The 72,089-nt window shown below is 45.6% G+C and overlaps 1 protein-coding gene across 1 annotated transcript; it reads left to right on the plus strand.

The window, feature by feature from the left end:
• The first annotated feature begins 9,737 nt into the window (after positions 1-9,737).
• Positions 9,738-24,737, plus strand: LOC141221648 (protein spinster homolog 1-like). The gene is made up of 15 exons (XM_073666543.1): positions 9,738-9,945; positions 10,118-10,183; positions 10,434-10,570; positions 10,919-11,070; positions 11,771-11,840; positions 12,456-12,595; positions 12,688-12,840; positions 13,014-13,203; positions 13,412-13,477; positions 14,155-14,253; positions 15,530-15,701; positions 18,099-18,115; positions 22,463-22,546; positions 22,615-22,811; positions 24,449-24,737. Exons 1-15 carry the CDS (start codon positions 9,738-9,740, stop codon positions 24,735-24,737), a joined length of 2,040 nt encoding a protein of 679 aa, XP_073522644.1.
• The last annotated feature ends 47,352 nt before the right edge of the window (positions 24,738-72,089 follow it).

Below are 72,089 nucleotides of genomic sequence, written 5' to 3' on the forward strand. Positions count from 1 at the left end.
GCTGTCAAAGGGCATGGATATTCACTCCCTCTCCACACCCATGGGAGTACACAGTCCCAGCGTGAGGAGCAGTGACTTCCGGCAGCTGATCTCTCCCTGTGAGCTGCGCATGGCAGTGACCCCATGCGCGGCTCACATGGCAAGATCAGTGCGGGCAGACAGAACACAGCGCTGGAGGAGAGAGAAGAAAGGTGAGTAGGAGTGTTTATTTTTTTATGTGCAGTGTGATGGGGATTAGGGGGACCATGAATACCAGGATAAGGATGAGGGGGGCATACATAAAGGGATAAGGATGAGGGGGACCATGCGTGCCAGGATAAGGATGAGGGGGCCATACATACCAGGGTAAGGGGGCTATACATAACAGGATAAGGATGAAGGGGCCATGCATACCATGATAAGGATGAAGGGGCAATACTTACCAGGTTACGGATGAGGGGGTCATACATACCAGGATACGGATCAGGGGGCCATACATACCAGGATAAGGATGAGGGGGCCATACATACCAGGATAAGGATGAGGGGGATCATACATACCAGTATATGGATGAGGGGAATCATGCATACCAGGATAAGGATGATGGGTGCCATGCATACCAGGATAAGGATGATGGGTGCCATGCATACCAGGATAAGGATGAGGGAAGTCATGCATACCAGGACAAGGATGAGGGATGTCATAAATACCAGGATAGGGATGAGGGATGCCATACATACCAGGATAGGGATTAGGGGTGCCATGCATACCAGGATAGGGATTAGGGTGCCATGCATACCAGGTTAGGGATTCGGGGTGCCATGCATACCAGGATAGGGATTAGGGGTGCCATACATACCAGGATAGGGATGAGGGGTGCCATGCATACCAGGATAAGGATGAGGGGTGCCATGCATAACAGGATAGGGATTAGGGGTGCCATGGATACCAGGATAGGGATTAGGGGTGCCATGCATACCAGGTTAGGGATTAGGGGTGCCATAATACCAGGATAGGGATGAGGGGTGCCATGCATACCAGGATAAGGATGAGGGGTGCCATGCATACCAGGATAGGGATTAGGGGTTCCATGCATACCAAGATAGGGATTAGGGGTGCCATACATACCAGGATTGGGGTATGAGGCGTGCCATGCATACCAGGATAAGGATGAGGGGTGCCATGCACACCAGATTGGAGGGGTGCCATACATATCAGGATGGAGGAGTGCCATGCATATCAGGATGGAGGGGTGCCATGTGAAGCATCGGCGTCTCTGCCTCCTGGCGGACAGAGACGCTGTTCCCCTCACCGCCGCAGTCCAGGTCCGGCGTCCTCCGGCTCCCCTGCTGCTGTGGCGTGCAGCCACCCGGGCACCGTGCTTAGGGCACGCGCGCGCTCCCTCCCTCTTAAATCTAGCCTACCTGGAGCACCAACCTCTTACCTGTCGTGCCCACCAGCTCGCCTACCCGGAGCAACAGTCTGGCTATCTGTCGAACCAGCCTGCTTATCTACCCGGACCACCCATCAGCCTTCCTGCTGTGCTCATCCGCTGTACCCATCTGACCCGTGGGAGTCACCTGCTCTCACACAAGGTCGGTCCTAGAGTGGCACCTGGTCCCCCTGCTCGGTCCCTCCCTGGTTCACGGAGTTGATTGAGCCGCCGTGCGACATTGGTCAGGCCGAGTAGGCACTTAGTCACGCCCCTCTGGTCCCTCCTTGCACCGAAGCACAGAGGTTCCACCTCCCGGACTCATAACACCATGCATATCAGGATGAAGGGGTGCCATGCATATCAGGATGGAGGGGTGCAGTGCATACCAGGATGGGGATGGGGACCAGGTATAATAGGAAGGGGGGGGGGGCATATATACCAGGATGGGGGATATTATCAGAATCGGGGGACATTACCCCTATAGCAGTGTCAGCAACAGACCCCCTCCCCCTTAACAGGGCATCGTGACCACATTTTTTGCTTTAATTTTTTTTCTATTTTCCTCCTCTAAAACCTAGGTGCGTCTTATGGTCCGAAAAATACGGTAAGTAATTAAACACAAAAGGTTATGTAAATCTTCATGTTTTACAATAACCCTCCATAAACAGAAGACTATTGGTGATAGATGCTTCAGACAATGAATAAGCAGGTCCTAACATAGTCTTGTGTCTAAACTTCAAGTAAATACAAAGTAAATGAAAACAGAATGAGCCTTATCTATCTGTCAGTATATAACCAAACCAGAGCACATGCTGGTTTGATTTGAACACATTCTTTATATTTCATATTGGACCCAGAGTTCCATACATGTGTTCCTGAAATACTCGGTTTCACCATATCGCCCCTTATATCTATATAGTGCTGTCACACGTGCCACTTCTGAAGCTGCCAAAGGACAATTATACAGAAGCCCAAAACGTGACTTGTCTGAAATAAAAAAAAATTCTGTATGGCTCTATATGGTTTATTATATAGTTTCTGTATGGCACTATTATGTAGGTACTCACTGTAAGGCAGTATAATGTTGGTACAGTATAGCACTATTATGTAAGTATTGTATATGTATTATATATGATCCATACCAGCGCTCGGCCATATGGACACTCGGCATGCAATGCAAGTTATATACCTTGAACTACTTGGTCTCATCACTCCATTCGAACCCAATATCTTATGTCGCTAAACCATATTCAGAGACACAAATCTTCTGAATTCTGGGGGTAGGCGATGACCTTTATTAACAAATGATATAAAGCTCACACAAAAATACAGGAGGATCTTGCATTTTAGAATGGATGATGAAGAAGTCACCAGCCATCGCCACTGCTCCTGCGGAGGGCAAGTCTGGATCTGCCTGTTTACCATGTCGCTGCCAAGTGTCTTCTCATCTTCTCAAGCAAGATTATCCATCCTCCAACTGTGACAATTATAAAGAAAGCAGAAGACATAATATCAATACATATTTTTTTATTTTACTCACTTATATAGCGCCATTAATTCCACAGCGCTTTACAGACATTATCATCACTGTCCCCATTGGGGCTCACAAGCTAGATTCATATAAAATGTAACAGTAATGTACATATGGTAACAACCCTAATAAGGATAAAAATAATAAATGTCATAATAATGTACTCAATAATGTGAGGGAGGGTGGGCCGTGACACTTGCAAAATCTTGATGGCTGAGAATACAGAAATAGCGTTTCAGGAGTATAAAGATCTCAATAAGAAATGTAAAAAAGTAATCAAACTAGTAAAGTTATCTACCAAAACACAAATCGCCAGTGACATTAAAATAAATTCCCCCAAATTTTTACAAATATATCAATGCCAAAAAGAAAAAAATGGATGGTATCGGCCCTTCAAAAGATCATAATAAAATAATTATAGAGGGCAAAGAAAAAGCTGAAATATTCAACAGGGATGCCCAAACTTTTACATGCCACTGTATATGTGTGTGTATGATTGTGTCCATGTGATTGCAACTGAAGTTTGTTTGTGAGACGCACAAGAGTTGTTTACATTAGAACAAGCTCACTGACAGATTCTCAGCTAACTCACTCTGCAGCCAGATGTGCAGGGTAATAAAGAGTCTGTAAAAGCCACACAGTGTAAAATTTGTAAGGAAATCCAATTTCAAGCAATATTTTTAGCTCTATTTACATGCATTAAAGAAGTTATCCACTACTTGGACAACTCCTGTTTATACCCCACGCTTGGCCCCCGTAAAATAATAAAACTTATACTCCCCTCCAGTGCTGGCGCCGTTTCCGTGGTGTCAGAATTCGCTGTCCCCGGGGCTCACATTGTCTTGTTGTTGTGACATGTGACACCGGTGACAATCAGCGCAGGCGTCAATGTCTCTGCGTTCAGACAAATGGGACATGAAAAGGAAGGCAGAGATGAGCCGCATTCAGGGTCTCCTCTTCATGTTCGATTTGTCCAAAGGCGGAGACAGTGACGCCAGCACTGATTGGTCACGAGTGTCACATGTCACAATAACTGCACGAGAACCCCGGGACCGCGAGTGTCGACAGCGTGGGAACGGCGCCAACAAGGGAGGTGATATAGTTTATTTTATTTTATCATGGGAGGTGAGTAAGGCTGTGTGCCCACAATGCGTTTTTTAAGCGTTTCCGCAGCAGCAAAAACAGTGCAGAAACGCATTAAAAACGCATGTTAGAAGGCCTGCCATGATCCCCAATGATAATCCGCGTGTGCTATGCACATGCTGCGGACATTTCTGCTGCGGATTATCATTGCGGAAAAAAACGCAGCACTATCAATTATTTTGCGGAAGCGCTGCATTTTCGCCGCCATTGACTTGCATTAGAATACGCCAATTCCGCAAGACTGCATCTGTACTTGCATAATTGGCGCGTTCTAATGTGCGGATGGTACCCGGGTGTAGAGGAGAAGAGAGTCTCATCCACACCCAGGTACCATTAAAAAAAAGCTGTAAAAAAAAGAATAAAATAAAAAATAAATATATACTTACCTTCCGGCGGCCCGCGCTGTGCTCCTCCTTACTTCCCGGCACTTCGCGATGGAATGAAGGACCTGCGCTGACGTCAGAGTCATGTGACAGGTCACGCGACGCTGACGCCGGCAGGTCCTTCAATCCACCGCTGCCGGCAGCCGGGACGGTGAAGCAAGACAGCGCGGGCCGTAAATATACGAGGGCGATCCAAAAGTAATGATAATCAATACTAAACACAATGAATATAGTCAAAAATTTTTTTTATTTTTCTACATAGTCTCCTAACAAGTCTATACATTTAGTCCATCTCTTTTCTCAACTTAGAATTCCCTTCGAAAAAAATTCTTGATCTTGACCCTCAAAAAAATCCCCAACAGCTGTTATCACGTCGCTATTGTCGTCAAATTTCTTGCCCCGGAGGTGTTCCTTGAGCCAAGGAAAGAGAAAGAAGTCACTGGGGGCTAGATCTGGCGAATAGGGGGGGGGGTTGTTCCACCAGTTCAAAGCCCGCTTCTTGTATGGTAGCCATGGCAACTGCAACTTTGTGAGCCGGCGCGTTATCTTGGTGAAACAGCACTCCAGCCTGCCGTTTGCCGCGCCTTTTCTCCTTGATAGCCTCCCGCAATCTTCTTATTTGTTCTGTGTAGTAGGAGCCCGTAATAGTGGCTCCCTTCTCCAAATAGTCCACCATAATAATTCCTTCAGCGTCCCAAAAAACGGACGCCATAACCTTCCCTGCTGAGCTTGACACTTTGAGTTTCTTCGGTGTCAGTTCGTTGGCTCGTTTCCATGTCATCGATTGTTGTTTCGTTTCGGGATCAAAGTGGTGGATCCAGGTCTTGTCCATGGTCAAAAAACGTGACAAAAAATTCTCCTTGTCTGCTTGGAACTTTTCGAGACGTGCTCTTGAAATGTTAACTTGTTTCTTCTTTTGCTCGTCGGTTAACATTTTTGGCACCCAACGCGCCGAGACCTTTCTCATATGCAATTCTTTTGCAAGGATTCTTTGAATACTGCCATATGAGATCCCTGTGACCTCCGCTACATGCCTGATAGTCACTCTTCGATCGGCCAATACAACTTCTTCAACTTTTTTCATGTTTTCTTCATTGAGGGACGTGGATGGGCGTCCTTCACGATGTTCATCTTCCGTCGATGTTCTTCCCAGCCTAAATTCCTTGGCCCAGCGTGCAACTGTGGAATATGGAAGAGAAAAGACCCCAACGTTTCCACCAAGTCGCTGTGTATGTCTTTGGTAGTAATTTTTTTCAAGCAGAGGTATTTGATGACAGCTCTGAGCTCGTTTTTTTCCATTTTGATGTTCACTCCTCGGCAGTTCCTACTCAAATGAATGTAGCTCCCGTGAATCGTGGCCTATTTAAGTGATTTTTTTTTCCTGGACTAGTGGGTACCTAAGAGAGAAGAAAACATTTTATTTTAATTTCTGTGTGCAATAGAAATAACCGATTATCATTACTTTTGGATCGCCCCTCGTATATTTATTTTTTTATTTTTTGACATTCTCTCGGTCACACTATATAAATTCATGCCGGTTGCATGGATTTATATAGTGTGACCAAGTTGTCAAGCATTTTCCAAGTGATGCTAAAATCACAACCCGCATGCGGAAATGCAAGTGAAGAACGCTTCACATCCGCATGTCCCTGGCAGGAAAAACGCATGTACAATCCGCATGTACAATCCGCATGTACAATCCGTATGCGTTTTTTTCTGCCAGGGAGATGCAGAAACGCTCAGGAAAAAATCCTGAGCATTTCTGCATCGTGGGCACATAGCCTATAGGTTGTTTTTTTTTTTATCTTATCAGGGTTCAACATTTTCAAATGAAAAGATTCATTAGGTGACTCTTTGTATCAAAGTACACTGAGTGTATATGCATGCACCGCACGATGACATCACAATGGCTTAGAACCTCCAGCGACCGGCTGATGATGTCACAATCGGCCCCTGCGTATAAGTATGGGCGCCGGCCGGATCCCAGTCACTCACTATTGTGTGTTGCAAAATTTGCTATAGAAAGTGATATTTATTTGTTATTATCAGCGCCCTCCGGTGGGAAGAGAGAAAGGTAAGTCTGAACTTCATCTAATGAGTAATGGGAGTCTGTCCCAGGGGGAGACACAACCTGTAGATGATTATAGGGGGGACATATATAGATTTCCCTATAAAATTATCCCCAATAACAGTATAGACACGGTTTTGTAAACTGTCATTAACCCTTTTAGAACATGGCCAATATTTCCTCCTCTTCTTATTCTTCATTTTTCCAATCACTTAGTCAGGTGAAAGCTTGTTTTTTTCTTTTTGTGAGACGAGTTGTTGCTGAAAAATGGGGAAACAATTACGAGTGCGGTGAAATGGTGAAAAGCAAAAGAAATTTTGCAACAGTTTTTTGTGCTTCCTTTTCACCGCATTCATTTTTTGGTAAGATTGATCTGGAAATATGATTCAGGGTCAGCGTGATTACAGCAATATCAAACATATTGCTTTTTTATTATCATTATTATCATTAGTATTATTATTACAGTGGTTGCAACAATTTCAGAACTTTGTAAAAAAAAAAGTTTTTTTCACCATTTTATGAGCCTCTGCTCTTGTTTTTTTTCCATGGCGAGTTGTCATTATTATTGACACCATTTTTGGGAACATACAAAGATTTGATGACATTTTATTGCATTTTTTGGGGGGAAGATGCTGCGATAGAAAAAAAAAGGCAATTCTGGCGTTTTGATGGTTTTTCTTACTTTTATGGATACATTGATGCACAATATGTATATTTTTATCTCTTTAGTTTTTAATTAGGAACAGGAGTTAATTGAACTTTTTATATTTTATATATATTTTTTTAAATTTTTGTTGATATTTATTTTTATTTTTTTACTCCCCCTGGTAGACTTGAACCTATGATTGTTTGATTGTTTATACTATATACAGCAATAGCACAGTATTGTGGTATATATTGAAATTTATGTTCTTATTGTGCTGTAGTACCACAATTCTCAGCATGCACTTCTAGAAAAGTATAGGACTACAGGTGTCAGCATGCCCTGTCATCAGAGTCCTTATCATTCTGTAGTACTACAACACCCAGTATATACATCTGGAAAAGTATAGAACTAGCAAGATCCATCCTCAAGTCTTTCATTGTGCTTTGGTCTATAATGAAATTGATGTTCCTCTTGATGGATGGATGGATGGATGGATTCAGTAGTACTACAAAACTCAGCATGTCCATCCATCCATCCAGAGGGACATGCATTTCAATATAGACCACAGCACAATGAAAAACGTGAGGGTGGAGCATGCTAGTTCTATACTTTTCCAGACGTACATACTGGGTGTTGTAGTACTACAGAATCCATGGATGGACGGATGATTAGATAGATCGATGACATCACAATGGCTTAGAACCCCCAGTGACCGGCTGATGATGTCACAATCGGCCCCTGTGTATAACTATGGGCGCCGGCCGGATCCCAGCCACTCACTATTGTGTGTTGTACTCACGATTTCTGTGTTGCAAAATTTGCTATAGAAAGTGATATTTATTTGTTATTATCAGCGCCCTCGGTGGAAAGAGAGAAAGGTAAGTCTGAACTTCATCTAATGAGTAATGGGAGCCTTTCCCAGGGGGAGACAACCTGTAGATGATTATAGGGGGACATATATAGATTTCCCTATAGAATTATCCCCAATAACAGTATAGACACGTTTTTTGTAAATTGTCATTAACCCTTTCAAAGCACGGCCAATATTTCCTCCACTTTTTTATTTTTCTGATCACATAGTCAGGTGAAAGCTTGTTTTTTTTTTTGTGAGACGAGTTGTTGCTTAGAAGAACAGCATTCATTTTACCTTATATTATACTGAAAAATGGGGAAAAAATAATAACTATGGTGAAATGGTGAAAAAAAAACAGAAAAACAAAACTGTTTTTTGTGCTTTTTACCACGTTCATTTTGTGGTACGATTGATCTGGAAAGATGATTCAGGGTTCATATTGTTTTATTATTATTATTATTGTTATTACTTACCGTAAGTGGTTACAACAATAGTTTTAGAATTTAAAAAAAAAATTGATTTGTTTCACCATTTTATGGCAAGTTGATGTTTTTATTGACACCATTTTGGGGAACATACACAGTTTGGGTGACTTTTTATTGCATTTTTCGGGGAAGGTGCCGTAATAAAAAAAAAAACAAGGGAAAAAAAGGCCATTCTGGCGTTTTGATTGTTTCTCTTACTTTTATGGATATATTGATGCCAGAGACTGTATTTTGCAGATTAGAAGATGCACCCCAAATTTTGGGGAGGAAAATGGGAAAAAAATGAAATTAATAAAATAGTGCGTCTTATAATCCCCTTTTACGATAGCTTACCCGGGGGTGGTCGAGGGGGCTGCGGTGAAGCGGGATCCCAGGAGGCAGGGTCGCTGCTGCAGAAAGCTTTCAACGGTGGCAGGAGTGGGGCGATGCTGCAGGGCCCGGGCTGGAAGGTTGGGGTGCTCAGCACAGTGCGAGACTGCTCCGGGCCACGGGCTTTCAGAAAATATCAAACAAGTCCCCACACTGCCCATCGTTTGCATCGTTTTCACTGCAGTGGACTTTGGGAAAATGGCGCATGTTTAGATTGAGATCTCCGCTCCCAAGATCGAGATCTCGGGAGCCGAGATCTACACATGCTCCGCTGGAGGCGTCCATTTTCCCGAAGTCCACCGCAGTGAAAACGATGGGCAGTGCGGGGGCTCCACTGACATTTTCTGGAAGCCTGGTGCCCGAAGCAGCCTCGCATCGCTGACCACCCCCACCTCCCAGTCTGGGGCCCACAGCATCGCCCCACCACCTTCAACTTCCTGCAGCAGTGACCCTGACTCCTGGGACCCTGCTCCACCGCAGATACCCCCCCAGCCCGGTAAGCTACAATTGGATTATAAATCGCACCCCCATTTTCCCCCCAAATTTGGGAGAACAAAAAGTGAGTCTTATAATCTGAAAAATACATATATATATATATATATATATATGCTTGTTTTTTTTCTCTTTATTTTTGAAATCTTTATATTTTATTATTTTTTTTATATTAAAGAAAAACTTTTTTTGCTGAATTTGACCTCATTTTTAGTCCCTCTAGGGGACTTAAACTTATTGTTGTTCGATTGCTTATTACACTATATACTGCACTACCACGGAATTGACTGAGACTAATGCAATATTTTTACCGTCTTGTGTTTTTCTCCAGTGTTTGCAGGGCTCTGTTGAACATGGCATCTCTCTTCAATTCCACCCCAAAAATGCCACTTCTATTAGAAGATGTGGAAAAAGGAAAAGACCAGCAAGATGAGGATGAAAACTGCGAAGAACAGGACCTGCACGCCCGGACTGGAGTCTCCATAGTCCGCTCTTTCATTATTGTAGGCGTTCTAACCTTCATCAATCTGGTCACCTTCATAGCTGCCTTCACTTTCGTAGGTAAGTAGGCGTAAACCGGCTTATGTCGGGGGCAAGGTGTATAAGGCCCAAAACTGCAAAAAAAGAAGAAAATCTTCATGGCCAACGAGAAGGCTCGTTAGCTGCTGTGATGTCTATTCCTGCACTTCTCTAATTACAATAATCATTCGTGTTCTTCTTTTTGTTCTGGCAGGAGCGATTTCTTACCTACAAAGCGCATTTAAAATGGACGACAGCAAATCCGGCCTTATAAGCTTAGGTAAACTTTTAACATAAAATCCTATTCTATAGGTCACTTGTGAGGACGGCTGGAATCTCGTGACATCATAAGGTTCCAATTTTGTAACGTTCACATGATGGCCGCCTTTATAGTTACCAAAAATGCAAACAGTGATGAGGACGGGAGAAGTGTTTTCAGTGCAACAGTTTAAATAATCCTCAAATATAAATAAATATATGTTAAAGAAATCATTTCTATTAACTGTGACCTCTTGTTTTTCCCCTTCTAGTATTCACGATCAGCAGTGTCCTGTTTGGTCAAATCTATGGATACCTGGGTGACCGCTGGAACAGAAAATACATCATGTGTGCAGGGATGTCCTTCTGGTCGGCCATCATTCTCTGCAAGTCCTACGTTCCCAATGAGGTAACTGATCTAATTGGTAGAAGCATAAAGACTTAAGGCTCATGCAGACGTCTGTGGATCTCGGTGCCATCATGGACAATAATGCACGGACTGGCCGCGGTTCTTCCGACCCGAGCATCGCTATCACGCTGTCAGAGATCGGACCGGGATCCACCGACGTCTGCATGAGCCCTAAAGCCTCTCACTTGTTTGTATGTAGATCAGTATTTTGCATTAGTATTTGCAAGACAAAAGTGAGAGCGGGTCCAAAATTAGGAAAAGTTTATAATTTTTCCATTACCGTATTTCTTTAGGTGTCTTAGAAAACTTTCATAAATGGTCACTGAATATTTTTTTGTGTTTTCACAGTATTTTACAGTTTTTCTCCTAATTAATGGACTGTCTGGAGCTGCAGAGGCAAGTTTTAAAATAACTGCCCCCTCCATCATTGCCGACGTCTTCGTGGGAGATCGGCGCAGCCGCGCGCTTAACTTGTATTACTTAGCAGCACCCTTTGGCTGGTGAGTGTACATCTATTTATTGTTTTAAGGAGGGAATCATAGCCAAACTGTCTAAGAGTAAGTCCGACAAGGCGGATTTGCTGTGGACTTTTTTCGGTACGGATTTTGCTCTACAGATGCATGTACAATACATATGGATGGCGTTTCAAAAACCCCTCCGCAAGTAATGATCATGGTGTCGCAACACGTAGGGGGAGGATCAGCAGTGAACCAGCAAACATTTCTGGAATTGCTGCAGATTTCTAGGAAATTGATTCAAGACTCTAAATGGAAATATTTTTTCAGCAATGTCAAGACTTTCCCTAACAGAAAACTGCACTGATTGCTATGGGCAAAAAAGTTTTCTGCTAGACAGTTTGACTTTTAGCACTTATGACAAGAGCTCCTCAAAGAATGTGAAGACTCAGAATGATCTTACACTTTTTATTGTTTTTTTATAAATCATTTAAATGGACATAGGAAATGTTGTAATATATCTTATCAGGAAATATACTTATTTCCCTTCATTAATTCACTGATAAAAATCCATCTTCAGTGACAAGACAGATTGTAGCTTTATGCGGCATGGGGTAACAGTTGCTGCTCATAGAAGTCTATGGAGGGGGTGGAGTAGGAAGGAGGAGCCGGAAAAAGGCACTCAAAAATGTATATGTTTATATGTGTGCAGAAATTATGACAACTTTGTTTTTGTTTTTTACAGTGGCCTTGGTTACATCATTGGGTCTAAAGTGACAAGTGCATTTGGTGGCGCCTGGCAATGGGCCTTCCGGGTAAGTAATAGGTCTGAGGGATCTTGTGGACAAACTGTGAATCTTAATTATAATTCCTGAATCGTATTAAAGGGAATCTGGCAGTATGTTTTTCCATTTGATCTGAGAGCAGGGGCCCTGTAGGGGCAGAGCACCTGATTCCAGCGATGTGTCACTTACTGCTCCTTGTAGATGCTTTAAAAAAAAAATCACTGTTTTATTAGCAGGAGATTATGACGAGGGGACTAGTTGTCTCGTGCCATGTAGTCCTCCTGTTCTGTGTAACCCCGACCCCACCACTGATTGGTGGCTTTCTGCCTATGTACAGTGTGCACAGAAAAATCTACCAATCAGTGGTGTAGGCAGGGTATACAGAGCTCAGCATTCAGAGTACTGCTAGATCTGCAGCGAGAAAACTGGGATTTTATCAATACTTCACCAAGCACACCAGCAAGTGACACATCGCTGGAATCGGGGTCTCTGTCCCTGCATTATGCTGCTCTCAGATGCGCAGCAAACACCTCGTCGCAGATCCCCTTTAATGGAACCAGTTCCACAACAGTCTGTGCTCATGTCCTTTTTGTGATGAAACCTCTGTATATGTGATATGTGATGTCTCCTTCTTCATCTACACAGATCATCTCTGCTCTGGGCCTGGTAGGAGTCCTGCTCATGGCTGCATTTGTAAAAGAACCGTCCAGAGGAGCTGCAGAGGAAAAGAACAAACCACTGAGCTTCAAAGGATGGCTTATGGATGCCAACCAACTGCGTAAAAAGTAGGTGTCTTCTGTGCATTGATTTATGTCACTGATCTCCCCCGTGACTTCTGCGTCATTTACAAGTTTTTTACCCTTTTCTCTCTCTGCAGCCGAAGTCTTCTGTTTTCTACTCTTGGGACTATTATGGTAAAATTTGTGGCAGCTGCATTCGGCTTCTGGGCTGTTACTTTCCTGAAGCGTGCCCGGGCTCTCATGCTACAGAAGGCGCCATATCAGACTCAACTATCCAACTATGATGACAGGTACAAGTTTAGCAAACTTTAATTTGACATTCACTGGTGGGAATTTAATTCCCCCTATGACCGTTTTCTCTCTAAAAAAATATATTTATATTTCAAATTATTATTATATCAAATTATTTATATTTCATTTCTTCAAGCTACTTTACTAATCTCTTTACCGCTTTTCTTTGCAGTCTGATTTTCGGAGGACTTACGGTCATCTCTGGCATCCTTGGAGTTGGAACAGGGGCGGAGATAGCCAAGAGATGCAGGAAGTACAACCCTCGTGCTGACCCTATAGTTTGTGCGGTTGGATTGCTGGGCTCCGCCATTTTCCTGCTGTTGGCTATTATTCTTGCAGACATCAGCCTTGTGGCCACTTATGTAAGTACCTGGAGTACAGATTGCTTTCATCCCCTTACTGGGTCTCGGCTATAGGACCGAGCAGTAGAAATCATAGACTATGGCGGGGGCTGTCTATGAATGTACGGAGACTGGGGTGGATGAATGGATTATAAAGACAAAACCTATGGGGGATAGGAAAGCGTGCAAGACACAAATGTTTATATGTATTGTTCTTTACTCTCTGCAGGTGTTTATATTCATCGGGACCATATTTCTGAGCCTGAACTTTTCAGTTTCAACTGATATCCGCCTGGTGAGTGGAGAAAAGCGCTAAACTTATCATAGCTATAATTATATGTATGTAGTCAGTCTCTATGTTCTGTTTTTACCCATCAAATGCCCCATAATCCTGGCTGTGCCCAAGCGTCTGTTGGGTAATTCCCAACTAAAAATAAACCTGGCGCAAGATGATTAAAAACTTCTTTAGTAAAATCTCAGTCCACAACATGTCTGGGCTTCTTATCTATCCTGGCTGATTGTGCATTTAAAGGGGTTGTCCACTACTTTCACATTGATGCCCTACCCGTAGGATATGGCATCAATGTAGGATGGCCGGGGTCCCGCACGCGGCACCCCCGGCGATCAGCAGTTATTGGTATCTGCAGCGGCTGCCACCGGCCGGAGGGGCTTACCTGCGGTGTTTGGCCGTCAAGTTATAGTGGTCACCGCGGTGTACTGCACATCCACCTCCTATTCAATTGACTTGAATAGGTAAGGACTTCCGGCTGGTGGCAGCCGCCGCCGGCACCGATAACTGCTGATCGGAAGGGATGCCGCATGCGGGACCCCGGCCGATCATACATTGATGCCCTATCCATAGTGGACAACTTCTTTAACTTAGGCTTCAAGTATGTTCACTTTGTCCATGTTCTCTTGTCTCGTTGGGTTCAGTGACTCCTTCTGCTCATTCAGAATATTCTCTTGTTTCAGTATGTGGTTTCTCCCACAAGGCGATCAACAGCACAGGCGTTATCGATGGCGGGGTCCCACCTGCTGGGGGAAGCTGGAAGCTCCTATTTCATCGGGCTAGTAAGTAGCTGTTACATATTCTCACATCACTTTAGGGCTACATTCACACATCTGTTTCCATTTGTACATTGTCGCAAAACAGACCATTTTTCTCTTGTGTCATCTGTTTTTTTAAAAAGTGAAGGTGGTAGACTGTCCAAACTTTATTTATCCATTGACTCTTAATAATGGATCAATGAAAAATGGATGAAACACAGATGGAAAACTGAAGTACAAAGTATATCATCCTTTCTCCATCCATTTTTAACAGATTCCTATAGACTAGAAATAGTAACCCCAGTTTTAATTTTTATTTCATAAATCAATAGTACAGTACACATGAAAATAAGAAACGTTGGAATATATCTTTTCAGAGAAATCTGCTTCTTTCTCCTCTCGAACTGATCGTTTATTCTCAAAGTTCTCACTGTATTCAGTGAAGCATTACTGGGATAGGAGATGACAGTTGGTGCTTATAACATTCTATTTAGAGGAAAGAGGGAGGAGCTAGAGGCAGGCTCCCCCCATGTACATAGAATCTGATCAACAGCAATTGTCATCTCCTATCTCAGTAATGTAAAAATCTGTCTTCACTGATTACAGATTTTATCTGTGAATTAAGAATGTTATAAATTAATGGAGGAAAAATAAGCAGATTTATCTGATAAGATCTACCACAAAGTTGCTTATTTTCACGTGTACTGTATTGATTTTATAACGACAGTTACTCTTTACTGGCCAAGTCTGATCCGCAGAACGGATGAGAATAGGACATGCTCTGTCACAGTGGAGTTTTTAAAACTCGCTGTAGCCTATTCATAACATACTTAAAAGGGTTCACCGGGACTATTTGATTTTTTTTACTATGGGCTAACAGGCAAGTCGTTGCTAAATACCTGCCTGTAGTGCCCGGGACCGATCTCTGCCAACACCCGCGATTCAGTGGCCTCCCCTGATATCACGTTGACAGAGCAGCATCTTCTCTTCCGCTCTGTTGACGGGGTGGCAGAACTCCAAAGACAAGATGTCCTGGAGTTACGTCACAGATTATCTGCTGAAGAAGGATGTCACAAGTGTCCTGTTCCCAGACAATGTGTAGTACTGGAGCTGCGGATACTGGAAGCATTGCTGTTCATAGTTTGGAGGAGCCGCTATCTGCAGTGAGGCACCTTCTCTTTCTATGATCACCAGATTTCATTGGTATCCATTGACTGCTGTCAGCATAAACGTGTCCAGTCAATTATGTTTTTTTACTTTCATTAACCATACATAATTATTTATCTCGTCTCATCTTCAGATATCCGACCGCATCAAAAGTTACAATCCAGACTCGGCTCTTTCGAACTTCCGCAGTCTGCAGTACGCCCTCATGGTTTGCCCCTTTGTGCTGGTTTTCGGAGGAGGATTCTTTTTCGCATGCGCCCTCTTTGTTGAAAATGATCGTAAGAAGGCAGAGACAGAGTCTGAAGGTACGTGCAGAAATAAGTTAATTATCCGATCATATCTCTTACAGAATTGGATTAGCATTAGCTCCATAATTAGTAAATGTAATACCCAGCATCTGTATAATACATCCATCCCCATAACAAAGCTCCATAACATAACATTAACAAAGCTGCATAACATAACATTAACAAAGCTGCAATTAACTTATTATTATGGCATAAATAGTTTTATCCTAAGGCTATGTGCCCACGATGCAGAAATGCTCAGGATTTTTCCTGAGCGTTTCTGCATCTCCCCTGGCAGAAAAAACGCATGCGGATTGTACATGCGGATTGTACATGCGGATTGTACATGCGTTTTTCTGCCAGGGACATGCGGATGTGAAGCGTTCTTCACATGCATTTCCGCATGCGGGTTGATAAGCGCTTTCCAAGCGATTTTAGCATCACTTGGAAAGTGCTTGACAACTTGGTCACACTATATAAATCCATGCAAACGGCATGGATTTATATAGTGTGACCCCAAAGAATGGTTAAAAATAAAAAAATAAATATATACTTACCTTCCGATGGCCCCGGCAGTCTTGCTTCACTCCGTCCTGGCTGCCGGCAGATCGCGGTACACTGAAGGACCTGCCAACGTCAGCATCGCGTGACCCGTCACATGGCTATGACGTCAGCGCAGGTCCTTCAGTCCACCGCGATCTGCCGGCATGGGAGGACGAGCGCACCGCGGCCCGCCGGAAGGTAAGTATAACATATATTTTTTATTTTATTCTTTTTTTTACAGGTACTATGGCACCTGGGTGTGGATGTCTCCTCTCCTCCACACCCGGGTACCATCCCCACAATGGAACGCATACATCTACATATACAGTGATGCGGAGTCCATGCGGTCTAATGCAAGTCAATGGCGGAGAAAACTCAGCGCTTCCGCAAAATAATTGGTAGTGCTGCTTTTTTTACGCAATGATAATCCGCAGCGGAAATTTCTGCAGCATGTGCACAGCACATATGGATTATCATTGGGGAACATGGCAGACCTTCTACCATGCGTTTTTTAAGCGTTTCTGCAGCGTTTTTGCCGCTGCGGAAACGCTTAAAAAACGCATCGTGGGCACACAGCCTAAGTGTGACCCTACCCTACTGATATGGGGCTGATTATATGACATAAATTGTATTTGAAAAAATCTGCTATGTCTTTTTGGTGGAATCTACTTTTAAGAGAACCTGTCACTCGCCATAAATATACATTTATTTTAACCCGGTATAAATGCTGCTATTCTCCTGAATACGGCATTGTTTGTCTCTTGTTCTCAAATCTCCTTGTTCCTGATAGGTCTCCCTGCTCCCTATACATTTATCCACTATTTTAGCCAACTGGCCGTTGTCATCAAGATGTTTCTCAAAAAGAGAAGTTTTTGAGGGTCACGCCCACTTGGCAAAAATAAATACAAATACTAGATTTACATAAAGGGAAAAGGGGGCAATTTCTCAGGAAATTAGAATCTTGAGGAACAAAGGATGAACAATGCCAGATTCAGGAGAACAACAGGATTTACAACGGGTAAAAAATGGTAAATGTCGGATCATCTCGTTCAATTGTTTTTACTTAACATTTACAAAAAAAATAACATTAAGAAGGAATATAAATTGGGGAGGGGAAAAAGGAGTAATGGGGTAACAATGGGAAGTTACAGGAGAGAAAGTAAAGGCAAGGCTAGTCATTATTATTAGTAATAAACAACTATTATAACTTTGACCATAATATGTGTAAACAATTAGTTTGGTATATATCCGGTATTGTTTGTTTATACAACTATTTTAGTTTTTAAGTTTTGGGTTTAGCCTGAGTAAAAAAAAACTCTTCCACTATGGCATTCATCTAACTAAATATCAGCTACAACATTTTTTCACTAATCGCAAAGTTGAACTTTAATATTGTGCGTTGATGCCTTTCCATTACTTCTAATATTGATGGAGGAATTATTTGCTTCCATTTTGTTGCGATTAAATGTTTAATCACCAAAAAGATATGACAAGAGATATGTTGAAATTTGGGTGGGATTTCTTCTAGACCTTGTGATAATAATATTAATTGTGGTGTAAGTGGAATATTGGGTTTAGAAATTCATAGGAGTAAGTTCAAAGTTTCTTTCCATAATTCCTTTATGGACAACTCCAAAATATGTGTAAAATGTCTCCCGGTTTAGCACAACCTCTCCAGCATAGAGGAGGTTGGGAAGGAAATGCTCTGCGGGGTCTCATTGGAGTAAAGGAGCACCGCAGCATAATGTTATAGTGCGTCTCTTGGAAACACGTAGTGGCACAATATGTCAGGTTTAATGCTTTACTGTACATGTAGATAATCCTTCTGTATCATTTTATATCAAATAATTTAATTTTATTTCATCTTTATAGACTTTGTCCTGAAGGAGGTAATATCTACAGCTCCATAAATTAGAACTTTTTAAAGCTGGACCTGAGGAAAAATGAAAGGTAAGATAAGATGGGAATAGTCAACTTTAACTTTTTTAATTTTTGGTAATGAGAATATATAATTTGAGAATATAATTTGAGTGGGTTTTCAGATCCTATTATTTCAGAGTTAGAATTTTTAGTTTCTTTCCAGGCCAGGTATCTCTTCTTAGAACTATTCAATCCTTTTACAAGAGGAGATAAAATATTAAGTACCAATTTTATTTTTTTAAGGGGATGAGTGATAATACCAGATGGGAAATATATTAGTTATACAACCATATAAATCATCGTATAAAACTGTACACTTGTTAAACTACGTTTTGCTTCTTTTGTTGGAGACAGTGGCTCCAGCTTTGCGGCACGAATCATCACGTTGTACATTCAATGTCCGTTCCGGCTATGACAACTTGCTGGAGGTCCTAGATTCATTGGGGATCTGCAGGGGTTTGTCTGACATCTTTAAGTTCCTGGATGTCTTTTAATGTTTTAGAAATACTTGATCTTTTACTAAAGCTAAAATAGTGGGGAGAAGATCCTTTACAGTAAAAATAGTTCTATTTAGATCTAGCTTTATTAACGCTACATAATCAATAATTTATTTTTTAATTTAAATTTATAGATTTAAAAAATTGCACTCATGTACTTCTTAGATATCCATGAAATGCTTAGTGCCGGCCAATATGAAACATTCTGGGTTTAGGAATCCAGTGGGTGGTCTCAGATCTCACATAGTGATTGTCAGCCCCCTCTATATGAATGGGGGGTACAGTCCTAAACTAAGAATAAGCCAATATCACTTATCTTAAATCTTTTCTCACAAGGCTAGAAATCAGTAACCAGGAGTACATTGCCTGCCGCTTATATATGATATCCAGTTGTTTCATCTTCAGTCATATTTATTATTTCTACAGATCACTATTCCGGAGAGAGGCCTGATTGTGATCCGTCAATGAACAAAGAATCCAGCCGGATGTGACGACTCTTCCACAAGGCGAAAACAAGTCAGAAAAAAGAGACAGATTCCGGGCTCGGTCTCTGTTCTCGCATACGACATTTACTGGACTTTCCGCAGTCAGATGAACTCACGGAATAAAGTGAGGTTCCTGCTGCATCAAGAGGCAGATTCCGGGCTCGGTCTCTGTTCTCACTTCTGGATACGACATTTACTGGACTTTCCGCAGTCAGATGAACTCACGGAATAAAGTGAGCTTCCTGCTGCATAAGGAGACAGATTCCGGGCTCGGTCTCTGTTCTCGTCCTATCATGATTAGTGCCACATTGAAGACTATTGGGCAACACGGTGGCTCAGTGGTTAGCACTGTTGCTTTGCAGCGTTCGGGTCCAAACCCAACCAAAGAGAACAACTGCATGGAGTTTGTATGCTCTCCCCGTGTTCGCGTGGGTTTCCTCCGGGTTCTCCGGTTTCCTCCCACACTCCAAAGACATACTGATAGGAAATTGATAAATAAATAATTAAATATTATTTCAACTATTATTGAAAATTCTTATATTTGACTCCTTGAATGAAGCTAATAGTCAGTGTATGATAACATATCTGAGCCACTGTATGGGTCTTCACAGTGCTTAATAGAGGCAACTGGGGGTCAACCCAACAAATCATAGGAGCCTCAGGTCTGGTCAATGATTCCTCCCCAGGTCCACACATTGCATTCCATGTCCTGAGCTCACGTATGTGATCAGTCCTCCATTATGGTAAATGGAAAATATAGAAACAACCAATCAAAAGTCTAACACCTTACTGCCCTATGACATACTATTACATCATGGGCACATGGGATTAAACATGAACTGTGCTATTTTCATGGTAGTCGTGCTGTGCAGGCTTAGCAGCTGAGCCCGCACTTCAAGGAGAGTTGGCTGCAACTGCCGACTTTGGTGTTAGCACTTATCCCGACAGTTTAACCCTTTAGATGATGCGGTCAATAGCGACCACCGCATCAATATGGTGGACAGAAGGAAGGGGCCCCCTCTGTACCTTCATTATTACCCCCATGTTACAATCACGGTGTATCGATGGTTATCATGGCAAGCTGAGACCTAACAACAGCCTCTGGGTCTATCAGCAATGGAAGCTTGTTGAAAAAAAGAAGGATCGCTTCACTGTACCAAACTTTTAGGGTGCTCTGAAGAAATAGGTAGTATAGATATCAAAAAAGAACTTCGGCACTCCAATATGGATGCAAAAAATTGGTTTTTATTAGCAGAATTCCCCTTAAATGAAAAGCAGGCCAACGTTTCGACCTAACATGGTCTTTCTCAGGGCCTATGCTAAACATCAAAAGAATATATCCCATCAACATTTGTATATAAACAGAAAATAAGGAAAAACAAAATATACACATACATCTACTTATAAATGATGTGGAATAACCCACAAAAGATTGTGAAATAAATTTGTAAGGTACAGTAGAATATGCAAATAGCGTGCGTTTTTTTAAAAAAATGTTTATATATGTATATAAATTCAAGAATAATGATATAGTAGGAGACCTCATGCTGCCACAAGAATATAAAGTATATATATATATATATATATATATATATATATACAGTACAGACCAAAAGTTTGGACACACCTTCTCATTTAAAGATTGTTCTGTATTTTCATGACTATGAAAATTGTACATTCACACTGAAGGCATCAAAACTATGAATTAACACATGTGGAATTATATACTTAACAAAAAAGTATGAAACAACTGAAAATATGTCTTATATTCTAGGTTCTTCAAAGTAGCCACCTTTTGCTTTGATGACTGCTTTGCACACTCTTGGCATTCTATTGATGAGCTTCAAGAGGTAGTCACCGGAAATGGTTTTCACTTCACAGGTGTGCCCTGTCAGGTTTAATAAGTGGGATTTCTTGCCTTATAAATGGGGTTGGGACCATCAGTTGTGTTGTGCAGAAGTCAGGTGGATACACAGCTCATAGTCCTACTGAATAGTCCTAAATAATCAGTAACATGAAATATATTCAATTATTATAAAATGACAAACAATCTAGTCACCCATACTGAAAGCCCAGTGAATGACCCACAACTTAAAACTTTAATCAGTAGCATAGAATTATCCGCTAAACCCTGGTTTATTATCCTATCCAATAGACACTGGACAGAGTGAGTTTTATGTAATATAGGTAGAGGGATTTTTGGGGGGGGATATAGGAATTTTTTATTCATATTGTGCTTCATACTCCCTATTAAGTCCTTTCGGAGTGAGGATCTGTAGCGTATGTATCCAGTATAGCTCACGTTTTTTGAGGTTTTGAATCCGGTTGCCCCCCCCCCGTCTATTTGGCGGAATGTGATCAATTACTTGATACCTTAGTTGTGAAATGTTGTGGGACATAGCTAGAAAATGTGCTGGTATAGGTAACATCATGCGTCCACAACGAATTGTTGATTTGTGTTGTGAAATGCGGTCTCGGATATGTTGGGTGGTCTCACCAACATACGCGAGACCGCATGGACACTTAATTAGATACACCACATACGTGGAATCACAAGAGAAATATTCTTTAATAGAATAACGTTTGCCAGAATGAGGATGTGTAAAAGTGTCATCCTTAGTAATATTTGAACACTGTAAACATCCTAGACACGGGAAAGTTCCCCTCCGGGGGGTGGCCAAGGTGCGTTGGATTGGTCCCTTATTTGTGGATCCCATGTCAGCTCTAACCAAATGGTCGCGAATGTTTCGGGATCTTTTATGACATAGTAGGGGGACATCAGTAAATTCCTCTATATCCGGATAAGATTGCTCTAACAGGGACCAATATTTTTTAATGCACTTGAATATCTGTCCCCCAAAGGGGTGATAGGTGTTCACGAAAGTCAGTTGTGAGTTATTATTCCGTCGTGAAGTAGGTTGGGTGACCTGGTTCAAGATATGTGATGGGTAAAGACCATGTTAGGTGGAAACGGACTGCTTTTCATTTATGGGGAATTCTGCTAATAAAAACCATTTTTTTGCATCCATATTGGAGTGCCGAAGTTCTTTTTTGATATCTATACTACCTATTTCTTCAGAGCACCCTAAAAGTTTGATACAGTGAAGCGATCCTTCTTTTTTTCAATTGACTGTTTCTTGGGATTACGCTCCTGTGGCTTCAATGTCGTTCACAACCTTTGCCTTTAATCAGGAAGAAGCAAGTGGAATACTTGCACATGTCACAACTCCCGTTACATTTCTCCACACCCCCACTGAGGAAGTACGCATAAGGGACCTAAAGAAGGAACAAAGGAGGTATACCGCTTTGGATCTACACTGCGTTACTCTCGCAGAATATCACAAAACACAACGAATTCCACGAGGATGAAGAGTCAACCTACGTCCTACTCTATTTATTGATAACTCTGATTATTGCAGTAAGTTCGAGGGGATCCTCAACAAATGCTCAATGGACATTATTGTGTTGACAATTGATTTTCTCCAGAAGGAAATAACCAATCTACATACTAGGATTGCCTCTACTGAGCAACAATTGAGTAATACGATTTCATCTGAAGAATTTACAACACTGAAAAACAAAGTGGACAAAACCATTTCTGATTCTGAATATCGCAACGAACTCCAGATCCAGAAAAAATCTAAATTTCTATGTGACGCTGAAAACTACCTCAATAATCAAGTGTATAGATGGCGCTCTTCAGATCAAGGCAGAAGCAGCAGATCATACAGGCGAGGATACAACTCTTCTCCAGGCCGACACTCCTCTACAGACAGCAAACGAGGTACCTATCAACCAAATTATTTTTTGGATCAACGCAGAAACCGTCCACCAAGAATAAGACGAGGCGGGGGAGGCGATCGACAGACAGACAACGCTCGGATGACAACTCGTTCTCGGGTAGGACTAACATCGTGTATAACATCTTCTCACAATCCTTAGCACCGGCCGAATTAGACCTATTGCAAAAAGGTCTTTCATTTAGCCCTACACCTGCCTTTGATACATTCCAACTGGAGCAAGAACTACAACGCTTTTATAGAACCTTAAGATTGAAAGTCCATTTTTCCTCTGGTAGGGGGCTTACTACTGATCCTCCAGGTGCCTCTCAGAGCAGCCAGAATGATGGAATGTTCTCTTTACATGGCTTGAAACTGCGTATTCCTAGCCATTTCCAACCGCCTTGTACATATTATCATGTAGAGACATATATTGACTTGGTCCAGAAAGACATTAATGAAGTCCTACAAGCCATAAAGAGAGGCGATCTGCATAACAAAAATAACCTCAACCCTGAGGAAAGTATGGCCCTCTCCTCATTGAAAAAAAGGAAAGAACTTATTGTAAAACCAGCTGATAAGGGGGGAGCAATTGTTATTATGGACCGGTCTTATTATATATCAGAGATATACACTCAATTGAATGATACTGAAACGTATCTACCTATAACACGTAACCCCACCACAGAGGTAGCTAATTTAATTAAAAATTTAGTCTCACATCATGCTCAGAGAGGCACAATCGATTCCAAACTGTCAGAATTTTTGGTCAATCCAAACCCAATAATGCCGGTATTTTATACCTTACCCAAAATACACAAGAATCTATGGGCACCACCCGGGAGACCTATTGTAGCCTCTACAGATTCTATTTTGTCACCCTTGGCTATTACATTAGAAAAAATTTTAACACCCCATATTCAGAAGATTACCTCATACCTTAAGGACACTACCCATTTTTTGACATGCATAAGAGAATTAGGACCAATCCCTACTAACAGCATCCTAACAACAATGGATGTCAACAGTCTCTATACTAGTATCAATCACCAGTAGGGCATTTGTGCCACAATAAAATTTGTAAGAGCCCATACTACATTCTCAGCCGATCAGATTGACTTTTGCAGTGATTTATTAACTTTGATCCTCACCAAAAATTTTTTCATGTTTGAAGATCGTTTTTTCTTTCAAAAGAGGGGTACGGCGATGGGCTCCAATGTGGCACCCCCCTATGCCAATATCTTCATGGGGAATTTTGAGATAGATCATGTATATACTCACCCTCTGTTTGAAAAGCATGTGCTATGCTGGAGACGTTTTATTGACGATATTTTCTTTATTTGGACTGGCACAAGACAAAACTTAAAAACTTTTTTTGATGACCTTAACAGCAAACTTACTAATCTGACATTTACCATACACCAAGACCCACATTCCATACGTTTTTTGGACACACGGATTACACTCGTTGACACAGGATATCTAGTCAGTGACTTATACACAAAACCAACAGATAAAAACAGTCTATTGTTGTATTCCAGTTCTCACCCGGGCCATATTAAAAGGTCATTACCAAAATCACAACATAATAGGGTGGATCGAATAGTGTCTACTGCAGATTCTAAAAAAATTAGACATGAGGAGATGAACGACAAATTTCGACAGAGGGGTTACCCATCACATATCTTGAACCAGGTCACCCAACCTACTTCACGACGGAATAATAACTCACGACTGACTTTCGTGAACACCTATCACCCCTTTGGGGGACAGATATTCAAGTGCATTAAAAATATTGGTCCCTGTTACGGCAATCTTATCCGGATATAGAGAAATTTACCGATGTCCCCCTACTATGTCATAAAAGATCCCGAAACATTCGCGACCATTTGGTTAGAGCCGACGTGGGATCTACAAATAAGGGACCAATCCAACGCACCTTGGCCACCCCCCGGAGGGGAACTTTCCCGTGTCTAGGATGTTTACAGTGTTCAAATATTACTAAGGGTGACACTGGAAGTGCATTCAGGTGAAGGGTGCATTGCTGGAAAAGGGAAAAAAAAAAAAACTCTTTAAATATCTTAGTTTGCGAGTGTGAACGAGCTGCGTGAGTCCGGAGCGTAAGTGCGAACGAAAGTAAGTGTGTGACTTGTTTTTCAGTGACTTTGTATTCAGGGAGTTTGGAAGGGAGGACTTTGGACTGAATTGCTGACTGTATTTCATTAATTCTTTACTTTACTTTTTACTTAACATTCTGTATATTGCAATCCCCATTAGGAAATGAGCTCCATTATTGACAATGCTATCCAGTGTACATCTTGCCACATGTATGTATTCCTTGAACAGCAGGTCGAGGTTGCTTACTGCTGCGCGAGATGTGTGCACGTTGTGCGTTTGGAAGCCCAGATACTGGATCTAAATGAGCAGCTGGCAACACTGAGATCCATTGACAACATGGAAAGGAGTCTGCTGCTCACTGAGCAGCAGCTTACTGGGGTAGATGTGGGGGAGGGTGGTAGTCGGGAGCTGCAGGACAGTGAGGTCGCTAGTTGGGTGACAGTTAGAAGGGGTGGTAGAGGGAAGAGTGCCAGGGAGGCTAGTCCTGATCTGGCACACCCCAATAAGTTTGCAAAGTTGGCAGATGAGGGGAGTGATGGTACAGGGGTAGCACTACTGCAGCAAGGCATCTCCGGCTTTCAGGGGACGAGTGTCAGCTCCAGTAAAGAGGGAAATAGGAGAGTAGGGCAGGCTAGGCAGGTGCTGGTAGTGGGGGACTCAATTATTAGAGGAAAAGATAGGGCAATCTGTCACAAAGACAGGGATCGTCGAACAGTGTGCTGCCTACCTGGCGCTCGAGTCCGGCACATCGCTGATCGGGTTGACAGATTACTGGGAGGGGCTGGTGAGGACCCAGCGGTCATGCTGCACATTGGCACAAATGACAAAGTTAGAGGTAGGTGGAAGGTCCTTAAAGATGATTTTAGGGAATTAGGCTGCAAGCTGAAAGCAAGGACCTCCAAGGTGGTATTCTCTGAAATACTACCGGTACCACGTGCCACGCCAGAGAGGCAACGGGAGATTTGGGAGATAAATAAGTGGCTCAAGAACTGGTGTAGGAAAGAGGGATTTGGGTTCCTGGAGAACTGGGCCGACTTCTCAGTTGGCTACAGACTCTACGCTAGGGACCGGCTGCACCTTAATGGGGAGGGTGCAGCTGTGCTGGGGGAGAAAATGGCTAGAAGGTTGGAGGAGTGTTTAAACTAGGGATTGGGGGGGAGGGTATTCATTTTATAGGTGGGGAAGATAGTGCAGATAGTGACCTGGGCACAAATAAAGAAATTGGGGGTGGGGTTAGAACAGTCAATAAAGTAAGATGGAATAGAGGTACAGAGAGATACATAAAATGCATGTACACTAATGCCAGAAGCCTCACCAACAAAATGGAGGAATTAGAATTAATTTTGTTGGAAAATAATTATGACATGGTAGGGATATCTGCGACATGGCTGGACGAGAGCCATGACTGGGCAGTTAATTTACAGGGCTATAGTCTGTTCAGAAATGACCGTACAAACAAGCGAGGGGGGGTGTGTGTTTATATGTAAAATCATCCTTAAAACCTGTCTTGCGGGAGGATATATGTGAATCTAATGAAAATGTAGAGTCCCTGTGGGTGGAGATAAGGGGAGGGGGAAAAAATAATAAATTACTGATAGGGGTTTGTTATAAGTCTCCAAAAATAATGGAAGTAGCGGAGAATATCCTCGTAAAGCAGATAGATGAAGCAGCGACCCAAGGAGAAGTCATTATTATGGGAGACTTCAACTACCCTGAAATACATTGGGGGACAGAAACATGTAGTTCAAGCAAAGGAAATAGGTTTTTGACTACTATGAGAGACAATTACCTTTCACAACTGGTTCAGGACCCAACAAGAAGGGGGGCACTGCTAGACCTAATATTAACCAATAGGCCAGACCGCATATCAAATATATTAGTTGGGGGTCACTTGGGTAATAGTGATCACAAAATAATACGTTTTCATGTAACCTTTAATAAGATGTGTAGTAGCGGGGTTACAAGGACACTAAACTTCAGGAAGGCAAATTTCCAACGGTTAAGAGATCATCTTAGTGCAATAAACTGGGACGATATCCTGAGACATAAAGCTACACAAAGCAAATGGGAGACATTTATTAACATCCTGAATAGGACCTGTGCACAATATATACCCCTTGGGAATAAACATGCTAGAAATAGGAGGAAACCACTATGGCTAAATAGAGCTGTAAGGGGCGCAATAAGTGACAAAAAGAAAGCATTTAGAGAACTAAAGCAAGTAGGTAGTGATGAGGCATTAAATAAATATAGAAAATTAAATAAATTATGTAAAAAACAAATCAAGGCAGCAAAGATTTAGGCAGAGAGAATTATTGCCAGAGAAAGTAAAAATAACCCCAAAATATTCTTTAACTATATAAATAGTAAAAAACTAAAAAATGATAGTGTTGGCCCCCTTAAAAATAGTCTGGGTGAAATGGTGGATGAGGATGAGGAAAAAGCCAATATGCTAAATGATTTTTTTTCAACCGTATTTACACAAGAAAATCGCATGACAGAAAACATGATTAGTGATAACAAAAATTCTCCAGTAAATGTCACTTGCTTAACCCAGCAGGAAGTATGGCGGCATCTAAAAATCACTAAAGTTGACAAATCACCGGGCCCGGATGGGATACACCCGCGAGTACTGCAGGAATTAAGTAACGTCATAGATAGACCATTATTTTTAATCTTTAAAGATTCCATAATAACAGGGTCTGTACCACAGGACTGGCGTATAGCAAATGTGGTGCCAATATTCAAAAAGGGGACAAAAACTGAACTTGGAAATTATAGGCCGGTAAGCTTAACCTCTACTGTGGGTAAAATCCTGGAGGGTTTCCTAAGAGATGCTATAATAGAGTATCTGAAGAAGAATAACCTCATGACCCAATATCAACATGGGTTTACGAGGGACCGTTCCTGTCAAACTAATCTGATCAGTTTTTATGAGGAGGCAAGTTCCGGACTGGACCAAGGAAATGCAGTGGATGTTGTGTATATGGACTTTTCAAAAGCTTTTGATACGGTTCCACACAAAAGGTTGATACACAAAATGAGAACAATGGGGATAGGGGAAAATATATGTATGTGGGTTAAGAATTGGCTCAGTGATAGGAAACAAAGGGTGGCTATTAATGGAAAACACTCAAACCGGGTCTCAGTTAACAGTGGGGTACCACAGGGGTCAGTATTGGGCCCACTTCTTTTTAACATATTTATTAATGACACTAAACTCTGCAGGGTAATCAATACAGAGGAGGACAATTTTATATTACAGGAGGATCTATGTAAACTAGAAGCTTGGGCTGATAAATGGCAAATGAGCTTTAATGGGGATAAATGTAAGGTAATGCACTTGGGCAGAGGAAATAAAATGTATAATTATAAGCTTAATTGTAAAACACATGGCAAAACTGTTACTGAAAAAGACCTGGGTGTATTGGTGGACGACAAGCTCAGTGTAGTGGCCAGTGTCAGGCTGCTTCTGCAAAGGCAAATAAAATAATGGGATGCATTAAAAGAGGCATAGATGCTCATGAGGAGAACATAATTTTACCTCTATACAAGTCATTAGTGCGACCACACTTAGAATACTGTGTACAGTTCTGGTCTCCGGTGTATAAGAAAGACATAGCTGAACTAGAGCGGGGGCAGAGAAGAGCGACCAAGGTTATTAGAGGACTGGGGGTCTGCAATACCAAGACAGGTTATTACACTTGGGGTTATTTACTGTGGAAAAAAGAAGGCTTAGGGGTGATCTTATTACTATGTACAAGTATATGAGGGGACAGTACAAAGAGCTTTCTACTGATCTTTTTACTCTGAGGCCTGAGACGGGGACAAGGGGGCATCTTCTACGTCTAGAGGAAAGAAGGTTTAATCATAATCACAGACGGGGATTCTTTACTGTAAGAGCAGTGAGACTATGGAACTCTCTGCCGCATGATGTTGTAATGAGTGATTCACTGTTAAAATTTAAGAAGGGCATGGATGCCTTTCTTGAAAAGTATAATATTACAGGTTATAAATACTAGATTCCTTGATAGGGCGTTGATCCAGGGAACTAGTCTGATTGTCGTATGGAGTCAGGAAGGATTTTTTTTCCCCAATGTGGAGCTTAGTGTTTACCACATGTTTTTTTTTTGCCTTCCTCTGGATCAACATGTTAGGCTATGGGTTGAACTAGATGGACTTAGTCTTCCTTCAACCTTAAAAACTATGTTACTTTTACACATCCTCATTTTGGCAAACGTTATTCTATTAAAGAATATTTCTCTTGTGATTCCACGTATGTGGTGTATCTAATTAAGTGTCCATGCGGTCTCGCATATGTTGGTGAGACCACCCAACATATCCGAGACCGTATTTCACAACACAAATCGACAATTCGTTGTGGACGCACGATGTTACCTATACCAGCACATTTTCTAGCTATGTCCCACAACATTTCACAACTAAGGTATCAAGTAATTGATCACATTCCGCCAAATAGACAGGGGAGCAACCGGATTCAAAACCTCAAAAAACGTGAGCTATACTGGATACATACGCTACAGATCCTCACTCCGAAAGGACTTAATAGGGAGAATGACGCACAAGATGAATAAAAAATTCCTATATCGCCCCCAAAAATCCCTCTACCTATATGACATAAAACTCACTCTGTCCAGTGTCTATTGGATAGGATAATAAACCAGGGTTTAGCGGATAATTCTATGCTACTGATTAAAGTTTTAAGTTGTGGGTCATTCACTGGGCTTTCAGTATGGATGACTAGATTGTTTGCCATTTTATAATAATTGAATATATTTCATGTTACTGATTATTTTTCTTTGTCTTGTAGGTTGCTAATTAAGGTTCCCAGGGACCTCCGTAACGAATCCCATGCATTTTTTTCTTTGACTCTTCAGGATCCCCCTCCTTATTTTGCAATTTAATATAATATAATCTGTTTTTCAAGTATTCATCTCCTATAGCTCCTCCTAAGGTTGGCTCACCCTGCGTTATTCTGCTCTTGATTGAGTATAACCTCTTTCCACTGATTTACACCTTAAGTAAAGTCTATCCACTTACTTCCAGTGTAGCGTATATACTGCGCATGTCCGGAAGTGACTTGCGTTCCACTGTCTCCCTTTGCGTTCCAGCACGCGCACCGGAAGTCAGTATGGCCATACTGCGCATGACCGGATATACACCGGCGTTCTTTCACCGCTTCCACCAACGCACTAGTCCTATATAATATATATATAGTCCTATATATATAGTCCTTTATATAGTCCTTCCTTCTTTCCACCACACGGCGCTTTTTCGCGGTTCCTAGTCCATGCACTATTCCCTTCACGCCAGGTATGTAATCCTTCAGTGTTCCCTACGCCATTTTTGCTATTTGAACCGTTTGTTCTGTGTCTAATTGTTCCTACTTACCTGTAATAGAGTTTCTTTGCTGCTACTCCTCTTGTAACTAACTCTATGACGGACCATGACACCATATGGGATCAGTGACTCCATGAGCTTACATTGATATTCCCATTAGAAGCCTTATGATGAATATATTGCATGTTACCTACACTCTTTAATATAAATTGTACCCTTTTTCCTCATTGTAAATCATCTGACAACGCTTGTCCTTCAAGCATATATGTGAATATACAGTACAGACCAAAAGTTTGGACACACCTTCTCATTTAAAGATTTTTCTGTATTTTCATGACTTTGAAAATTGTACATTCACACTGAAGGCATCAAAACTATGAATTAACACATGTGGAATTATATACTTAACAAAAAAGTGTAAAACAACTGAAAATATGTCTTATATTCTTGGTTCTTCAAAGTAGCCACCTTTTGCTTTGATGACTGCTTTGCACACTCTTGGCATTCTCTTGATGAGCTTCAAGAGGTAGTCACCGGAAATGGTCTTCCAACAATCTTGAAGGAGTTCCCAGAGATGCTTAGCACTTGTTGGCCCTTTTGCCTTCAATCTGCGGTCCAGCTCACCCCAAACCATCTCGATTGGGTTCAGGTCTTGTTACTGTGGAGGCCAGGTCATCTGGCGTAGCACCCCATCTCTCTCCTTATTGGTCAAAAAGCCCTCACAAAGCCTGGAGGTGTGTTTGGGGTCATTGTCCTGTTGAAAAATAAATGATGGTCCAACTAAACACAAACCGGATGGAATAGCATGGCGCTGCAAGATGCTGTGGTAGCCATGCTGGTTCAGTATGCCTTCAATTTTGAATAAATCCCCAACAGTGTCACCAGCAAAGCACCCCCACACCATCACACCTCCTCCTCCATGCTTCACGGTGGGAACCATGCATGCAGAGTCCATCCGTTCACCTCTTCTGCGTCGCACAAAGACGTGTGTTCTTTAGCCCATACAAGAGTCTTCTGCTTGTTGCCTGTCCTTAGCAGTGGTTTCCTAGCAGCTATTTTACCATGAAGGCCTGCTGCTCAAAGTCTCCTCTTAACAGTTGTTGAAGAGATGTGTCCGCTGCTAGAACTCTGTGTGGCAGTGGCCTGGTCTCTAATCTGAGCTGCTGTTAACCTGCGATTTCTGAGGCTGGTGACTCGGATAAGCTTATCCTCAGAAGCAGAGGTGACTCTTGGTCTTCCTTTCCTGGGGCAGTCCTCATGTGAGCCAGTTTCTTTGTAGCGCTTGATGGTTTTTGCAACTGCACTTGGGGACACTTTCAAAGTTTGCCCAATTTTTCGGACTGACTGACCTTCATTTCTTAAAGTAATGATGGCCACTCGTTTTTCTTTACTTAGCTGCTTTTTTCTTGCCATAATACAAATTCTAACAGTCTATTCAATAGGACTATCAGCTGTGTATCCACCTGACTTATGCACAACACAACTGATGGTCCCAACCCCATTTATAAGGCAAGAAATCCCATGTATTAAACCTGACAGGGCACACCTGTGAAGTGAAAACCATTTCCGGTGACTACCTCTTGAAGCTCATCAAGAGAATGCCAAGAGTGTGCAAAGCAGTCATCAAAGCAAAAGGTGGCTACTTTGAAGAACCTAGAATATAAGACATATTTTCAGTTGTTTCACACTTTTTTGTTAAGTATATAATTCCACATGTGTTAATTCATAGTTTTGATGCCTTCAGTGTGAATGTACAATTTTCATAGTCATGAAAATACAGAAAAATCTTTAAATGAGAAGGTGCACACTTAGCTCCAGTACCGGCTGTGTCTCTTGTCTGATTGTTTAGGGCGGCGGCGCGGCTACTGCCTGATTCTTATAGTTACTGTGTGCGCACTCCTAATGCCTCCCCAGCCTATTGCTGTGAGTCACTGGATACTTAAACCTCCTCCACCCAGTAGGGGGTGCCTGAGCAACACTTTGATTCAGTGTGTTCTGTGCAACTGAGTTGCCAGGTCCTGTCCTGTATCTTGTCTGTTTCCGCCCCTGGGGGCTGTATACCCAGGCCTGTTACCTGTATCTGTGACTTCTAGTCTGTCTCCGCCACCATGAGGGCTGAGTTCCCAGGCTCGTTATTGTATCTTATTACTGGTTCAGCTCCTGTCTGAACTGTGTCCTAGCCCGTTACCTGTTTCTCTCTATGTCCGAACCTTCCCTTTTCCTGCAGTGTCTGAACCTGCACCTAACTCCAACTTGTTGTCTCTGAACTTCTGTTTGTGAGTTTTGTGTACACTCGCTACTTCATTGTAAGTACCATGTGTGTATCTAGTTCTGCTTGTTCACCGCACCTGCGGTTTTGCTCTGCCCTGCTTGTTCACCGCACCTGCGGTTTCGCTCTGCTCTGCTTGTCCACCGCACCTGCGGTTTCGCTCTGCTCTGCTTGTTCACCGCACCTGCGGTTTTGCTCTGCTCTGCTTGTCCACCACACCTGCGGTTTCGCTCCGCTCTGCTTGTCCACTGCACCGGCGGTTTCGCTCTGCTCCGCCCTGCATGTTCACCGCACCGGCGGTTTCGCTCTGCTCAGCTTGTTCATCGCACCTGCGGTTTCGCTCTGCTCAGCTTGTTCACCGCACCTGCGGGTTTTGCTCTGCTCTGTTGGTTTACCGCACCTGCGGGTTTTGCTCTGCTCTGCTTCTCTACCACACCTGCGGGTTTTGCTCTACTCTGCTTGTTTACCACACCCGCAGGCTTTGCTCTGCTCTGCTTGTCTATCGCACGTGCGGGTTTTGCTCTGCTCTGCTTGTTTACCGCACCTGCGGGCTTTGCTCTGCTCTGCTTGTCTACCGCACCTGCGGGTTTTGCTCTGCTCTACTTGTCTACCGCATCTGCGGGTTTTGCTCTGCTCTACTTGTCTACCGCATCTGCGGGTTTTGCTCTGCCCTGCTTGTCTATCGCATCTGCGGGTTTTGCTCTGCTCTGCTTGTCTACCGCACCTGCGGGTTTTGCTCTGCTCCACTTGTCTACCGCACCTGTGGGTTTTACTCTGCTCTGCTTGTCTACCGCACCTGCGGGTTTTGCTCTGCTCTGCTTGTCTACCGCACCTGCGGGTTTTTCCCTGCTCTGCTTGTCTACCGCACCTGCGGGTTTTGCTCTGCCCTGCTTGTCAACCGCACCTGCGGGTTTTGCTCTGCTCTACTTGTCTACCGCATCTGCGGGTTTTGCTCTGCTCTGCTTGTCTACTGCATCTGCGGGTTTTGCTCTGCTCTGCTTGTCTACTGCACCTGGGGCTCCTTTCCTGTGTCCTAGTCTGTCATGGTCCCTATCCTGCCTGTGTTCTTACCTGCCAGTACCCGCCTGTCTGCATGCCAGCCGTGCCTGCCAGTGCCCACCTGTCTGCAGGCCAGCCGTGCCGACCAGTGCCCATCTGTCTGCATACCAGCCGTGCCTGCCAATACCCACCTATCTGCATACCAGCCGTGCCTGCCAGTACCTACCTGTCTGTATGCCAGCCTAACCTGTCTGTTCCTGCATTCCCCAGTGTGGGTCAACAGCTGTGACCGGGGTCTGACCTGGAGTAGCACCTGGTCCCTCTGCTCAGTTCCTCCCTGGTTCACGGAGTCGACTGAGCCGTCGTGTGACCTTGGTCGGACCGAGTTGATACTTAGTTACGCCCCTCCAGACACTCCTCAGTTCATGGTCCAGTGGGATCACTAATCATGCTCACGCCAGTCAGTCCGGGCGTGTGCGTAACAGTTTGCTCAGGCCATGGTCCCCGTTGAACCCCACGATCCTTCGCTCTCGGAGACATTTGAATTCTTGTCTGGCGAATACGTGCACCAAGGAAAAAATTTTTTCTCAAGCTGAGGTCCAGGCGATTTACGCACCAGCCCAAATGGAGCAATCAGCACTCGTTCCTGCGGATCCACCACGGTACTATGGGGATCCAAAACAAAGCCGTTCGTTTGTGGAGCAATGTATGCTGCATTTCAAATTCTATGCTCACTATTTTCCCACTGATCGGGTTAAAGTAGCATTCATGATGTCCTACTTAGCGGGTGATGCCTTGAAGTGGATCACCCCCCTCCTATGGGAAGCATGGGATCCTATTGCCTCCGACCTGCAGGCCTTCCTGGTGGCCTTTCTAATGCTCTTCGATGACCCTAACCCTGAAGATTCTGCTAAAGCTTCCCTTCCCAATATCCTGGAGCAGTCCCCATTGGTGATGCGTGTAGGTAGCCCACCAGTTTCCCAGCCAGAAGAGGCTTCTGCCCACACAGAATCCACACAGGATGACAATGCTCCATAGAATACATCTCTTCCCAACCTCAAGGGGGGGGTACTGTAACATCCCTGGCGGCATGCTGGCATGCCTTACCACATCTCACCTTGCAAGACCGCCATCTTACCTATCAATCCAGGCTGCCCACTTTGCTCCAGTACTGACTGTGTCTCTTGTCTGATTGCTTAGGGCGGCGGCCCGGCTACTGCCTGATTCTTATAGTTACTGTGTGCGCACTCCTAATGCCTCCCCAGCCTATTGCTGTGAGTCACTGGATACTTAAACCTCCTCCAGACAGTAGGGGGTGCCTGAGCAACACTTTGATTCAGTGTGTTCTGTGCAACTGAGTTGCCAGGTCCTGTCCTGTATCTTGTCTGTTTCCGCCCCTGGGGGCTGTATACCCAGGCCTGTTACCTGTATCTGTGACTTCTAGTCTGTCTCCGCCACCATGAGGGCTCAGTTCCCAGGCTCGTTAATATATCTTATTACTGGTTCAGCTCCTGTCTGAACTGTGTCATAGCCCGTTACCTGTTTCTCTCTATGTCCGAACCTTCCCTTTTCCTGCAGTGTCTGAACCTGCACCTAACTCCAACTCGTTGTCTCTGAACTTCTGTTTGTGAGTTTTGTGTACACTCGCTACTTCATTGTAAGTACCTTGTGTGTATCTAGTTCTGCTTGTTCACCGCACCTGCGGTTTTGCTCTGCCCTGCTTGTTCACCGCACCTGCAGTTTCGCTCTGATCTGCTTGTCCACCGCACCTGTGGTTTTGCTCTGCTCTGCTTGTCTACCGCATCTGCAGGTTTTGCTCTGCTTTGCTTGTCTACCGCATCTGCAGGTTTTGCTCTGCTCTGCTTGTCTACCGCACCTGTGGCTCCGTTCCTGTGTCCCAGTCTGTATTGGTCCCTATCCTGCCTGCGTTCCTACCTGCCAGTACCCGCCTGTCTGCATGCCAGCCGTGCCTGCCAGTGCCCACCTGTCTGCATGCCAGCCGTGCCTGCCAGTGCCCACCTGTCTGCATACCAGCCGTGCCTGCCAATACCCACCTGTCTGCATACCAGCCGTGCCTGCCAGTACCCACCTGTCTGTATGCCAGCCTAACCTGCCTGTTCCTGCATTCCCCGGTGTGGGTCAACAGCTGTGACCAGGGTCTGACCTGGAGTAGCACCTGGTCCCTCTGCTCGGTTCCTCCCTGGTTCACGGAGTCGACTGAGCCGCCATGTGACCTTGGTCGGTCCGAGTTGATACTTAGTTACACCCCTCCAGGCACTCCTCGTTTCATGGTCCAATGGGATCACTAATCATGCTCACGCCAGTCAGTCCGGGCGTGTGCATAACACAGCAAAGCACCCCCACACCATCACACCTCCTCCTCCATGCTTCACGGTGGGAACCAGGCATGTAGAGTCCATCCGTTCAACTTTTCTGCGTCGCACAAAGACACGGTGGTTGGAACCAAAGATCTCAAATTTGGACTCATCAGACCAAAGCACAGATTTCCACTGGTCTAATGTCCATTCCTTGTGTTCTTTAGCCCAAACAAGTCTCTTCTGCTTGTTGCCTGTCCTTAGCAGTGGTTTCCTAGCAGCTATTTTACCATGAAGGCCTGCTGCACAAAGTCTCCTCTTAACAGTTGTTGTAGAGATGTGTCTGCTGCTAGAACTCTGTGTGGCATTGACCTGGTCTCTAATCTGAGCTGCTGATAACCTGCGATTTCCGAGGCTGGTGACTCGGATAAACTTATCCTCAGAAGTGCAGTATCGGCGTCTATGCCCCCTGAGAGGCAGAGACGCCGTCCCTCTTACCGCCGCGCTCCCGGCCCGGCGTCTTCCGGCTCTCCTGCTGCTGCTGCCGGCGCGCTCAGCTTCACGGGCACTGTGCTTAGGCCGGGGACTCTTTAGGATGGCGCGCGCGGCCCCTTTAAGAGTGGGGGAGCGCGCGCGCGCCGTCCTAAGTAGTCCCCGGCCGATAGCCGGAGGACCTCTCATATAAATGGCACCTCCAAAATGGAGGTGCCCGTGCAAGGTTGTTGTTATGATCTGCAACAAGAACTAAGGAAAGATAGGGGAAAGCTGTCCCTACAGTAAGACTAAGCTGAATCCCTACGATGTAGCGGGCTGCCTGTTCCTAGTGAACAGACCCGCCTTCGTCCTCGGCTAGTCTGAACGAAGACCTATAGAATTAAGGGAGGGGTCCCTAAAAGAACTAAGGACTGGGACAAAAATGGGACACCCCCTAAACAGAAATTGTTGTAGAACACAAAAGACAAACTGACAAAAAGTATGAGAGGTCCAAGAGGACCAAGCAAACTGACAGAGATAGGCACCGAAGCACCAGGCTAGCAAAACAGTCAAACAACACTGAAGTCCAGCAAAGCCAGAAGGGTGGAGCTGGAATATATAGGCAGATGGTCACGTGACCGCAAAACACAAGATAGAAAAAACTAACAGGAGGGTTCTAACAGTACCCCCTCTTTTATGAGGATCCTCCGGATTCTCCAGGCCCAGGCCTATCCGGAAACCTACTGTGGAAAGCTTTAACAAGCCTAGGAGCAGAGACATCATGCGTTCTTACCCAGGAGTTGTCTTCGGGACCGAAACCCTTCCAGGAGACAAGATACTGTAATCTCCCTCTATGCCATCTAGAATTCAAGATACGAGAAATTTCATATTCGCCGTCTTCCACCACAGGAGGAACTGTGACAGTGACGACCATATCAGATACGTCAGCCTTTTTCAACAAGGAAACATGAAACACAGGATTAATCTTCCAGGAAGTAGGGACATCCAACCTAACAGCAGACTGGTTAACAACCTGAAGCACTTTAAATGGACCCACAAACTTAGGACCCAGTTTTTTAGAAGGAAACCTCAACCGCAGGTTCTTCGAGGACAACCGAACCATGTCACCCACAGTAAACAAAACCTCTTTACGTTTCCTGTCAAAATACTTCTTGGACTTTTTGTTAGCCTCTTGAAGGTTACAACGTACATTAGTCCAAACTTTCTCCAAATCACCGGAAAAATTCTCCTCCTCCTGCACCGCCGACCCCAATTTGGAGAACGAACCAAAAGATGGATGTCTCCCAGTACAGCAAAAAAAAGGAGAACACCCAGCAGAGGAGGATGTATAATAGTTAAGAGCAAATTCTGCGAGAGGCAGAAACTCCGACCACACCTCTTGATTGTCCGCCACAAAACAATGCAAAAACTGCTCAACATCCTGGTTCTTTCTTTCAGTCTGTCCATTAGACTCAGGATGATAACCAGACGAAAATGACAAATGGACTCCCAACCTGTCACAAAAAGCACGCCAAAAGCGAGCCACAAACTGAGGTCCTCTATCAGAAACAATATCCGTGGGAACGCCATGGAGCTTGACAATCTCCTTAACAAACGCCTTAGCGAGTGTCTTGGCGCAGGGCAACTTAATGAATGGAACCAAATGACACATCTTACTAAAACGGTCCACGACCACCCAGATGACAGTAAAACCCTCGGACACAGGAAGATCAGTAATAAAATCCATAGTGAGATGCGTCCAAGGCGCACTAGGAACCTCCAGAGGGCAAAGCAACCCCGCAGCAGGAGTATGTGAAGCCTTTGACCTAGCGCACAAAGTACACTGACACACCCACTTGATGACTTCCTTCTGCCACCAGGCCAGCAAAAACTGCGACTGATCAATCTCTTAGTCTTCGAAATTCCTGGATGGCCTGCCAACAGAGACTCATGACACTCCACAAACAAATCTCTCCTAAAGGCTCTAGGCACGAACAACCTCCCATGGGAAGTGTTAGATGGAGCATCATCTTGAGCTTTCAGAATCCCATTCTCCAAAACGGAGTCCAAAGCCGCCACCACAACTCCTTTCTGTAAAATGCTCTCCTCCTCCTCGGCACCGACCGTAGGAGAGAAGCTGCGAGATAAAGCATCGGCTTTAACATTCTTAGTACCAGGGATATAGGTAACAGAAAAATGAAACCGAGAAAAAAAAAGTGCCCACCTAGCTTGACGGGCATTCAAGCGCTTGGCAGCCTCCAGATAGATCAAATTCTTATGATCTGTGAAAACCTGAATAGGAAATCTAGCGCCTTCCAAAAAATGACGCCAATGTTCAAACGCGAGTTTAATAGCCAACAACTCCCGATTTCCAACATCATAATTCAGTTCGGTTTCCGAAATTTTTTTCGAAAAGAAGTCACAAGGATGTCTCTCCTGAGACAAAACTGCTCCGACCCCCACCGATGAAGCATCGACCTCGACCAAAAAAGGCTTGGTCTCATCAGGCTGCATAAGGGGCAGAACTGAACCTCTCTTTGAGATACTCAAACACTTCAATGACCTCAGTAGTCCACTGGGCCGTATTCGCACCTTTCCTGGTGAGATCGGTTAGAGGTTTAACAATTACAGAAAAATTCTTAATGAATTTCCTGTAATAATTGGCAAAACCCAAAAATCTCTGTATAGATTTCAAACCAATAGGCCTAGGCCATTCCTGCACAGCCTGAAACTTCACAGGGTCCATCTCAAAGCCCTCGCTGGAGACAATGTAGCCCAAAAAACTAATTTTCTGCACAGCGAACTCACATTTCTCCAGCTTAGCAAAGAGTGAATTATCACCCAATAACTGCAAAACTTCACGTACACTCTGCCAATGGGACTCCAGATCTGGTGAATAAATCAAAATGTCATCCAAATACATAACCACATTCTTACCAGTCAGAGGTCTCAGGATGTCATTAATAAGGTTCTGAAAAAATGCAGGTGCATTGGTAAGACCAAAAGGCATCACCAAATTCTCAAAATGACCTACCGGAGTGTTAAAAGCAGTTTTCCATTCATCACCCTCCTTCACATGTAACAAATTGTATGCCCCCCAGAGATCAATTTTGGAGAACCACTTGGCTCCCACTAACTGGTTAAACAAGTCAGGAATTAACGGTAACGGGTAGGAATTGCTTACGGTAATCTTATTAATTTCACGAAAATCCAGACATGGACGTAAACCGCCGTCCTTTTTTTTAACAAAGAAGAATCCAACTGCCACAGGTGACTTAGAAGGTCTAATGTGACCAGCAGCCAGGCTAGTCTGTATGTACTCCTCCAAGGCCTTTCTTTCAGGGATAGTCAGATTAAACAAGCGACTCTTGGGAAGAGTAGCTCCTGGAACAAACTCAATGGCGCAATCATAATCCCTATGAGGAGGTAAAACTTGTGACTCCTCCTCCAAAAAAACCCTCCAAAAATCTTGAATAGGTACAGGTAATTCCACTTTTTCCACAGCCGCAATGCGACTATTACAACATTTATCATAGCACTTCGGACTCCAAGACTTAATCACATTAGTAGACCAGTCCAATAAAGGATTGTGCAGTTTTAACCAAGGCAATCCTAGAACAACTGGAGAGGGTAAATTATCCAAAACAACCAAATCCAAAATTTCTTGGTGAACTCCATTGATAGTGAGAGGAAATGCAGCAGTCTTGTGAGTAATACATTTCAAAGGAGAGTTATCAATTGCAACCACAGAAATAGGTGATGACAAAGGTTTGGATTTCAATTTAATGTTTTCCAAAAACCCTTTATCAATCACATTAAGTGTTGAACCACAATCCACAAATACCTAAAATTCTATAAAATCTCCCTGCAGAGTAGTACTCCCAGAAAGAAATACTCCTGCAGAGCGTAAACAAGCTATACAGGCGTAACTGACCTTTTTTTTTCTTTACTTAAACTACGCTCACAATACTTAATCAAATGGTCACCTTTACCACAATAAAGACACAATCCCTCGGCGAATCTCCGGTCTTTTTCCTGAGAGCGGAGTGACATCGCCCCCACCTCCACTGGTTCTCCGCTGTCAGAGCAGATTTTCTGGGAACTAGGACCTGACGTTACAGGAGTTTTTACATCATTCACCCTAGACCTCAGTCTCCTGTCCACACGAACAGCTAACTGCATAGCTTCCTGCAGAGTCTCAGGTGCAGGGAATGCAATTAGCAAATCCTTAACCCTTTCACTCAGACCAGCAAGAAATAAACATCTCAGCGCAGAATCATTCCATTTAACTTCTGAGGCCCATCTCCTGAAGTGTGTGCAATAATTTTCAACATCATCTGACCCCTGATTCAAACGCCTAGGTTCTGATTCAGCAGATGAGATTCAATCAGGATCGTCATATAATAGCCCCATAGCAGAAAAAAATTCTTCAACAGAACTTAAATACGGATCATTAGGCTGGAGAGAAAAGACCCACCCCTGTGGTTCGTTGCGCAAAAGTGACATAATAAAACCAATGCGCTGTGATTCATTCCCAGAGGATCTTGGTCTCAAACAAAAATATAACAAACAAGCATTTTTAAAGAAAAAAAAATCTTGCTGTTTACCATAAAAAAACATCAGGCAGTCCTACCTTGGGTTCGACAAAATGCGCTCCAGGACAGCTACTCACATGTTGCTGAAGCTCAACCACCTCCAGAGACAATCCCTGCAGGCGTTGAGCCAAGTCCTGGATGGAAACCATACTGATCCCCGAATTTCTTTCCTTTTAGTCTTTTTTGGGCTGGACTTACTGTTATGATCTGCAACAAGAACTAAGGAAGGATAGGGGAAAGCTATCCCTACAGTAAGACTAAGCTGAATCCCTACGATGTAGCAGGCTGCCTGTTCCTAGTGAACAGACCCGCCTTCGTCCTCGGCTAGTCTGAACGAAGACCTATAGAATTAAGGGAGGGGTCCCTAAAAGAACTAAGGACTGGGACAAAAATGGGACACCTCCTAAAAAGAAATTGTTGTAGAACACAAAAGACAAACTGACAAAAAGTACTAGAGGTCCAAGAGGACCAAGCAAACTGACAGAGATAGGCACCAAAGCACCAGGCTAGAAAAACAGTCAAACAACACTGAAGTCCAGCAAAGCCAGAAGGGCGGAGCTGGAATATATAGGCAGATGGTCACGTGACCGCAAAACACAAGATAGAAAAAACTAACAGGAGTGTTCTAACAGTTGTAGCTTTGTGTCCTAAACTCTGCTTCAGCCCTCAGGTCCCTCTGCTAGTCTGACTACCAGTCCAGTCCGCCAGCCTGACTACCAGTCCAGTCCGCCAGCCTGACTACCAGTCCAGTCCGCCAGTCTGACTACCAGTCCTGTCCGCCAGCCTGACTACCAGTCCAGTCCGCGAGCCTGACTACCAGTCCTGTCTGCCAGCCTGACTACCTGTCTCCGCCAGCCAAGTGTACTCTCCAGCCCGACGGTCTGCCTACGATCCAAACCCGCCAGTCTGTCTATGGGCCTGGCTTGCCTGCCTACCCGGAGATCGTACCAGTTACCTGCCATGCCTATCAGCCAGCCTACCTGGAGGCTCCTACCAGTTACCTGCTGTGCCTATCAGTCAGCCTACCTTCTAGTTACCTGCCGTGCTTACCCGGAGGCTCCTGCCAGTTACCCTTAGGAGTCACCTGCTCTCATACAAGGACAGGCCCAGAGTAGCACCTGGTCCCTCTGCTCGGTCCTTCCCTGGTTCACGGAGTCGACTGAGCCGCCGTGTGACCTTGGTCAGTCCGAGTTGATACCTAGTTACCCCCCTCTGGTCCCACTTTGCTCCGCAGCACAGAGGTTCCACCACCCGGATCCGTAACAGTTTGCATGGGCCATGAAACCCGGTGGCCCCCAGGCTCCTTCGCTTGCTGACCTGTACCAGGAGGTTTCTCGTCAGAGATCCCAACAGGAAACCATCCTGACCTACCTGCGGTCTGTCAACTCTTGCCTGGACACGCTGTCTGTCCCACCTGTGCCCGCCTCGAGCCGAGCGACACCCGCTCCGGCGACGCCGCTGCCTACCAATACCACGGCATCCAGCCTAGGACCCCGGCTTTCTGCGCCTCCTCGTTTTGGGGGTGACCCCGTATTATGTCGGGGTTTTCTGCTAAGGAGACTACCCGGGAGAGAAGATTTCCTCATCTTGCTCCGGTTTTCCAGAAACCTGCTTCCCAACCAGCAACTCCCCGGGCACGCTCGCCCGAACCTATGCAGATTGACCAGACCAAGATGGTCAAGTCTCGACAAGAAACACGCCGACCCGAAGGGAGCTGTTTCTACTGTGGTAGTAAGGAGCACCTGATCCGTTCCTGTCCGGTGAAGCCGGGAAACTCCAGTGTCTAGGACCGCTCGGAGAGGTCGTCCTAGGCAAGAGTAAATCCTCTCGGTTCTTGACTTTAACCGTCTCTATTTCCTGTGGAGAGAACCGCTTCTTTGAAACCGCCCATCTGGATTCCAGAGCCGCTGGGAATCTCATTTCCCAGTCCCTTGTAGAGAAGTATCAGATTCCTACCAAACCTCTGGCTGAACTATTGGCAGTCGCTTCCGTGGATGGAAGACTCCTTCCGGTGACCATCTTGCTCGTCACTGAGCCCGTAACCCTTCAGGTGGGAATGCTGCACTCAGAGAGGATCTCCTTCCATGTGCTTTCCAGACTCTCTCACTCCCTTTTGCTAGGTCTACCCTGGCTACAGAGACATGAACCCGTTCTGAATTGACAATCCGGTGAGGTGCTCCGTTGGGGGCAGGATTGCCATGAGACCTGCCTGGTCCCGGTTCCCCCGGCTCGACCTCCGGCTACTCCGGCTAATTTACCTGGTCTACCGGCACCTTACTGGTCCTATGCAGATGTCTTCGACAAGAAGGAAGCAGAGACACTGCCACCTCATAGGCCATATGATTGCCCTATCGACCTGGCACCCGGTGCCACTCCACCCCGTGGGCGTATTTACCCGTTGTCGTTGGCCGAAACCCGGGCCTTTCGGAGTACATCGAAGAAAATCTGGCTAGGGGATTCATCCAGAAATCTACCTCCCCGGCTGGAGCCAGATTCTTCTTCGTAAAAAAGAAAGAAGGTTCACTATGCCCCTGTATCGATTATAGAGTGTAGCGTCGGCGTCCCTGCCTCCTGCTAGGCAGGGACGCCGTTCCCCTCACCTCTCCGCTCCGTGCCCGGCGGCTTCCTCCCGCTCTGCTGGCAGCGCGCGCTGCTTCCCGGCCTCTGTGCTTAGGGCGCGCGCGCGCGCGCTCCCCCTCTCTTAAAGGGGCCACGCGCGCCGTCCTAAGGAGTCCCCGGCCAATGGCCGGAGGACCTCACCATATATAAGGCACCTCCTCCAAAATGGAGGTGCCTGAGCAATGTTGTTGCAAAGCCTTTCAACTCTGCTTCAGCCCTCAGGTCCTGTTACCAGTTACCTGCCAGTTACCTGCCAGTCACCTGCCAGTCACCTGCCAGATTCCTGCCTGTTATTTATCTATCTGCGGTCCGACAGTCTGCCTACCAGCCCTGCCAGTCTGTCTATGGATCAGTCTGCCCGCTCACCTGGGAGCGCTCACCTGCTACCTGCCTGCTAGCCTACCTGGAGGCTCCGCCGTCACGTGCTGTGACCACCTGCCTGTCCAGAGACTCTTGCCCGCTCACCTGGGAGCGCTCACCTGCTACCTGTCTGTTAGCCTACCTGGAGGCTCCGCCGTCACGTGCTGTGACCACCTGCCTATCCAGAGACTCTTGCCCGCTCACCTGGGAGCGCTCACCTGCTACCTGCCTGCTAGCCTACCTGGAGGCTCTGCCGTCACGTGTTGTGACCTCCTGCCTGTCCAGAGACTCTTGCCCGCTCACCTGGGAGCGCTTCTCTGCTACCTGCCTGCTAGCCTACCTGGAGCCGTCACTTGCTGTGACCACCGGCCAGTCCAGAGACTCTTGCCCGCTCACCTGGGAGCGTCCACCTGCTACCTGCCTGCTAGCCTACCTGGAGGCTCTGCCGTCACTTGCCGTGACCACCCGCCTGTCAAGAGACTGTCCCCGTCACTTGCCGTGACCTCCTGCCCTTCTACCCAGAGACTGTCCCCGTCACTTGCCGTGACCTCCTGCCCTTCAACCCAGAGACTGTCCCCGTCACCTGCCATGTCCTCCTGCCCTTCTACCCAGAGACTGTCCCCGTCACTAGCCGTGATTACCTGCCCGCCTTCCCTGGGAGCCACCCGCTTCCTTACAAGGACTGCCCCCTTGTATAGTTGTTCAGAGGTTCCACCTCCCAGACCCGTTACAGTTTGCTCGGGCCATGGAACCCGGTGGCACCCAAACTCCCTCGCTCTCGGACCTATGCCATGAACTGTCCCGTCAGAGGTCCCAACAGTAGTCCATCCTGAGCCACCTGCGGAATGTCAACTCTCGCCTGGACACTCTGACTGCTCCACCAGCAACCACCGCTAGTGTCATGACTCGCAACCCGGCAGCGCCGCTGCCCACCAATACCATGGCATCCTGCCCCGGTCCCCGGCTTTCTGCACCTCCTCGCTTCGGAGGCGACCCCGCTCAAGCTCGGGGCTTCATAAACCAGTGCACCCTGCACTTTGAACTCCTGGCCCACCAGTTTATCTCCGACCGAGCCAAAGTGGCATTCATCATGTCCCATCTCACTGGGGAGGCACTGGCATGGCTTAACCCTCTGTGGGAGAGAGGGGATCCCCTGGTGTCCGACCTGTCGTCTTTCCTCACTGCTTTCCGAAGGGTCTTCGATGAACCGGGACGAAAGACCTCATCTGCCTCCTCTTTGCTACGTCTCCACCAAGGGAGTCTCACCGTGGGCCAATATGCCATACGATTCCGCACCCTCGCTTCTGAGCTTGCCTGGGATAATGAGGCCCTGGTGTCCGTCTTCTGGGAGGGCCTTTCCGGTCGGATTAAAGATGAGCTCGCCGGTCGGGACATTCCTACCACCCTGGATGACCTGGTGTCTCTGGCTACCCGGATTGACATCCGGTTTCAAGAACGTACCAAAGAGACCACCCGTGAGAGAAGGTTTCCCCGCCTAGCTCCTACTTTCCAGAAACCTGTCTCCTCTTCTGTCACTCCCCGGGCGCACTCACCCGAGTCCATGCAGATCGACCAGACCAAGTTGGTCAAATCTCGCCAAGAGTCACGCCGAGCCGAGGGCATTTGCTTCTATTGTGGCAGTAAGGAGCACCTGATTCGTTCCTGCCCGGAGAGGCCGGGAAACTCCAGTGTCTAGGACCGCTCGGAGAGGTCGCCCTAGACAAAAATAAGTCCTCTCCAACCCTGACTTTGTCTGTATCTATCTCCTGGGGAGAGAACCGTCACTTTGAACTCGCCCACCTGGACTCTGGATCCGCTGGAAACCTCATCTCTCAGTCCCTGGTTGAGAAATACCATATTCCCACCAAGTCTCTGGCTGAACCTTTGTCAGTCGCCTCCGTGGATGGAAGACTCCTTCCGGTGACCATCCTGCTCGTCACGGAACCCATAACCCTGCAGGTGGGAATGCTGCACTCTGAGGTAATCTCCTTCCATGTGTTGTCCGGACTCTCCCACTCCCTATTGCTAGGTCTACCTTGGCTCCAGACACATGAACCCGTGTTGAACTGGCATTCCGGTGAAGTACTCCGGTGGGGGCCGGCCTGCCATAAGACCTGCCTGGTTCCGGTTCGTCCGGTTCGTCCTCCACCTATCCCAGCTAATTTACCCGGTCTTCCGGCTCCTTACTGGCCCTATGCTGACGTCTTCGGTAAGAAGGAAGCAGAGACATTGCCACCTCATAGGCCATATGATTGCCCGATCGACCTGGTACCCGGCGCCACTCCACCCCGTGGGCGTATTTATCCGTTGTCTGCGGCAGAAACCCGGGCCATGTCTGAGTACATAGAGGAGAATCTGGCCAGGGGATTTATCCGGAAGTCTACTTCCCCGGCTGGTGCCGGATTCTTCGTTGTCAAAAAAAAAGATGGCTCGCTTCGCCCCTGTATTGACTATAGAGGACTCAATCAGATCACGGTTAAAAATAAATACCCCCTTCCGCTCATCTCTGAGTTATTTGATTGCCTTAAAGGCGCCAGGATCTTTTCCAAGCTGGATCTACGTGGAGCATATAACCTGGTCCGTATCCGTCAGGGAGACGAGTGGAAAACAGCATTTAATACCCGGGACGGACACTATGAGTACCGTGTGATGCCCTTCGGTCTCTGCAATGCTCCCGCCGTCTTCCAAGAACTGGTCAACGACATCTTCCGTGACCTTCTTTACTCCTGCGTGGTGGTATACCTGGACGACATCTTGGTCTTCTCTCCGGATCTTCCCACACACCGGAGGGATGTTCGTCAGGTCCTGCTTAGGCTCAGGCAGAACCACCTCTATGCTAAATACGAGAAGTGCCTTTTTGAGCAGACCTCTCTTCCTTTCCTGGGCTATGTTATCTCCCGGACAGGCTTGCGAATGGATCCCGAGAAGCTCTCTGCTGTCCTAAAGTGGCCCCGTCCGGAGGGCTTGAAGGCGATACAGCGATTCCTGGGCTTCGCTAATTACTATCGTCTCTTCATTCCTCACTTCTCGTCACGGACTGCGCCCATATCTGCGCTCACCCGTAAGGGAGCAAATCCCAAGGTATGGTCATCCGAAGCTGAGGAGGCCTACCTTTCCCTGAAACAAGCCTTCTCCTCTGCCCCTGTGCTGCACCGTCCGGACTGCAACAAACAGTTCTACCTGGAGGTTGATGCCTCCTCCTCTGGAGCCGGAGAAGTGCTCACCCAAAAGTCTTCCTCCGGGAGAATGGTAACCTGCGGCCTTTTCTCTAAAATCTTCTCCTCCTCTGAGCGCAATTACTCCATAGGAGACCGAGAACTGCTAGCCGTTAAATTGGCGCTGGAGGAGTGGCGCTACCTGCTTGAAGGTGCTCTATACCCGGTGATCATCTACACGGATCACAAGAACCTGGCATATCTCCAAAATGCTCAGAGACTTAATCCACGTCAGGCCCGGTGGTCTTTGTTTTTTGCCCGCTTCGATTTCATCCTTCATTTCCGCCCGGCGGACAAAAATGTCAAAGCTGATGCCTTGTTCCGATCTTTCCTGTCCTCCGACCAAGAGGAGGAACCTATGCACATTATCGACCCCTCCAAGGTGATGAATGTGGCCCCCTTGGATTTGACTCGTCTTCCACCCGGCAAGACGTTCGTGGCGCCTCCAGACCGTGAGAGGGTTCTTCGCTGGGGTCATTCTTCTAAACTAGCTGGTCATGCTGGCCAAAAAAAGACCTTCCTACTCATTTCCCGGCATTACTGGTGGTCTACCCTGCGTAAGGATGTGGTAGACTTCGTCTCTGCCTGTTCATCTTGTGGCTGCAACAAAGTTCCCAGACACTTACCAGCTGGTCATCTCCTGCCGCTTCCCATACCTGTTGCCCCGTGGCAACACATCGCTATGGACTTCATTACGATCTTCCTGTCTCTGCCGGGTGTACTGTCATTTGGGTGGTCGCGGACCGCTTCTCTAAAATGGCCCACTTCATTCCCCTGCCTGGTCTTCCGTCTGCACCTGAGCTGGCTAAGGACTTTATCTGCCATATCTTCCGTCTCCATGGCCTACCCCTCCACATCGTGTCGGATCGAGGGGGTTCAGTTTACCTCACGCTTCTGGAGAGCCACATGTAAACTGCTGGACGTCACCCTGGACTTCTCCTCCGCTTACCACCCTCAGTGCAATGGTCAAGTGGAGCGGATCAATCAGATCCTTACCAGCTATCTCCGGCACTTTGTTAATGCCCACCATTCTGATTGGGTGGACCTCCTTCCTTGGGCCGAGTTCTCTTATAATAACCACGAGAGCGAATCCTCTTCCAAGTCCCCGTTCTTTATTGTCTATGGCCAGCACCCCCGGATTCCGTTTCCCGTCTCCGCCTCTGTGGACAACCCTGCCGCGCAGTCTCTTGTCAGAGAGTTTTCTACCATTTGGGAGAGTACTAGGTCTGCACTTCTTCAGTCCTCCGAGCGGATGAAGCGATATGCTGATAAGAGACGTCTGGATCCGCCTCAATTCCGTCCGGGAGACAAGGTTTGGCTCTCTTCCAAACATGTACGGCTCAAGATACCCTCCTACAAGTTAGGTCCTCGCTTCATCGGTCCTTTCGAAATCCTCAGGCAAATTAATCCAGTGGCCTACAAATTAAAACTCCCGGCCACCTTATGGATTCCCAACTCCTTCCACGTATCTCTCCTCAAACCCGTTGTCTTTAACTCTTTTTCCAACAATCCAGGTACTCCTCCTGCTCCGGTTTCCGCTGAAGACGTCTTTGAGGTAGAGAGTATTCTGGCCACTAAGAGGGTAAGAGGAAAGACCTTTTTTTGGTAGATTGGAAGGGGTTTGGTCCTGAGGAGAGAACATGGGAGCCCTGGGAGAACATCCATGCCCCTCTCATCCTTGCTAAATTTCTCTCTGGACAAAAAAAGGGGGGGCCTAAAGGGGGGGGTACTGTAGCGTCGGCGTCCCTGCCTCCTGCTAGGCAGGGACGCCGTTCCCCTCACCTCTCCGCTCCGTGCCCGGCGGCTTCCTCCCGCTCTGCTGGCAGCGCACGCTGCTTCCCGGCCTCTGTGCTTAGGGCGCGCGCGCGCTCCCCCTCTCTTAAAGGGGCCGCGCGCGCCGTCCTAAGGAGTCCCCAGCCAATGGCCGGAGGACCTCACCATATATAAGGCACCTCCTCCAAAATGGAGGTGCCCGAGCAATGTTGTTGCAAAGCCTTTCAACTCTGCTTCAGCCCTCAGGTCCCGTTACCAGTTACCTGCCAGTCACCTGCCAGATTCCTGCCTGTTACTTATCTATCTGCGGTCCGACAGTCTGCCTACCAGCCCTGCCAGTCTGTCTATGGATCAGTCTGCCCGCTCACCTGGGAGCGCTCACCTGCTACCTGCCTGCTAGCCTACCTGGAGGCTCCGCCGTCACGTGCTGGGACCACCTGCCTGTCCAGAGACTCTTGCCCGCTCACCTGGGAGCGCTCACCTGCTACCTGCCTGTTAGCCTACCTGGAGGCTCCGCCGTCACGTGCTGTGACCACCTGCCTGTCCAGAGACTCTTGCCCGCTCACCTGGGAGCGCTCACCTGCTACCTGCCTGCTAGCCTACCTGGAGGCTCTGCTGCCATGTGCCGTGACCTCCCGCCTGTCCAGACACTCTTGCCCGCTCACCTGGGAGCGCTTCTCTGCTACCTGCCTGCTAGCCTACCTGGAGCCGTCACTTGCTGTGACCACCGGCCAGTCCAGAGACTCTTGCCCGCTCACCTGGGAGCGTCCACCTGCTACCTGCCTGCTAGCCTACCTGGAGGCTCTGCCGTCACTTGCCGTGACCACCCGCCTGTCAAGAGACTGTCTCCGTCACTTGCCGTGACCTCCTGCCCTTCTACCCAGAGACTGTCCCCGTCACTTGCCGTGACCTCCTGCCCTTCAACCCAGAGACTGTCCCCGTCACCTGCCATGTCCTCCTGCCCTTCTACCCAGAGACTGTCCCCGTCACTAGCCGTGATTACCTGCCCGCCTTCCCTGGGAGCCACCCGCTTCCTTACAAAGACTACCCCCTTGTATAGTTGCTCAGAGGTTCCACCTCCCTGACCCGTTACATAGAGGACTCAACCAGATTACTATCATAAACAAATATCCCCTGCCACTCATCTCTGAGCTGTTCAACCGCCTTAAAGGTGCGAAGATCTTTACCAAGCTCGATCTTCGTGGGGCATATAACTTGGTCCAGATCCGCCAAGAAGACGAGTGGAAGACGGCATTCAATACCCGGGACGGCCACTATGAATACCGTGTGATGCCCTTCGGCCTCTGTAATGCTCCTGCCGTCTTCCAAGAATTAGTTAATGACATCTTCCGTGATCTCTTATATTTTTGCGTGGTGGTGTACCTGGACGACATCTTGGTCTTCTCTCCGGATCTTCCCACACACCGGAGGAATGTTCGTCAGGTCCTGCTTAGGCTCAGGCAGAATCACCTATACGCAAAATTTGAAAAATGCCTCTTCGAGCAGACCTCTCTTCCGTTCCTGGGCTATATTATCTCTAAGACAGGTCTACGGATGGACCCCGAGAAGGTTTCTGCCTTCTTAAAGTGGCCCCGTCCGGAGGGGCTGAAGGCGATTCAGTGATTCCTGGGCTTCGCGAATTATTACCGTCTCTTCATCCCACATTTCTCTTCCCGGACTGCTCCCATCTCTGCGCTCACCCGTAAGGGAGCAAATCCTAAGGAATGGCCGTCCGAAGCAGAGGAGGCCTTCCTCTCCTTAAAACTAGCCTTTTCTTCTGCCCCAGTGCTGCACCGTCCGGATTGCAACAAATTTTCTGGAGGTTGATGCTTCCTCTTCCAGAGCGGTGCTCACCCAGAAATCTCCGTCCGGGAGAATGGTAACCTGCGGCTTCTTCTCCAAGCTCTTCTCATCCGAGCGCAACTACTCCATAGGAGACCGAGAACTGCTAGCCATCAAATTGGCGCTGGAGGAGTGACGTTACCTGCTTGAGGGGGTTCTGCACCCGGTGGTCATCTACACTGACCTCAAAAACCTGGCATATCTACAGAATGCCCAAAGACTCAATCCACGTCAGGCCCGGTGGCCTTTGTTCTTCGCCCGCTTCAACTTTACCCTACATTACCGCCCTGCGGACAAGAACGTTAAAGCCAACGCCTTGTACCGATCCTTCCTGTCTTCCGATCAAGAGGAGGAGCCTATGCATATCATCGATCCCTCCAAAGTGATGAATGTGGCCCCCTTGGACCTGTCTCGTCTCCCACCCAGTAAGACATTTGTAGCGGTTCCAGATCGTAAGAAGGTTCTTCACTGGGGTCATTCATCTAAACTAGCCAGCCATGCTGGCCAGAAGAAGACCTTCTTGCTCATTACCCGGCATTACTGGTGGCCTACCCTGCGCAAGGATGTAGTAGACTTCGTGACGGCCTGTTCGTCCTGTGCCCGCAACAAGGTTCCCAGACATCTTCCAGCCGGCCGTCTCCTGCCTCTTCCCGTACCTGCTGCCCCATGGCAACACATTGCTATGGACTTTATTACCGATCTCCCTGTTTCTGCCGGTTGTACTGTCATTTGGGTGGTCGCTGACCGCTTTTCTAAAATGGCCCACTTCATCCCTCTGCCTGGTCTCCCGTCTGCATCTGTGCTGGCTAAGGACTTCATCCATCACATTTTCGTCTCCATGGCCCACCCCTCCACGTTGTGTCTGATCGCGGGGTCCAGTTTACTTTGCGTTTCTGGAGAGCTACGTGTAAGCTGCTGGATGTCACCCTGGATTTTTCCTCTGCTTACCATCCGCAGTCAAATGGCCAAGTGGAACGTATCAACCAGACCCTTACCAGCTTCCTCCGGCACTTCGTCAACGCTCACCATACCGATTGGGTAGAGCTCCTACCATGGGCCGAATTCTCCTATAACAACCATGAGAGCGAATCTTCTTCCAAGTCCCCGTTCTTTGTAGTCTACGGTCAACATCCCCGGATTCCGTTTCCCGTCTCCGCTTCAGTGGACAACCCTGCCCCGGAGTCTCTGGTCAGCGAATTTTCCACCATTTGGGAGGACACTAGGTCCGCACTTCTTTATTCCTCCGAGCGGATGAAGAAACATGCTGATAAGAGACGCCAGGACCCACCTCAATTCCATCTGGGAGACAAGGTTTGGCTCTCCTCCAAACATGTTCGTCTCAAAATACCCTCCTATAAGTTGGGTCCACGGTTCATCGGTCCTTTTGATGTCCTCAAGCAAATCAACCCAGTAGCCTACAAGTTAAAACTCCGGGCCACCTTACGGATTCCCAACTCCTTCCACGTATCTCTCCTCAAACCAGTTGTGCTTAATTCTTTTTCTGACAATCCAGGTACCCCCCCAGCTCCGGTCTCCGCTGAGGACGTCTATGAGGTAGAGAACATTCTGGCCACCAAGAGGGTAAGAGGAAAAACCTTTTTTCTGGTGGATTGGAAGGGGTTTGGCCCAGAGGAGAGAACTTGGGAACCCAGGGAGAACATCCACGCCTTTCTTCTCCTTAAAAAATTTCTTTCTGGCCTAAAAAAGAGGGGGCGTAAAGGGGGGGTACTGTAGTATCGGCGTCTCTGCTCCCTGACAGGCAGAGACGCCGTCCCTCTTACCGCCACGCTCCCGGCCCGGCGTCTTCCGGCTTTCCTGCTGCTGCTGCCGGCGCGCGCAGCTTCCCGGGCACTGTGCTTAGGGCGCGCTCTCCCCCCCTCTTAAAGGGGCCGCGCGCGCCGTCCTAAGGAGTCCTCAGCCAATGGCCGGAGAACCTCTCATATAGAAGGCACCCCCTCCAAAATGGAGGTGCCCGTGCAAGGTTGTAGCTTTGTGTCCTAAACTCTGCTTCAGCCCTCAGGTCCCGCTGCTAGTCTGACTACCAGTCCAGTCCGCCAGCCTGACTACCAGTCCAGTCCGCCAGCCTGACTACCAGCTCAGTCTGCCAGCCTGACTACCAGTCCAGTCCGCCAGTCTAACTACCAGCCCTGTCCGCCAGTCCTGTCCGCCAGCCTGACTACCAGCCCAGTCCGTCAGCCTGACTACCAGTCCTGTCCGCCAGCCTGACTACCTGTCTCCGCCAGCCCGACGGTCTGCCTACGATCCAAACCCGCCAGTGTGTCTATGGGCCTGGCTTGCCTGCCTACCCGGAGAACGTACCAGTTACCTGCCGTGCCTATCAGTCAGCCTACCTGGAGGCTCTTATCAGTTACCTGCCGTGCCTACCCGGAGGCTCCTGCCAGTTACCCGTGGGAGTCCCCTGCTCTCATACAAGGACAGGCCCAGAGTAGCACCTGGTCCTTCTGCTCGGTCCTTCCCTGGTTCACGGAGTCGATTGAGCCGCCGTGCTACCCTGGTCAGTCCGAGTTGATACCTAGTTACGCCCCTCTGGTCCCTCCTTGCTCCGCAGCACAGAGGTTCCACCACCCGGATCCGTAACAAGAAGCAGAGGTGACTCTTGGTCTTCCTTTCCTGGGGCGGTCCTCATGTGAGCCAGTTTCTTTGTAGCGCTTGATGGTTTTTGCAACTGCACTTGGGAACACTTTCAAAGTTTGCCCAATTTTTCGCACTGACTGACCTTCATTTCTTAAAGTAATGATGGCCACTCGTTTTTCTTTACTTAGCTGCTTTTTTCTTGCCATAATACAAATTCTAACAGTCTATTCAGTAGGACTATCAGCTGTGTATCCACCTGACTTCTGCACAACACAACTGATGGTCCCAACCCCATTTATAAGGCAAGAAATCCCACTTATTAAACCTGACAGGGCACACCTGTGAAGTGAAAACCATTTCCGGTGACTACCTCTTGAAGCTCATCAAGAGAATGCCAAGAGTGTGCAAAGCAGTCATCAAAGCAAAAGGTGGCTACTTTGAAGAACCTAGAATATAAGACATATTTTCAGTTGTTTCACACTTTTTTGTTAAGTATATAATTCCACATGTGTTAATTCATAGTTTTGATGCCTTCAGTGTGAATGTACAATTTTCATAGTTATGAAAATACAGAAAAATCTTTAAATAAGAAGGTGTGTCCAAACTTTTGGTCTGTACTGTATATATATGTGGAATGTTTGAGCTGAACGAATCTGTAACAGAGTGAAATTTGCTGAATATATGTGCAGCTGCTAAGTGAGATTTGTGTGACAGAGGCCTCATGTATGTTTGTTTCTTTATGTGAAGGTACAAAATTACATTTAAGTCTGAGAAAATGATGATACATAATTAAGTATTATCTATATAATATATATATTTCTATATTTCTTTAGTAATTATTACTTCTTGATTTAGCTAATAGTGGATAAGGGTAACCACACATTAAAATGGTTTATAAAGCAAATTTACATTTAGAATAATTTTTCACAATGATAATTTTATAGTATTCAAGGATATTATTATTTTTAATGGTTACATAAATAGGTACACACCTCTTCAGACAAATATATGCTATGACATTTATGCAAAATATTTATAGAAGAATAATTATTTTTAATTTGGTTCTGATATATAAATTATTTTCTAAAATAATATTTTTTGCCATTAAGGGGGAAAATGTGCTTTTGATCCTGATTACATAATCACTTTTGATCAATACTTATTTTTCACACATTTTAATGAAGAAGAAATATTAATAAGCTACAATGGTATGATTAAGAAGGGTATTACATGCAAAGTTACATAATTTAATCATTTTTGGTAATACAAGGTTATGACAAATATGAAATCATCCAGATAATGGAAATATAAGGGTATTTTTATGGAGAATACAATTACTCTGCATTTGTCATTAACATATAAAGGCCTTATTTTTATTATTATTATTATTATTATTATTATTTTTAGTCTTAATTTAATTTTTCTTTTTTCAATTTTATTCTTACTTTCTTCTTATTTTTTCATTTTTCATTTTTAATTCTAATTTTTTTATTTTATTATTTCAGTTCAATATCTCAATTGAGAAAACACATTCATATTTAATAAAGTAATGTCTAGTACAAGAATATTGCTTCATTAAATATAATGATATGGTTCCAATATAAGAAAAAAAATATTTCAATTTTTTGAGTAAACACAAGTCATTCTTGCATTCATTCATTCATATATTTATTCATTTTGGTTCATGAGTATACTTTCTTTGGTATTATTGGTAAACACTAGTGATTAGCGAGCTTGCTCGCCACTGCTCGGTACTCACCCGAGCATCTGAGTACTCGAGATGCTCGGAGCTCGCCGAGTACTTTCGAGATGCTCGAGCGGGAGCTCGGGTCCCCGTCCTGCATGTTTGGCGCTATTTAGAGCACCAATCATGCAGGGATTGTCTGCCACTCACTGTAATGCCACAGCCATGGTGGTTGTGGCATTACAGTGATTGCCCAAATCGATGGGAACAGTGCTCACAGAGAAACATGAAAAGCCGGCAATTCAGCAGCGGCATACACCGGTACCGACAATTTAGAACAGAAAGAATAGAGCATCACACATAGATTAGATAGATAGAAACATGTCAGTCACATATATAATAAGTACAGTGACACTGTTGGTTACTGTACTTGTTATTTAGTGTTAAAATAAAGGATTTATTAAAAAAAAAAATAATAGTGTTTTCATGCACCCGTCTCTTTAAAAAAGCCGGCCGGCAATTCTTCAGCGGCATACATCGGTACCCGACAATTTAGAACAGAAATAGAGCATCACACATAGATTAGATAGATAGAAACATGTCAGTCACATATATAATAAGTACAGTGACAGTGTTGGTTACTGTACTTGTCATTTAGTGTTAAAATAAAGGATTTATTAAAAAAAAAATTGGCATAGGGTTCCCTGTAATTTTAGTCTCTAGCGGAGGTTAAGCAGACGGCTGGGGCAGATGTCTGAAACCTGGGAAGGGGGTAATACCCACGGAGCTTCCCAGGCCACTAATATCAGCCCCCAGCTGAATACCTAGCCTTTACCAGCTATTAAAATGGGGGACCCCCCCAAAAAAGTGACGAGGGGTCCCCCCTATTTTAATAGCTAGCAAAGGCTAGGCAGACAGCTGGGGGCTGATATTAATAGCCCAGGAAGGGTGGCATGAATATTGGCCCCCTCCCAGGCTAGAAACACCAGCCGTCAGCCGCCCTATTGATGCGCCAATTCTGGCACTTATCCTCGCTCTTCCCACTGCCCTGTAGCGGTGGCAGTGGGGTAATAGGGCGGGCGTTGATGTCAGCTTATAATGCCAGCTGAGATCAAGCCCAGGTTAGTAATGGAGAGGCGTCTATAAGACACCCCCATTACTAACCCCATAGTCAAAGTTAAAAAAAAACACAAACACCCAGAATAAAGTCCTTTAATTGAAATAAACGCACAATTCTTTAATGTTCTAAATTAAACCATACTTACCATCACGCCCATTCCAGCTGAAGCCAATGTCTTCTGCAATAAAAGTAAAATAATAAACCAACCTCATCCTTACATTTCCATGGTTCCCAGGACGGCTCCAGCTCTGCTACATTCACATGACAGGCTGGATCGCAGCCGAAAGCTGAATTTCATGAAATAATAAAAAAAAAATTGACGTGGGGCTTCGCCCTATTTTTGTGTCCAGCCAGGTACAGCAGGCAGGAGCGGGCTGCCCCCAACCACCAGCTGCCAATTTGTACCTGGCCGGACACAACAATATAGGGAAGCCCTTTTTTTTCTTTATTATTTCATGAATTTCATGAAATAATAAAAAAAAAAAATACATGGGGCTTCGCCCTATTTTTGTGTCCAGCCAGGTACAACTAGGCAGCTGGGGGCTGGAATCCGCAGCGCATGGAGGCCCAAGCTTTCTGCCCCCCCCCCCCCGCTGTAAATTGCAGTCCGCAGCCACCCCAGAAAATGGCGCGTTCATAGAAGCGCCATCTTCTGGTGCTGTACCCAACTCATCTAGGGCCCTGGTGCGGTGGCTCACTGGGTAATAAAGGGGTTAGGGTCAGCTTGGTATTATCAGCTGGCCCTAAGCCCGAAATTCATGGGGTCACGCCAATATTAGACATGACCGCCATGAATTTCTAGTAAAGTATTTAAAAAAAACACAACACCCAGAATAAAGTCCTTTAATTTAAATAAACGCACAATTCTTTAATGTTTTAAATTAAACCATACTTACCATCACGCCCATTCCAGCTGAAGCCTATGTCTTCTGCAATAAAAGTAAAATAATAAAGCAACCTCATCCTTGCCTTTCCATGGTTCCCAGGACGGCTTCAGCTCTGCTACATTCACATGACAGGCTGGATCGCTGCCGAAAGCTGCCATCCCGCTTGCCATGCCGCAGACTCTGAGAAGCGCAGGCATGCTTGCGCTCATCAGTGTATGGCTGTGACGGCATCCAGATGAGCTGAGTTCATGTCCAATGAACTCAGCTCACCTCATGCACGTCACTGACAGCGTGGGAAAATTCTCCTGCGCATGCGGTGAGCGTGAGAGAATTCTCCTGCGCTCAGCGCAAGCGCAGGAGAATTTTCCCACGCTTGCGGTGAGCGCAGGAGAATTCTCTCACGCTCACCGCATGCGCAGGAGAATTTTCCCACGCTGTCAGTGACGTGCATGAGGTGAGCTGAGTTCATTGGACATTAACTCGGCTCATCTGGATGCCGTCACAGCCAGACACTGAGGAGCGCAAGCATACCTGCGCTTCTCAGTGTCTGCGGCATGGCAAGCTGGATGGCAGCTTTCGGCTGCGATCCAGCCTGTCATGTGAATGTAGCAGAGCTGGAGCCGGCCTGGGAACCATGGAAAGGTAAGGATGAGGTTGGTTTACTATTTTATTTTTATTGCAGGAGATCGTTGGCTTTAGCTGGAATGGGCGTGAAGGTAAGTATGGTTTAATTTAGAACATTAAAGAATTGTGCGTTTATTTCAATTAAAGGACTCTATTCTGGGTGTTTGTGTTTTTTTTTAACTTTGACTATGGGGTTAGTAATGGGGGTGTCTTATAAACGCCTCTCCATTACTAACCTGGGCTTGATGTCAGCTGGCATTATAAGCTGACATCAACCCCAGCCCTATTACCCCACTGCCACCGCTACAGGGCAGTGGGAAGAGCGAGGCTAAGTGCCAGAATTGGCGCATCCTATGGGGTGGCTGACGGCTGGTGTTTCTAGCGTGGGAGGGGGCCAATATTCATGGCACCCTTCCTGGGCTTTTAATATCAGCCCCCAGCTGTCTGCCTAGCCTTTGCTAGCTATTAAAATAGGGGGGACCCCACGTCATTTTTTGGGGGGGTCCCCCATTTTAAGCCTTTACTAGCTAGGTATTCAGCCCCCAGCTGAATACCTAGCCTTTACTAGCTATTAAAATGGGGGACCCCCAAAAAAATGATGTGGGGTCCCCCATTTTAATAGCTAGCAAAGGCTAGGTATTCAGCTGGAGGCTGATATTAGTAGCCTGGGAAGCTCTGTGGGTATTACCCCCTTCCCAGGCTTCAAACATCTGCCCTAGCCGTCTGCTTAACCTCCGCTAGAGACTAAAATTACGGGGAACCCCACGCCAATTTTTTTAAATAAATCCTTTCTTTTAACACTAAATGACAAGTACAGTAATCAACACTATCACTGTACTTATTATATATGTGACTGACATGTTTCTATCTATCTAATCTATGTGTGATGCTCTATTCTTTCTGTTCTAAATTGTCTGGTACCGGTGTATGCTGCTGGTGATGAATTGCCGGCCGGCTTTTTTAAAGAGACAAAAACACTATTATTTTTTTTTAATAAATCCTTTATTTTAACACTAAATGACAAGTACAGTAACCAACACTATCACTGTACTTATTATATATGTGACTGTCATGTTTCTATCTATCTAATCTATGTGTGATGCTCTTTTCTTTCTGTTCTAAATTGTCAGGTACCGGTGTATGCCGCTGATGAATTGCCAGCCGGCTTTTTTAAAGAGACGGGTGCATGAAAATCGGAGGGCACTAGTGTGTTCCAATTGCCCTGCTATGTTTTTCACGCACCCTCCTATATACCTTGCCTGCCTGTCTGCCTATATATTCTGCCAGCCTGACGTTTAATTGAGCACTGTTCCCATCGATTTGGGCAATTTTTGACCTTCTGCAGACCGCCGGGGGGACCGCCAGAAAAATGCTCGAGTTTCCCATAGACTTACATTGGGCTCGTTGCTCGGGTCGAGCACCCGAGTATTCCAATTTGCTCAACCCGAGCTTCGAGCACCCGAGCCTTTTAGTGCTCGCTCATCACTAATAAACACTTGTTTCAAAACACACTGACACCTATGGGTTGGAAAAGGTAATTACACCTATGACATAAAAATGTTCTATCACATGAAGAACTTGATTAATAATGAATTACTATCTATTATTGTTTTATTATTCCAAACATAATTTATTTTAATATTTTGATAATAATTAGATGAACATTATTGATTGCTATGGTACCCTATGATATTATAGGTTAGGAAAGTTGCCAGATTTGGTATCAGATTAGCGAATGAAGACTTCAATCAAGACATTGCAATTATTAATTCTATCTTAATAAAGATTTTTCATATTTATAAATTAAAGAGATTCTCAAAAGTTACAAGAAGAAGCAACCGATATACGGAAATCTCAGAAGGTAAAGATGTTGTGAATGCTGAGTGATAATAGACTGTGTCAATTACAATACATTCACACCACTGATAACCACGACTGCAGAGGACGATGATCCTATATGAACTGGGTTGTGTTCAAGTTTCATCATGTTCCAGTGGTTTCCTATCACCTGAAAGCTGGTGAATAATAACGGAGTGTCAGGATTCTGCCAGCCTGATATATGTGTTCTGTACATTAAGGATTAAGTACTGGTTATGGTGCTATATAGAGCAGGGAAGTGTCAAGTTAACCCTTGCTTTTCTGACCAAAGACGTCACACCTGTTCCAAAAGTGACAGGAGACCAGTGCGGATGACACGGAGGATTCCAGAATTATCCAAAGACAATCCAACGTAAGTCCAGGTGACACTGCACAGATATTAAAGCTACATTTCATCCATGGACTTTGTTTTCTTATCAATTGACACACATGATCTTTCTAATAAAGAGTACAGTTTAAAGACTGAACAATAATGAACACAATTATGGACTGTACAATATCTACACGCTATAATTTATTTCAAAGGAATTTTCATCTAAAGACTGTGTTTTAAAAGAACCAAGAAGAAGACGAGACAAGAACCGATGACATCAGATGATGACGATTGGACCCGTGATTATTTCGATTTAGATTTAGGGAAGTATAATTATATATGTTAAATGAATAAACAGACTGCGACCCGCATAATAAATGACGTGGGTTAATGGTCCCCAGAAAAATTCCGACCCCGTCTCCACATAGCCCACTCAAGACTTATATAAAACTAGGAGAACAGCTGAGTGAAATCGCATGAAAAGACTTTATTGTAGACATAGTTCATTAAAAGACAATACATAGCATTAATAGTTATGACACAAAATTAAGACAAGCAGACAAATGGTCCCGCATATTTGTAAGTGGGTCTCTCCAGAGGTTCACCCCTAGAGTCAGAAGGGTGCATGCTTACACTAAAACAGGGAGAGGGACGCACAATCAGGGCAAGCAAAAAGGTCACTCCCATATGGACCATGCGGTCCAGAAAGACCCAAAGGTCATATTGTACCAAACTTACCCTAATGTAAGGGGCCCCAGACCTCTGGGAGACCACACAGGGACCAGATAGTGAATGAGAAAGGCCTCGACGCGCGTTTCGCCGGGTGTAGATCAGCTTTATCAAGAGGCGTGTGTGAGGGTGCTGCCAGGACCTTTAAATACGCCCAGAAGTGTCACATGATACATCATGTGGTCGTCCAAGATGGCCGCCAAGTACTGGATGATGGGCGGCGCATGCGCAACGGCCGTCACATATCCCGCGCACGCGCCCCAGCTGTCATGACGTCGGCGCGCGGACCGAAATGCAAATGAATGCTATTCCCGGCGGCGCGCCGAAGGCATAAAGACAGCCGAGCGCAGCACGGCACGGGACGGACCGGGCGCATGTGCACTACATCCATGTAGGAGGTGAGCTTGGGACTGAGTGCCAATAACAGAAATGAAACCACATAAAGGGAGCAACAATATCCCCACCAATCAAAACCCGGTAGCTATTCCAGCCAGCCAGCACAATACTAATGTTCTATAAAAGTTAATATCATGATACTAATAGTAGCAAATAATGCTGGTCATGGAAGTACAGCTCAATAGAAAGGTATGAAAGGAGGGGATGGTGCATTAGGTCAAAAAAAGAGGTACATATGTCTATACAATTAGCGTTATAACAGCATAAGTCCCCTTGCAAAAGGGGACATATAGTGCCAAAAAGTGCACAACTATAGATTTCTCAACATGGTTTCAATCAGTCACAAGTACCAGATATCAAACAGAATCCACAAGTAAAGTGTACATCCCGGTCAAGAATCAAGAGTGCAGTAGCAGTATCTGTATCAGAATCTCTTGTAGACATCAAAAGACGAAGGAGTTCAAAAGACAGATCGTCTGCCATAGATGTACATCAAAAAGAAGAGGTCCTGGGGCACAGTCACTGTCGGAGAAAATGTGAGTACAAAGAGAATAAAAGGGAAAATATAAAAATTAGAAAAGAATATAAAAACTAAAAACCTAAAGCCATGGTCCAGAAATAGACATATCATGGTCCACAGGGGAGCAGAAACACAGAACATATCATACAATCCGTCACTTCATTTCAGAGGAAGGACGAGAACCCCAAACTCTCATTGAGGCCCCGCGGAGCCATGGTGTCTAAAGTGACGATCCATCTGGCCTCCTTTTGGGCCAGAAGTTGCTTACCATTTCCACCCCGGGAGCCCAAATGTATGACATCAATGCCGCAAAACTTTAGTGTCCTCGGATCGCAATTGTGGACAGCCTTAAAGTGACGCGGCAATGTTTTGAGCTCCCTGGGGTCGGCCACCGTCCGAGCCGCGCCAATGTCCCGCACGTGTTCACAAACCCTGATCCTCAGCTCTCTCGTAGTGAGTCCTACATAAATTAATTGACAACCACATGTAGCATAATATATAACATGGGTTGTACCGCATGAGATGTAATTGCGGATTTTAAACTCACGAGAGCCATCAGAGAACGTGAACACCCAGCTGCGCAGGATATTGGCGCAGGTGGCACAGTGGCCACAGGGGAACGAGCCAAACGTGGGTCCGCGGGACACAAATGGATTCGTCAAGGGAGTTATATAGTGGCTGGATACCAGTATGTCACCCAGGTTATTGGCCCGCCGGGGGGTCATTTGTGGATAGCTTCCTAAAGATTCACGTAGGGAGGGCTCCGCGCTGAGCACACCCCAATGACGGGAAAGGATCCGCCGCATATTCCCCCACTCATGATTATATGTGGAGATGTAGCGGATTCTTTCCGTTGTCACCCGTTTGGATGAATTTGAGGAATAAATCAGATGGTTACGGAATGTGTTCCGTGCTCTCGAGTAGCCACGGCCGATGCAGTGGTTGCTATACCCACGTTGCCTGAAACGTTCTGCCAGATCCGAAGCCTGTCTCCTAAACTTGTAGTCGGTGGAACAGATCCGCCTCATCCTCAGGAATTGTCTGACCGGGATGGCACGAATTGTAGAGGGATCATGTGCAGAGGCAGCATGTATTAAGGAATTGACCGAGGTGGGTTTTCTAAAGACATCAGTCTGGATGGTGTGGTACTCACCCACCTCCAGACTGATGTCTAGAAAGTCAATCTGTTTATGATGGTATGTATAGGTAAGCCTAATGGAACGATTGTTTGAGTTAAGCTGCACCATGAAATCGTCAAGCTCCTCCACCGTCCCCCGCCACAGAAACAAAATATCATCGATGTATCTAAGCCATGACACGACGGGGTCGGCGCGGCGCACGCCCTCGTCGCCAAAAATGTCTCTCTCCCAGGACCTCAAGAAGAGATTGGCGTACGAGGGCGCACAAGACGCCCCCATCGCCGTGCCACGCCTTTGTAGATGCACCGTATCTTTGAATAAAAAATAATTGTGGTGGAGGACGAAGTGGAGGAGATCAAGGATAAAATTTCGTGAGAGGCCGTCCAGATCGGACGCCCCAAGGAAGAGGCGGACTGCAGAAAGGCCCAGATCATGGCTAATACATGTGTAGAGGCTCTCAACATCGGCCGTGACTAGCAGGATACCATCCGTCACAAGGACGCCATTAACGCGCCTTAAGACGTCCATCGTGTCCTGAATGTATGAAGGAAGTGTCTCCACTAATGGGCGAAGGTGGCTGTCAATATACTGGCAAATAGGACCACACAAATTACTTAGGCCTGACACGATTGGACGTCCCGGCGGGTTGAGGGCGTCCTTGCGAATTTTTGGAAGTAGGTAAAAAGTAGCAGTTTTAGGGAATCGAACAGGTAAAGCTTCAACTGTTTGCTTGTTAATAATTCCCTGATCACAGGCCCTGCCCAGGATCCCCTGGAGCGCGGCAGAGAAGGAGGCAGTAGGATTAAAGGGTAACCTCGAATATGTCTTGGTATCCCTTAGTTGGCGTAACGCCTCCCTCTCATATTTAGAACAGGGCCACAGTACAATGTTCCCTCCCTTGTCCGCTGGTTTAATAACCACATCACGAAGTGATTTCAACCGTTCTATCGCAGTACGCTGAGAATGAGTAAGATTGTCAAAGCGTCTGCGTGTGGAGAGATGTCTCAAATCCTCCGTCACTAGACGCACAAATATTTCAACTGCCGGACTCAGGGACAAGTGAGGGAACCTTGTGGATCTAGGATACCTCGACTGTGGTAACCCACCTGTATTTGGGGGTTGGTCCTGCTCCATCAAGAGGTCCTACAAATCCTTCAATGCCTCCATCTCTGTCGTGGTTACAGGGCCATCCTCACCATGTGGCCTGGAATGTAATTTTTTAAGAATAAGTTTACGTGCAAACAGGTGAAGGTCCTTCAGGGCAGTAAAAAAATTAAATGCATTAGTGGGTGCAAAAGATAGTCCCAGCCCCAGGACCTCCATCTGCTTGTCAGTTAGTACGTGGTTGGATAAGTTAACAATGCGGAGCCCCCCGCAAGCAGCACTAACCTGGTAAGGTGTGGCACGTGTTCTTCTATTATTGGGTCTTGTTTGAATCTTTGAAGATAGGAAGCCATCCACACCAGGGCGGCCACCTGGGTTGCCACCTGGGTTTTCTGACGGTGTTTGTTCGCCGTTAGAAGTAGTTGAAGCGACCAATGTAGTTAAATGAATATTAGTCACGGCTTACCATAACATGGATTCACATCATTATGCTATTGAATACATATAACAATAATCCGATATTGATATTATTATTATTATTATTATTATTATTATTATTAATATTGTTATGGACATTAAATGATATTGCCAAGGAAGAAGAAAAGAAAAATGATCCTATTATCCTAATGATGAACCTATCTACTTTGAGGATTTCAGTTGATGTCTGTCATCCTCAAAAGGGGGAATTGTTAAATATTAATTACGGATATTAATTTTATTCTGAATTCTGTACCATACATTGCATAAGATTGCATCAGCCATTGTGCTAGGGTTTCTAGGTAACATGCGCTATTTGTTTATTTTTAGTTAGTCCATTTCACAGGACACTGGACGACACATGGTGTCATCCTAACACACGTGCTGGACACAGACAGACGCAACCTACCATCCAGGATCCAAGGAAAAGATGAGTGAATCTCAACTATTAAGCTAATTATGGATAAATGGACAATCACTCTAACTATTTAACTATTTTATGTAACTATTGCAATCATTCTTTATAATGGACAATCCAAGAATAAATCGATATATTTTTTTATAAGAATATCGTGATATTGATACTTTGATCAATCGCATCTGATAAGAAGTCCTCAATAGAAAAATATACTGAAAGAAGTATTTTTTTTACACCTTCAGACATTTGTCCCATGGTTCACTCAAACCAACACTGTGGGACCATTTGGCTGCCAAAATATTATAGGGAGTCTGTTCCCAACCTGGTATCTCAATAGACTCAGTAACAACTAACTTTTTCTTAAATAAAGGCATGTGTGACATGCAGAAGGAATGCTGTTGCTTCAAAAGCATCCAGCAACTGTTACAAAATAACACAAGCACAGGAGACAGGAAGTGTTGTGCTCCAGAAGCATCCAGCAACTAGAGGGGTTAACACCGTCACAGGAGACAGGGAGTGTTTTAGCAGAGCCCCAGGGGGATTGTGGGGAACTTGTTATTGTAGTCTGGCTGAAGCCGAAGAGAAAGGTAGTGTGTTATCTGGATCTGACAGAAGGCAACTAAACAGGATTCAGATCACGAGAGAAAATAAACACATGTCAGATAAACTCCCTGAACTAACAGTGCAGAGTATTATCGGGCAGGAAGATAAGAACTGGAAGGAATTGTGTCACAGGGATCATCTCCCTCATCAAACCCTGCCCCCCTACATCTCCATGCAGGATACAGAATGCTGTTTACTATTGTGTCCTTGTGAAGGAAAAGCCTGTGGTTGTGTATGCATAGAAGTGTGCTGCTAAGAGATCTAATCTATGCTGAATTATGCTACTGAAGAGACTGTAATACTGTGCCTTGTGAAGAAACTACTGTATTGTTACTGGAGCCGGTTGCTCAAGAAACTCAGACTGTACTGTAATGAAGATTGTTGCTGTAATATCCCTGAATTGCACTGGCCGTGCTTCAGATTACATTCCACTGTTAAACTGTTAAAAAAGACTCTTGTTAGATGTGTCTGGTCAGCAATTGAATCTATCATGTGCCTGAGAGAAGCTTCTGCCTATGGTTGCCCTGAGTAACATTTCCCCGAGGATTCCAAAGAATTCATGATACCGGTCTCGTCCTATCTGAACCTAGTGACGTGCGTGTAACATTGGTGGCCCGTACAGGGAATCCTAAGTGGGAATTAGCATGTAGAGGGAGAAGAGGAAAAGTGTCTGGAAAACACAGCAGCAAAACACATCAATTCAACTCTGCTACACCAGTTAAAGGGGACCAGACCTAAAGAAAACTCACTAGCAGCAATGGATGTGGAAATACAAATGGACAGAATTAGTGAGCTGCTTCTTCAGTTAACCTGTGAAAAATTGAGAACAGTAGCAGAACATATAAAGATGTCAGAAGAACAGATTTCTAAAGCACACAACCGCAGGTAACTGTTAGCTGCCATTAATGCAAAAATGGATGAGCTGGGGAGAAAGAAGCTGAAGACGTCATGGGGACATTCCTCCAGGAGCTAACACAGTTTCTAACCTGGCTGAAGTTTGAGGATGGAGGGGTGGCACCAATTACCAAAAGCAGGAATCTCCATCCGCAGACAGAACTACAGGAATTTAAAGAACAATTCAAAGCCCTAACAACAGCCCTACAGGAATCAATCAAAACCTCTGAACGGGTGACAGACTCAGACACAACCTTTACCCTGCTCGGACTAGATAAATCAGAAAGACAGTCCTCTGTAACACCACAAATCACCATAAGGAAAGAATTCAAGATCCTGGGACAGATTTGAGAGTGTGAACAGAAAGAGAAACTGTCTTATATGAACTTGCTGCACCAGATCGATGCTGGCTTACAGAAAGGCTACAAGCCAGATGAGATCATTGAGGGGGTGGTGAAAGCGATCATCCCAGGACTGAACCTCCGTAGTATGCTAGAAATGAAGAGTCAATTGACCTTGCAACAGCTGAAGATGATTTTGAAAGGGCACTATAAAGAAGAGAGTACTTCAGAATTGTTCCACCGACTCATTAACCTCTCACAGAAAAATAATGAATCACCCCAAAGTTTCTTGTTCAGAGCAATTGAACTGAAGGAGAGATTGTTGTTTGCATCCAGAGATGTAGAAGCGGAGAAGAGGTTTGATGCTAGACTATTCCAGAAGAAGTTTTTGAGAACATTGGGAACGAGATTAATCAGCAAAGGCATCAAGTTGCAGCTGAAACAGTACCTAGAAGATCCTGGCATTCTGGACCAAGTCCTAATTGAAAAAATGAATGAGGCAACTTGTTTGGAGTCAGAGAGCGAACAGAAGTTACAGATAGGCTCTGCTCCTAAAATCACCAAAATGAGTCAGCTGAAGCTGGGGACCCCCGGTGGCCAGTCCGAAGATCATCATGGAGACCCTCCAGTGCCACCTCCGAGAGGGAACTTTAAATCACCAACAAAAGAGAGGACCGCCAACGCTGACTGGGAGGAAGTAATAGATCTGCGAGCCGAGTTGATTTCGGTAAAAAAGTTGATTCGTACCAGGCTGGAACCTGTATCCCTCAGACCCAGGAGTGGGTTCCAGAACAGAAGATACCCGACTTGTGAAGTGTGCCGTTCATCAAATCAGAGTACGGTGTGTGTCCACTGTCTAAGATGTGGTGAGGAAGGACATTTTGCCAAGGAATGCAAAGGGTCAGAGATGGGTCGTTGAAGTAGCTGACTTCAATTCCAGCATCAAGTACAGGCCAGGAAAATGCAATGCGGATGCTGACGGATTGTCGAGAATGCCTCTAGAGCCTATGGAGTTCATGCAAAAATTCTCGGAGGAAGTCAGTCTGGAAGCAATTGAGAGCACTACCCAAGCAGTACAAGTTTATCAGGAGGAAGACACACCATTGTGGTGTCCGTTGACGGTGGAAACCACCATAAAAGCGGGAGAATAAGATCACCCCCTGTCTATTCAACAACTACCAAAAGAAAAAATCCATAGAGCACAACGGAAAGATCAGATAATTGGTAGAATACTACTTTATGTGGACCAAGATCGGTTTCCAAGTAAACGGGAGAGAGATAATGAATCACCAGCAGTATGTTTTAGTTAAAGAATGGACGAAGCTCTACCTCAGTGAAGACAGTATCCTGTATTGTAAAGGAGGACAAAACCGGCAGTTAGTACTACCCAGAGTATTCCGTAGGTTGATCTTCAAAGAACTCAATGAAAACATAAGACACCTAGGAGTGGAAAGGACCACCAACTTGATCCGTGAATATTTCTTCTGACCGTACATGCAGAGAGATATTGAGAGGTATGTGACCAGGGAGTGTGGGTGTCTGAAAGATAAACATCCCAACACATCAACCCAGGCACTTATGGGCAACTACAGTATGTATCCGTTTGAGATGGTCTCAATAGACTTTCTACATCTCGAGACGTGCAAGGGTGGCTACGAATACATATTGGTGGTGATGGACCATTTTACTCGATTTGCCCAAGCATATCCCACCACCAATAAAGCTGGTCAAACAGTGGCAGAGAAGTTCTTCAATGATTTTGCTTTGAGGTTTGGTTTCCCTACGAGGTTACACCACGACCAAGAAAAAGAAATTGAGAACCAGCTCGTAGACAAGCTAGGAAAATACTGTAGAATTCAGAGATCCCACACAACGCCCTATCACCTAGAGGGTAATGGACAAGTGGAACGTTTTAAGCGGACATTATTGTCGATGTTGCGCACTTTAAAGTGGTTGTCCACTACTTTTACATTGATGCCCAATTCGTAGGATAGGGCATCAATGTATGATCGGCCAGGGTCCCGCACGCGGCACCCCGGCCGATCAGCTGCTACTAGCGCCGGCGGCGGTGGCCGCAGGCCGGAAGTGATCACCAGCGGAGCTCCACCGTCAAATGGTAGTGGCCGCCGCGGTGTACTGCACATCCGCCTCCTATTCAATTGAATGGGAGGCGGATGTGCAGCACACCTCGGCGGCCACTACCACTTGACGGCGGAGCCCCACAGGTGAGCACTTCAGGCCGGTGGCCACCGATAACAGCTGGTATGTGGGGGTGCCACGTGTGGGACCCTGGCCGATCATACATTGATGCCCTATCCTACGGATTGGACATAAATGTAAAAGTAGTGGACAACTTCTTGTCAGGACTCTTGTTTTCCTTTGGGACATTTCTGCCCTTTTTCAAGATGGCGTCTTCTGTATCATGTGCCCTTACCTCCTGCCCTTATTACTCCACCCCAGCCTCTAGTCCAGTGCTAGAGTATTTTGCCTGAGATCCTCCTTCTGGTGGCTTCCTGGCTTTCTGCATGCTCCCGAAATTCTGCTGGAATCATCTGTTCCCTGAGAGCCTGCTTCATACTCTAGTTTCCAGCATTTCTCGTGCCCCTGGCTGTTTTGTGCTGGTTCCTCTGCACCTCTGCCCTCCATCTGCTTTGGCTCTCAAGTAAGCTGCTCTGAGTTCTCAGTCTCCTTATTCGGATGGTTGCTGAGCATGGGACTGGTCTGCACTGTCCGAGACTTTACCCGGGCCTCTTTGATTGCTTCTGCATTGTATGGACTTGCTGATGTATAATGGTGAACTAACCTTGCAAAGACTCATTATTCTGTGAACTTAAGACTGAGATTTCTCTGCATTTTTGTGCAAAACACTGTGTGCTTTAATATAGACTTTTCACCTATAAACTGTGTACTGTTGTGTCTCGCTCCACGCAAACAGTCTCCTTAGTTATCCACTATAATTGTTACAGGATACTCTAGCCCCTTTAGGAGACTGCTGGAGCAATGACTGCAGAAAGCAAGTTAGAGCAGGTGTATGCCATAATTAGATCTCTGCAGAAAGATGTGGAAGGTGTGCAAAAGAGACTTGGAGGCCTTGTGCACAATCAACAAGTGTTTGGACAAACTTTACAGGACTTAAGTATCCGTATGGCGGCTCAGGAAAACAAACTTGCTGGCTTGGAGTCCCAATATGGACGGGCTTTCCAGGACTTAAACACGCAAATAGCGGCACAAGTGACTTTACCCTCTGGTAAACCGCCACTAGCCAGTCCACCTAAGTTGCCACCATTCAGGCTTAATGGTGATCGTGACAAATTTTGCGGTTTTGTGAACCAGTGTATGCTATATTTTGATGTGCATGTTGACCGTTTTCCTACTGATCGCTCTAAAGTATTGTGTGTAATTATGCTGCTGACCTCATGAGCGCTCGCCTGGGCGAATCCGATGATCGAGTCTCGTGATCCACGGTTAAATGATTTGGATGAGCTCTTGGCCGCTATGGCATTAATGTTTGATGACCCTAATCGCCGCGCAACTGCTGAGTCTGCTTTATTATCTGTACGCCAGGGTAAACGCTCTGTTATTGAATATGCGACTGAATTTAGGAGATTAGCGGTTGATACTAATTGGGACAGTTATGCACAATTGCCTATTTTTAAGAAAGGTCTGTCTAGCATTGTGAAGGATGAACTAGCCCGTTCAGAGTCACCACAAGAGTTAGAAACGTTTATACAGCATTGTGTACGCATAGACATTCGTCTTACTGAGCGTAGACAGGAGAAATTGGCTGTATTTAACCGTATGTCTAATTTTTCCTTTCCTCCAAAAGAGCCTTCAGGTAAATCATCTCGGGAGGTAGAGGAGGTGGCCATGCAGATTGATTCTGTGCAGAGGCGTGAGAGTAATGAGCGCCGAGAGCACCGTCTGCGAGAGAGGCTATGTTTCTACTGCAGTCAGTCAGACCACTTCCCAATTTACTGTCCTAAGCTGTCTGACAAGGTGCTAGCAGCGGTAGGGGAGTATGATAACTGTGACGATGAGTCTGACATCTCTGAATGTAGCCTGCCATTAAACGCTGTTTTCCATTCTGTCTCTCTGGCTACACCTCCCAGGGAGCTGCAGGAAAAGAACTCTCACTCTTCACTCCCTATTAAGATTCTGTGTACAGGGCAGTGGATTTTCAGTGCGGCTATGATTGACTCTGGCGCTGGGGGCAACTTTATGGACATTACATTCGCCAAGGAACATGGCATTGAGATACAGCGTAGAGCCTCACCAATTGCCATGGAAACAATGGATGGGTCACCCTTAGTCTCTGGGCCTGTGGATCAGGAAACAGTACCCCTTGAAATTTTGTTGGAGCCTAATCATCAGGAGCAACTTTCTTTTCTATTAATTTCTTCTCCTCATTTTCCTGTGATTTTAGGCATCCCTTGGTTGCGTGCTTGAAACCAGATTGTCAACTGGGAGACCAAGGAGATTACCTTCCCAACAAGGAGCAACTCAGCGATTACAGAAGCCGTTCCTGAGTCCAGAGATAAAGAATCTCCTGCACAGGTTTTTTCTTTACCTTCTGTGTATAAAGATTTCTCTGATATTTGTGACCAGAAGAAAGCAGATCATCTTCTTCCACATAGGCATTATGACTATCCCATTGAGCTGCTTCCTGGGACAGCTATTCCTTTCAGTAATGTATACCCTTTGGCGGCACCTGAGCTTCAGGCCCTGAAGGAATATATTGATGAAAATCTGGCTAAAGGCTTCATACGCCCTTCTTCCTCACCAGCAGGGGCGCCTATATTTTTTGTGAAGAAAAAGGATGGGACCCTGAGACCCTGTATTGACTATAGGGAACTTAATAAGGTAACCATACGGAATCGCTATCCTTTGCTGTTGATTCCCGAATTATTGGACAGAGTTCATCATGTCAAGATATTCACTAAACTGGACCTTCGTGGGGCTTATAATCTGGTGCGTATTCGTTCCGGTGTTGAATGGAAGACAGCATTCAGATGTCGGTATGGACACTTTGAATACCTCGTGATGCCCTTTGGGCTTTGTAATGCTCCTGCGACGTTTCAACATCTTGCTAATGACATTTTTAGAGATCTATTAGATCAGTGTGTGGTGATCTATTTGGATGATATTCTATTTTTTTCTGACTCTCTGCAGGAACATGAGGAACATGTCAAATCTGTTTTGAAACGTCTGATAGAGAACCATCTGTATATCAAGCCGGAGAAATTTGAGTTCCATCGTTCTGAGATCCAGTTTTTAGGTTATATCATCTCTCCTCAGGGGCTGAACATGGAATCTGGTAAGATTCAGGCAATCCTTGACTGGCCGGTACCTAAGAACGTTAAAGAGGTCCAACGTTTTATCGGTTTTGCAAATTTCTATAGACGTTTTATTCAAAATTTTTCTGATATTGTTCGGCCCATCACTTCCTTGACCAAGAAAGAAAAGCCCTCTAAGTGGTCATCACAGGCTCAAGAAGCTTTTGATCGGCTTAAGACCCGTTTC

The sequence above is a fragment of the Phyllobates terribilis genome, unplaced genomic scaffold (assembly GCF_046119375.1).
Source record: "Phyllobates terribilis strain yellow unplaced genomic scaffold, ASM4611937v1 Scaffold_326__1_contigs__length_2130411, whole genome shotgun sequence".
NCBI classification, from domain to species: domain Eukaryota; kingdom Metazoa; phylum Chordata; class Amphibia; order Anura; family Dendrobatidae; genus Phyllobates; species Phyllobates terribilis.

Excerpts from the sequence above, each read along its gene's own strand:
- LOC141221648 (XM_073666543.1), top strand. The coding sequence starts at position 9,738 with ATGGCATCTCTCTTCAATTCCACCCCAAAAATGCCACTTCTATTAGAA. Across the intron at positions 13,478-14,154 it reads TTTCAACTGATATCCGCCTG|TATGTGGTTTCTCCCACAAG; the intron begins GTGAGTGGAGAA and ends CTCTTGTTTCAG. Across the intron at positions 22,547-22,614 it reads TGATAACTCTGATTATTGCA|AAGGAAATAACCAATCTACA; the intron begins GTAAGTTCGAGG and ends GATTTTCTCCAG.